The sequence below is a fragment of the Microtus pennsylvanicus genome, chromosome 10 (assembly GCF_037038515.1).
Source record: "Microtus pennsylvanicus isolate mMicPen1 chromosome 10, mMicPen1.hap1, whole genome shotgun sequence".
In the NCBI taxonomy this organism is placed as follows: Eukaryota; Metazoa; Chordata; class Mammalia; order Rodentia; family Cricetidae; genus Microtus; species Microtus pennsylvanicus.
The window spans coordinates 15,083,862-15,154,716 of record NC_134588.1 but is presented as its reverse complement, the minus strand read 5'-3'; the positions used below and the strand labels follow the sequence as shown (position 1 = coordinate 15,154,716).

Genomic DNA, 70,855 nt, shown 5'->3' with positions numbered 1-70,855 from the left:
GCTGAGGGGAAGGTCCTCCAGTCTCCTGGGCCTTGGGAAGGGGAAATAAAGATGCCCAGAGGGTCTAATAAAGGTGCTACACAGGCTTGTTAGAGAGATGAGGGTCTTGCAGTGGGCAGAGGCTGGGCAACTGGAAGGCCAAGAGGAGAGGGTAACAGAAAAACATGGGGCTAGATTGCTGAATAAATACCATGATAGAAAGCAACTTGGGAAGGAAATGGTTTATTTCAGTTTTATATAGCAGTTCACCATCAAAAGCAGTGAGAGTAGGAACTCAAACAGGGCAAGCTCCTGCAGGCAGGAGCTGGTGCAAAGGCCATGGAGGAGTGCTGCTTACTGGCTTGCTCCCCTTGACTTGCTCAACCTACTTTCTTATAGAACCCATGACTACCAGCCCAGGATGGCACCACCCACAATGGACTGGGCTCTCTCCCATAGTCACTACTTAAGAAAATGCCCTACAAGCTTGCCTACAGCATTATCTTATGGAGGTATTTTCTCAATTGAGCTCCCTCTTTGATGATTCTAGCTTGTGTCAAGTTGACATAAAACTCACCAGCACAACTGGGGAGGCTGGGAAGGGAATAGAAATGGAAGGGAGAAGATACTTTCAAGGATCATTAGTATAGTTCAGGAAATGGTGTGTGTGTGTGTGTGTGTGTGTGCATGAGTGTGATCTGAGTGCATTCATGTCCATGTGCAAGCAAGAAGCCAGAGGAGGACACCAACTGTCTTCCTATATCACTCCCCCCCAACTTTAAAAAATATTTTAAGCTAAAATATAATTGAGTCATTCTCCCCCTTTCCTCCCTCCACCCCCTCCTAGCTACCCTCTCCCACCTTGTTCCATCTCTTTCTTTGTATTGTTACACATATACGCGTCAAGCACAGATACACCCTGCTCAGTCTAGGTTCAGCGTTACCTGTGTGTATATGACTCCAGGGCTATTTGGTATTGGATAACCAGTTAGGGGTCTCATCCCAGGGGAAGGCTCTTTCTCCTGCTCTCAGCATTCCTTGGTGGTCTGTACTTCTTTTTTTATGGATGGGACCCCATGAGATTTTCCCCTTCCATGTTAGCATGTTTATTGGTGTTAGATTTCTGCAGGTCCTGTTTAGGAGGCCTTATTGTTAGTGTCACGGATGAAGCTTCTCTGTCACTTCTAGGAGACAGTCTCACAGCAGGCTTCCTGGGTCTCTGGCCCTTATGATCTTTTCCCACCCTTTCCATGGTGTTCCCTGAGCCTTCGGTACAGGAATTGTGAGGCAGATGGATGTGTTGGGTCTGGACAGCCCACGATCACTTGTTCTCTTTATTTGGTCTGGCCGTGGTTTTCTATTACGGTCTCTGTCTGTTGTAAAGAGTAGCTCCTTTGATGAGGGGTAAGAGCTGCACTCGTCTCTGGACATGAGGTAAATATTCAGAAAGCAGTTACATACGCAGAGAGGATCTGAACCCTGGTCCTCATCTCACACAGCAAGTGCTTTTATACACGGAGCCATCTCCCCAGCCCTGGGAGAATTTACCCCTAAACCCAAACACTTTTTCCATGGAGGCTGGACTTTTCCCTCCCACGCTGTTTACTTGGATCAACCCAATTATTCATCTAATGTTTGTTCAGTATTCACTGTGTGCCTGGCTTCGTGACGGTCTGGCGAAGCCCCTTGGCCTCTCTGAGCTGTTAAAAATCCGAAGCTGTGGGCTGGAGAGATGGCTCAGCCGTTAAAGGCTAGGCTCACAACCAAAAATATAAGAGTTTGGTTCCCAGCACCCACGGCTGTCTCTCCAGCCACCAAAAAAAAAAAAAAAAAAATCCAAAGCTGTCCATTTTGTTGTTGTCGTGGTGTGTGTGTGTGTGTGTGTGTGTGTGTGTGTGTGTGTGTGTGTGTGTTGGGGGGCACTCGTGTGGTAGCATACATGTGGACAACTTCACAGAGGCTGCTCTTTGCTTCATACTTCATATGTATATATATATATATATATATATATATATATATATATATATATATATAACACTTTATCCACTGAGCCATCTTTGCCCCCCTCCCATATTTTTCTTTTCTTAAAAAGAATCTTTCACTGGCTGGAGATCACTGAGTAGGCAAGACTGAGTGACCAGCAAGCCCTAAGATCTCTCTTCCTCTCAGTTCTTGGGATTACAAAAACAAACTAAGATCTTCATGCTTGCAATGAAGCATTGGCTCAGACATTATTGCCAGAGGCATCTCCAAGCCTTAATTAATTAATTGATTGATTCATTGTCCAAGTGAATCAATGAATTGTCATTGCCTGCAATGAACCCATTATCTGCCTTCTGAGAAATAAGGATTAGGGAAACAACCCAACTCCCCGAACAGGCCAACTTCCGTCCTGATAATGAGGCTTCTCCCTGCCTTAATCCTTTTGCTCAAAAGGAAGGCTGGAGCAATCTGATGCTAAATTGACATCAGTGTTCTTCTATTGTCCCCACCTTACGAGAAAGAGAAACTTTGAAATGTCCAACCTGCCGTTTTGTTTCAAGTTTCTGTTTTCTTCAAGCCCCATTTCAGTCTATAAAATCAACCTCCCCTGCTCAGCTTCACTGGAGTATGTGTCCCCCCTTACTGGATGGCTGTCCTGATTTATGGATTTTTGGTTTTGGACAGAGCTGATGCTGTGAAGGAAAAGCGAGGATGAGAAGGAGGGGGAAGTGGAGAGAATGGGAGCTGCTGTAGATGTGTCACCTAGTCCTTTCTCGGGAATCACCTCAGACTCATCAGAGCTCAAAAGGGTGATGTTTCTTTTCTTTTCCTTCTTTCCTTCCCTCCTCTCTTAAGTTTTTTTTGTTTGTGCCTGTGTGTGTGCAAGCACAAACATGTGCACCTATGCATGTGTGCACACATGCTTTAGCCAGAACAGAAGACAGCTTGTAGGAGTTGATTCTCTCTTTTCACCATGTGGGTCTGGGAATCAAACTCAGACTTGGCAGCCAGTGTCTTAGCCTTATAAACCCTCTCACTGGCTCCTTCCCTCCCTCCCCACCTTCCGTGTTGTCTCTCTTTTCTTTGTGTAAGTAGTATATGGTGGATTGGTGTGTGTGTGAGAGAAAGAGACAGATGAATGAACACTCACACACACACACACAGAGAGAGAGATAGAGATAGATAGATAGATAGATAGATAGATAGATAGATAGATAGATAGAGGACAGTCCAAGCTGTCATCCCCCAGGCACATCCACCTTGTCCTCTGAGGCGTGGTCTTTCACTGTCCTGGAACTCACCAAAGGATGCTAGGCAAGGCTGGCGAGGGTGGATGCCTGTCTCTGCCTCCCTGGTGCTGGGATTACAAGCATGTTGTAGGGCCTAGCTTGCCTTATGTAGGTTCTGGGTGTTGAACTCATGTGCCTGTGCGTGCAAAGCAAACATTTTACCAACAGAACCATCTCTCCAGCCCTGTTTCTTTTTATTTGTGGTGCTGGCAGTCAAACCTCGGGACCTGTGTGTCTGTGACAGGCAAGCCCTCTCCCACTGAGTTGCACTTCCTGCTCAGGTCTGCTATCTTAAAGAAGAGTGTTCCAGACAGAGGAGAGAATGTGTGTAAAGACCAAGCTGAGTGGGAGAGCTGTGGGCAGTGCTTGCTTACCGACCAATGACGTCAGTGCATGTGGAGTCACTGATTAGCATCCGTTCACCTGGGAACTTCAGGGACCTGGGTCTGGGTCTTGTCAGATGAAGGGGTGGGACAGGGGAGCAGGGGCTCCTCTATTTTCTATTCATTTATTTGTTTGTTTATTTTTTGAGACAGGGTTTTTCTGTGTAATAGCTTTGGCTGTCCTGGAACTAGCTCTTGTATACCAGGCTGGCCTCGAACTCACAGAGATCCGCCTGCCTCTGCCTCCCAAGTGCTGGATTAAAGGCATGTGCACCACCGCTGCTCTGCTGACTTCCTCTTTTTTTGACATTCATTTTTCTCTAAGTCTGGCCAAGTTTATGACTAGGAGGAGAGGGCAGAGGCTCAACCTGTCAGACCATCTGGAGAAAAGGCAGGGAATAACAAGGAAAAGAGGTTCTGAGCGGTCTGGAAGGCCACATGTGTGTCCACGCTGCCTGTGACTCTACTGCCTGGGGTCCTACCCTGCCATCCCCGTCCACCACAGACTCCATTACACGGACACGCCTGCTGCTGCTGCGGTTATAAGGCTCATAGCTCGGACCCTGGCAACCTGACAAGTCAACTCTGCCACTGGCCCTCAAGTGGGAGTGAAAGAAACAGACAAATAGAAAGGTCATGACCCCCGAGTCCAGCCTGAGGGTCCCGATGTGAAATTCAGGTTTAAACAGAGGGTGTCTCGGCTTCGGTTTCTCCTGCAAGGTGGTCTAACCAGTTGCTACCGTTGTGCAAAAATCTCTTCCTAGAGACAAATCTCTGTTTGTCTTTGATGTTGGGCAGTCTTTCCTTCCCCAGCCTCGGCTTCCTTGGGAAATTCCAATTCCTTGGGGTTCATGTCTGACAGCCCAAAAGAGAAAGGCTTCAGGCTTTCTTACCCCAGAGTTTTTGAGACAGTGCCAAACAGTGTAGCCCTGGCTAGTGGGATCACTCTGTAGATCTCACTGGGAACACCTGCCTCTGCATGGAGAGCGAGTGTTGGGGCTTAGAGGTGTGTGCTGGCTCACAGCACAGGGGTCGCTCTTTGGAATAGTTGTGTTTCTGCCAGGACAGTGTTTATCTCTGCTATGTCACTGCGGGAGGGTGTGCCGAGGGAGTGTCACGGATGCTTCAAGCCAAGGGTGTCAGATCTTGGCACAAGCCCCACCCAGACTCCAGGCCTCTGTTCCGTGCTCCTTTTGGGAACTGGACAGATACTTCCTCATTTCTGCTTCTTAGAGCTTCTTGCTGACAAGGCGTGCGGCAGTAAATTCAACTGATTCAAGACTTTTCTATTCTTATAAACGTCAGTGAACAGGCACCCTACCCGCAGACATGTGCAGCCTGTCTAGCAATCTCAGAAGGCACAAGATGGGTGCAGATTATGAAACCCAACGACTCCTTTTTTTTTTCCTTTTTGAGACAAGGTTTCATGTGACCCAGGCTGGCCTTAAGCTTTTCGTGAGGTCAAAAATGACTAAACTTCTGATCCTCCTGCCTCTGCCTCCCAATGCTGTGATTACAGGTACCTATAGCCTAACACCCGGCATGTGGTGCTGAGTTTGGAACCCAGAGCCTGCTGCAGGCCAGACAAGTTCCCTACCATCTGAGCTCTCCAGGCACCAGCCAACCTCAGGTCAGGTGGAAAAGAATAGTCCAGTTCAGCCTGGCAGAATATTCTAGAGCTGCTTGCAGGGATGGCCATTCCTTCCCTCTTCCTTCCCCCCTAAACTCCTCCCTGTTTGGAGTTGGTCCTCCTTCTCTGTGAGATCTTCCAATGGAGTCCGGAGCTTCAGAGGAATGAATGCCTGGCTTCTAGACTCCTGGTCTGGGGAGAGGAGTCCTGAGGCTGGGGGGGGGGGCACCCAGCCCAGCGCTGGAGTTGGCCTCCTGCCCTCGCCTTAGCTCAGGTCTCTCTAGCCCCAGAGCTGGCAGCACCAACGTCTCTCACTACAGGTCTCACCCCAGTCCCGAGGGTCACAGTTTTGGGAAGGGGCCCAGCAGTGTGCTTGCCAGTCTCTTGGGTGGTGCTCGCTCTGAACAGAAAGGCAAGAGAAGGCAAGGAGAGGCCTACACACCCCATCTGCCTGTCCCAGAACTGGCCAAGGGTTTCTCTGATGGTGAAGGACCCAGATGAACATGAAAACAGAAGATGCATGCCTGACTGTCTTTCCATTTGTCCCCAGGGCTCTTCCAGGGAGACATACATGCAATGCTTTATTATTTTTCCTCCAGGACATAGTTTCTCTGTGTAACAGTCCTAGTTGTTCCAGAACTAGCTCTTGTAGACCAGACCAGCCTCGAACTCACAGAGATTCACCTGCCTCTGCCTCCCAAGTGCTTGGATTAAAGGCGTGCGCCGCCACTACTATGCAGTGCTTTCAAAGTCCAATGTCCTTAGATAAAAAGAGAGCTGTCCACTGGCCAGAATAAACTAGATGATTCAATCCATCTAATCTACACCTTAGCCAGCATCTTGTTTTACCTTAATCAGGACCCCGCCTACCCTCTTCCCCACAGGGGCTGAAGGAGGTAGACAGAACTCGTGGAAACCCTTGCCTTTGGTCCTGACCATACATCCTTTTGAGCCTGGGAATATTTTAGTATACCCATTCTCCCCCCCCCCCCCCGCCCCATTTACTCATGCTGTTGGAACATGAACCCCGGGACCTTGAGCATGCTGGACCTTCACCTCCCTCCTCCTCTCCTTCCTCTTGTCCCCCCTTCCCCTCCCTCGTTTCTTCCTTCCCTCCTCCTTCTTCCCATCCCCCTCCTCCCTCCTCTTTCAGTGACCACAGGGTCTCACTCTTTACCAGAGTGCTCTTGAACTTACTATGTAACCCAGACTGGCCTCTAACTGGAGGCAATCCCTCTGCCTCAGCCCTTCAAATGCTGGGGTTACAGGAGTCTGCCTCAACATCCAGCCTAATATTTGCTGATAGTCCCTGAGGGGATCAGGAGACAAGGATCCTGTCACTCCTCCTTAAAAGGCAAACTAAAGCAAGTGATAGCCCCCAGAGGGTTCTGGTCCACTCACGTGTCACAAAAGCCTTGCAAGAGCTCAGTCAATCACACATTATCTCACTTATTAACCAAGGCTCAGCGACTTTAAACTAGCAGTCCAAGGTCACCAGTGGGTGTAGAAGCCAGAATCCAGGCGGGATCCTTTGCCTTTTGCACCCAGGTGCTCCTTCGGGACACGCGGCCCTTCAAGTTTGGACCGGAACCAAATTTCCCAGCCCTCGAAGAATCTGTATTGAGGCGAGGATCGCAAGCAGGGCCACCGGGTACCCCTTCTCGGGGACCAAGAGCGCTGAGTCAGCGTAACCCGAGCAGCCTAGTGAGCGCTATGCCCCCGCCCCCTGACTTGCGCCCCGCCCCAGGAGAGGGCCAGCCCGGCAGCCCAGAGCAGCAGCCGGAGTGCGACAGCTAGGCCAGGCAACAGCGCGGCTGCCCAGGGTGCAGCATGACGGCCATCTGCGCACAGGTAGCCCGAGGGGCCCGCGGGGCGCAGAGCCGGGGTATAGCCTACTATGGGGAGGACTGGGAACCCTCAGTGACTGAAGCCTTGGGTCAGGGTGACAACTCCCCAAATGCCCAGTTCTTGCTGGTAACCTCCCCCTGCCCCCTGGAAGGTTTCTCTGAGAGTGATCTGGGGGTACCTGCTCCCCAGTGCAGCTCGCTCTGTGCAGTCTTCTTGACCCCTGAGGGCACCAGAGGCCACCAAACTTTCTGCGGGGTCATCAGTGAATGACCTGTGAGTTAGCCTTTCCTCAGGGGTCTTTGGGAGTTTTTAAAAACTGGGCGTCTGGAGTGGAGGACCGACAGAATGGATTTGCAAAAGACTAGACTTGGTTTACGTAATGGTGGACTAGTTGCTTGCAAAGTCAGAACTTTCTGGGAGTTGGGACTGCAAAGATAATCATCTCTAAAAGGACTTTGGGGAGCTAGGTAGAACTGAGGTGGAAGAGTACTTACCGGGGACCCCACATCCCAGGAAAAAGGCTCCTGGGACAGGAGCCTCCGCCTCCTTTAAGATCTGGCTTCTTTTGTGCGGAGAGTGTTTGTGTTGGCTGAGAATCTCGGCATTCCTACCCCATTCAAAGGGCGGTCGGGAAGTGTCCACTACCCTGCGGCTTGTTTCCTGCTCACCCAGGCATCCCGGTGTCTGGCTGTCCTCCAGGCTGTCCACTGTCTAGTCTTGTCCTGAGGAGTAGATATGTCAGTTGACTCTGCCTTCAAATGCTCAGGCCCCATAACACTGATAATGTTGGTAGTGTCCCTCCTTTAGCCGTCATTATTATTTTCATCATTATCAATACGGCTTAAGACAGACAGTATCTTGCTTTGTTGTTCAGGATGGTCTCAGGCCCCTGGGCTATCTATCTATCCTCCTTCCTCAGTCTCCTGAATAACTGGCATTATAGACACAGGCCACCCCTACAGCTCTACCCATTTTACAGAGAGATAATTGAGGCTCAAATGTGACCTGCCCACAGTGGGTAGCCAGGAGACAGAATGTAGACAAATTCAAGTTTTCCTGCCTCCAAACCTCACCCACCCCTTTGGTGACAAGAAAAAGACCCTGCATAGGCCACCCCCAAACCCTTTTAACCAGAACTCAGGGTGCAACAGACAGAGACTCTGGTTAGGCGGCTTCTTTTTGTTTGTTTGTTTGTTTGTTTTGTTTTTGTTCCTGGGCATATTCCAGGTCATCTCCAGGGAGGGACCTTCGGAGGAAGGCATAGGGAGAAAGGCACAGGGGCACCCCCAAACAAGTGTGGGGGTACCCCAAGGAGATGCCCAGAAACCAGTGTGGGGTGTGGGAGGAGCTAGGCTAAGAGGTACAAAAACCATAGATAGGAGCCCCTTTCTAGGGGAGGAGGAGGAGAAAAGAAGAGGGAGGAGGAGAGGGGAGGAGGGGGTAAAGCAAGGGGAGGAAGAGGAGAGAGACAGGGAAAAGAAGTGATAGGAGGAGAGGAAGGGAGGAGGATGGAGGATGGAGGAGGAGGGAGAGAAAAGGAGACTGAGGAAGAGAGGGGCAGGAGGAAGAAAAGAGGAGAGAGGGTAGGGTGAGGATGAGGGAGAAGGGAGGACCGCACAGGCATGTTTGTCCCAGGCTCAGCTGTGTGTAGCAGTCAGGACCATGAGCTACACCCATGTTAGTGCAGGGTACAGAGTGCACTTGTCTCTACTCTGAGGGCAACTTGGCCAACAACTTCACCCCCTTAGCAACCTTAGGAGTTAGGTACTGTTATCGCCCTTCAGTGGAGAGGAGGTGGAAGGGGGAATGAGTGACAGCTAAAAGGCAGGACCTGTTAGTGCAGGTTCATCTCCTTGAGAGACTGGGGCAGGAAGATCGCAGGTTCAAAGACTAGAGTATGATCAGGCCGTCTCAGAATAAAAGACACTAAAAAGTGTGCGTATGTGTGCGCGCGCGTGTGTGTGGGTGCGTGTGTTCACTCACGTCACAGTCAGGTGCAGAGCGCTTGCTTAGCACGAATGAGGGTCTATACCCAGGAGCAAGGGTGGGCACGTGGCCTGGATCATGCTAGCAGTGGAGCTGAAAGGAACAGTTAGGTTGGTCCTGAGCAGGCTGCAGAAGAAATGTCAGTGTGTTGGGGTGGCCAATGCGGGGACGGTGGCCTGACCCAGGCCTGGACAGAGTACACCTTGCAGAGTAGTGGATACAGGGATGTGAGGCATGAGTATGAATCCAGTATGCATTCTTGGGGTGCTGTTGGTCTTGGAGAGCAGAGGATGATATGGCATGGCACTGGGGTGGCCTCGGTAGCCCTTGACCTCAGGCAACAGGTCAGCTGGAACCGGTCAGGGTCTCAGGGTAAAAGAGAGAATGAAGAGAGAATGAGAAGTGTTGTTTAGTGGAGGAGGTCAAGGCCCTGGTTTAGGGATAGCCTTAGCTACAGAGATGAAACTTGTGGGACAGGGGCAGGACTGGCTGCCCACTTCCTCTTTTCCAGCCGGCTCTTGCACTGACTGCTACCACTCAGCAGCACAACCCTCTATGCCACCCCGCCCCAGCCCTCCCAACCCCACCCCAGCCCCTCCCACCCCATCCCAGACCCCCCCACCACGCCCCATCCCCCCTACCCCGCCCCAGCACCTCCCACCCCACCTAGCCCCCCACCCCAGCTTCCAGGAGAAGTTTCCAGCCCCCAGGGTCACTGGAAGCTGGTACCAGCAGTATGGGCTGAGGCATACACAGTGGTTCAGGATGAAGGCTAATATATACATGATCCTTGCTGGTGTTATAGACCACTCTCAGGAACCAGGAACCACCTATGGCCACACATTTTGTATGTGGCTTAGGGGGATGGGACAACCTGAAGTACCATTCTTCCTCCTGCTCTATCGACCTTGCTTTTTGAGACAGGGTCTTGCACTGACCTAGAACTCATCAACTAGGCTAAAGGAATTCCTTGTGACTGGCCTGTCTTCCCAATGCTGAGATTACTAACATCCACTATACCCAGGTTTTTCGTTTCTTCTATTTTTGTTTTTTAACTTGGGTTCTAGGGATGGAATTCGTATCTTTGTGCTTGCAAGGAGGGCATTTTACTGACTACTTTGGTGTGGCCTGGAACTCACCAAGTTGGGGAGACTGACTGGCCAGTGAACCCCAGTGATCCGTCCATCTCTCCCTCCTCAGTGCTAGGATTTTAAGTGCTCACCAACACACCCAGCTTTTTCATGGGTTCTGGGAATCGAACTCAGGTCCTCATGCTTGCAAGCACTTTACAGACCGAGCCGTCTTTCCAGCCCCACGTGTCTTTACTTCATGAGCCTTTAATCCTTGCAGTCTTACTGGTGGTCAGAGAGTTTAAATAAAGCCTACTTCAAGTCCACAGAAGGAAAGGCGACACCAGATCTCTCTGTCACCTCTGTCTGGTCCCAGTGTGGCATCTTAGAGTCTGAAGATTAAAGTCCAGTCAGGGCCTGGGACAGGCGGGGCTGAGGAAGGGACTGAATGTGCCTGTTTTCCAGACAGCATGAGGCCTAGGGTCAAAAGGTGTCTGAGCTGGCCTGCGTGTCTTGTGATTCGTTCTCTGCATCTGTAGCTGCCCCATCCTGTGACCATATTAGCCTCTAGGGATTTCATAATCTTGCCAGGTGCTTTCCTGCGGGGATCGCCAGCTTCACTGGGCAGACGAGAAGAAAACAAGGGCACTGACTGGAGATGTGGCTCAGCTGGCGAAGTGCTTACCCAGCACGTGTGAAGCCCTGGTTTCAAACCCTAGCCCCTAATAAACAAATGGGGGCTGCTTGCCTGTCATCCCAGGAAGGAGGAAGGGTAGAAGTTCACCATCATCCTTGGCTATGTAGTGGATGAAGGCCAAGCCTGGATGTATTAAACAACGCTGGCTCAAAATACAGGGAGAAAGAGAAACGAGAGAGAGAGAGAGAGAGAGAGAACGCAGACACGTTTGAGACAGGTCTCTCACTGAATCTGAAGCTCACTGATTAAGCTAGACAGATCAATGAGCTCTAGAAATCCACCCATCCACCCCCAGTCCATCCAGCACTGGAGTTACAAATATGGCTCACTTTGTATGTGGGTGCTGGAGATTGGAATTCAGGTCCTCATGCTTGCATGGCAAGCACTTTAGCAAGTCTTCCATCCCCAGCCCTAGCAGACAGCCTCATAAAGGCTCTGCCTCAGTCTCCCAGGAGCCAGGCTCAGCTGTACCTGAGTTCACGCTTGCCTTTGGAATCTTATTCACAGCTGCCATAGGATGCGCGCTGCAGTTCCCTTTCCTTCATTCCCCTCATTTCCCAGCAGCAATCTTTCTGTGTTATCTCTTCTTCCTACCTCAAACAGTGACGTAACCTGCTTCTGTGCATCCTATAAATGAGTCAGTTAGCTTACGTCTGGGCAGGGGGCTCAGTCTATAAGGAACTTCCAGCAGAAACTTGACCAGTTCCCCAGTGTTCTTCCTCAAGCACCTACCAAGTGCACAGGTCTAACAGCATGTTGGATACTGCAAATACCGCGGTCTCTTGACATGTGGCCTTGCCCTCCGAGGGGAACGCAATGTCCAGGTGGAAGGCCAATGGCATGTCACTCCAACATACCACCAGAATAGAGCAAAGAGCAAACGGGGCACCTGCCGGAGAAGAGCAGTAGAGGACCCGGGGCTGGCTGGGTGGGAAGGACCTCTCCGAAGAGAATGAGAAGAGACAAGGTGTCATTCTTGGGGTGAGAGAGATGCCCAGGAGCTGCCAGACAGGGGCCCAAGTGGCCTGAAAGAATATCCTAGGAATGGAACTATATTAAGCAGCTGCCATGGTGTGTGTATGTGTGCACGCGCGCGCGTGCGCGCGCGCGTGTGTGTGCGTGTGTACACATTCTCATTAGGAGATCAGAGGCCAACCTCAACTATTGTTATTTAGGTACCATCTTCTCTCTATGTGTGTGTGTCTTTCTGTCTCTCTTCTCTCTCCTCTCTCTCTCTCTCTCTCTCTCTCTCTCTCTCTCTGGCTTGGAGCTCACCAAGTTGGCTGACTGGCCAACAAGTCCCAGGGATCTGCCTTTCTCTACCTGCCCAGCTCACACACTTACCACCATGCTTGTCTTTTTAAATCATGGGTTCTTGGGATCAAACTGTGGCCCTCGCGCTTGTAAAGCAAGCAATCACTATACCCACAAGGCCATCTTCCTGGCTCCAGTTTGGGCTTCTCACTCTGGGTAGAGATCCTGAGAACAGTACGGGATTAGTTTGCAATTGATGAACTACACTTGGCCAGGCTCTGGCAGTAGAGGGAGGACAGGTAGAAAATGGAAGGGCCCCCAGTGGGGGTGGGTTGAATGGGAAGCTGGGAGGGTCAGTTCATGGCTTCCCACGATATCAGAGCAAAAAAACCAGGGCTGGAGTAAGTGGGGTTGCATTCTGGGAGTTTCCCTTGGTGTCCCAGGCCCTTGTCAACTCACTAATTTGCGTGGTGTCTTCCAGACCCAGAGGCTGTTGGGCCCTAAGAGGCCCCACCGGTCCTTCTTTGAGTCCTTCATCCGGACACTCATCATCGTGTGCACGGCCCTGGCTGTGGTCCTCTCTTCAGTGTCTATCTGCGACGGCCACTGGCTCCTGATGGAGGACCGTCTCTTTGGGCTGTGGTACTTCTGCACCATCAGCAACCACAGCGGTCCACACTGCCTGAGAGACTTGAACCAGGCTCACGTGCCCGGGTTGGCAGTGGGCATGGGCCTAGCACGCACTGTGGCCGCCATGGCTGTGGTGGCTGCCATCTTTGGCTTGGAGCTTCTCATTGTGTCCCAGGTGTGCGAGGATGTCCGCTCACGGCGCAAGTGGGCCATCGGTTCTTACCTCCTGCTGGTCGCCTTCGCCCTCTCCTCTGGGGGCCTCCTCACCTTCATCATCCTCCTCAAGAGTCAGATCACCTTCATGGGCTTCACCCTGATGTTTTGGTGTGGGTTCACCGCTTCCTTCCTCTTCTTCCTCAATGCCACCAGCGGCCTTCACATTAACAGCCTCACGCAGCCCTGGGACCAGCTAAGAAAAGTCTAAGACTCCACTGGGGGCCCTAGCTTCTATAAGAAAGTGTGGTCATGATGGGACTTCTCTGACACAGGACCTCTGGCTGGAATTGAGTGGGACAATGACCTTGAAGCTGCCTCTTAGACGAGAAGCTCTACAAATGGTCCTGGGCTGGGGGGGTCTCTTCAACTTCCCCCCAGGCCAGAGGCCAGAGAAGTGCCTCAGTACCACAGGACACAAGCCGTAGAGGTTAGCCAAGCTTTTAAGATGTCAATTTTAAAATAAGAAGAATGTTCTAAAACTTCTTCCTTGGGTGTTTTCTTCCCTGGACTGGAGTAGACTCTGAAAGACACCAGCACTTAGTTCCAGGCTGGCTGCCCAGCTAAGCAAGGTTCACCCCTGTTTCATGGATAGCCCTGGGATGTGGGCTGGAGGGGCCCTGGGACACTTTTTTTCTTCTTTATATGCCTGTGCTGTGTGTATGTCTGTGTGTGTACATGTTTTAACATGTGCACAGGTTCATGTATGTGTGGATGTACATGCAATGCAAGTGTGTGCATATGGAGATCTGAAGTTGATGTCTGGTCTCATCCTTAATTGCTTTTCTGCCTTATTCACTGAAGCAGGGTCTCAGTCAATCCCAGAGCTCACCTGTAAGACCAGTCTCACCAGCTTGCTCTGGAGATGCCCCGTCTGCCTCCCAGGCTGGAATTCCAGGTGACACCACACCAGCCAACATATATATTGATTCTAGCGACCCAAACTCTGGTCTTCCTGCTTGCACGGCATGGGCTTTAACTGCTGAACCATCCCCAGCCCAGCTCTCAGGACTCGGGGTTTCTAAGAATGGCCGAGTCCTCCACCTAAGGGACCAGTCAGTGACTAGGACCATCTCCCATCGGCTCAAGGGAGCTTTGCACGCATTTCCCTGGCTTAGCAGGATTCCCCACAGAAAGCCCTTTGACTAGTAGATTTTCAATCTGCTGACTTAAGTCCCCCCTGTTCTTTGTGTGGACCCACAGGTTCTGGCACACCCCAGTTTCTGGATGCTAGCTGTCCTTTCTCCGGGCATAGTTTAAAATCTTCCTTGAGCAAAGTCCCTGCACGAGTTCTCTAACGCAGTCTTCCCCGAGGTCAGTTCCGACTCAGGCAGAACTGTTTGTGAGACTCTCATTTGTAAGGGTCAGGTGACCTCAGTGCCCGTTTCTGATCCTGGGACACATTTCAAAGAGCACACGCGTGCACTGCTGAACGCCACAGCGGGTGAGGGGACAAACAGATGCTGAGTAATAATTAACAGCTTGCAGGGGACAGGTGGAGGTGAATGGGGTCACGAGCCTGTGGAGATTTCCATACTCCTGGAAGAACTGCTCTCTCGCTCTCTCTCTTTCATTCTCCCTGTGTGTGTATGTGTGTGCACATGTGTGCTTGTGTGTTCAGGTGCATGTGTGAGCACCAGTGTACAGAGGCCCGAGGACAACCTTGCCTGTGTTGTTTCTAGATGCCATCCACTTATTTTTTTAATCTTTGTGTGTGGGCGTAGGCATGCGCACACCATGGCACACAGGTGGAGTTTAGAGGTCAGTTCTCCCTTCTGATCTTCACCTTCCCTTTGGTTTGCGACCGGGTCTCTTTGCTGGTCTCAGCCTGGGAGCTTCCAGGGATTTCCTGCCTCTCTCTTTTCAGCCTGTGAGCGCTGGGATTACAGATGTGGTCGCTACTGCATTCAGCTTTGTGTGGGTGCTGGGAATCCCAACACGGGTGGTCAGGTTTGCATAGCAAGCATTTTTACCCATGGAAACATCACCTTGGCCCCATTTTGTTCAAGATGGTCTCTTTCTGGTCTGGAATTTGCCAGGTAGGCTGGGTTGGCTGGTCAGTGAGCTCCAGAGACCTCTGGCTCTCATCTCACCAGAGCTGGGATTACAAAAACATGCCACCATGCCCAGCTTTTTTTTTCCTACATTGGTTCTGAGGATTGAACTCAGGCTCTTGCAAGGCAGTTGATCCACCAGCTGAGCCATCTCTGCAGCCCCCATATCTGTTTGCTCATCCTCTTGCCCCATTTCCAGTTTTTGCCACCCAGAAACAGGTGAAATGTGGTTTTTTTCTATCCTGTAAGGTTCTTTTCCCCTCCAGCTCTGAATTGGCTTTTGGACTTTGCCCTGATCTTGTCATAAGGGTCCCTTCCAGGGCTAGATGAAAACACCTGTGATGCTTCTGGCACCACACCAAGGGCCTTCTATTCACCCATCAAATACTTCACCACTGAGGGCCCATTTTATTTTGAGACAAAATGTTGCCCAAGCTGGTCTCTTCTTTGTGAGCTCAAGTGATCCTTCTGCCCCAACCTCCCCAAGTAGTTCTATTGTGATTTTGTATATGTATGAGTACATGTTCATGTGTGTACACATATATGTGTGAGGGTACACAGGCATGTGGGACTAACCTTATGTGTCATTCTTCAGGAGACCACATACCTTGCTTTTGAGACAGTGTCCTTCCCTGGCCTAGAACTTTCCTGGACGGCCAGTGAGCCTCAGGGACTTCCTGCCTCTGGCTGCCCAGCACCGGGATTGGAGGCCTGCACAACTGCACCAGGCTTTTACACAGGCTCCAGGAACTGAACCCAGATCATCATCCATTTTACCCCTAAGTCATCCCTCCAGCCCCTCCTACAGTGAGCTTACCTATCTTCATCTCACTATTGCGCATGCATGCATGGGAATGTACACATCATGTGCACATGTGGAGGGTGGAGAACAGTTTGTGGAGCTGGTCCTTTCTTGCCGCCTTGACGTAGGTTCCCAGGATGCAGCTGAAGCCGTCACACTCGCTTACCATGAGCTTTCGTGGGCTGAGCCACTTCTCTAGTCATGACTTTTAGACATCTTTATTCCAGTTGAGATTCATGAGATTACAAATGCTACATTGGAACCACCACTATCCAGGGACCTTGGAGACCCCAGAACTGGTTGTTTTGTTTTGCAGTGCTGAGGCTCACTCACATCCAAGGCCTGGTGCACCTGGGCAGGTGCTCTCTGACTGAGCCACACTGCCATCTCTACCTGAGGAGTTCATGGGCCACTCATCCTGGGTCTCAGCCTGGGAAGTGGTCCTGCAGCAGGCTGGAAGATGCAAATCGGAGGCCAGCTCTCCGTTTCTGTTTAGGTTCCCCTGCTAGGTTGTGTTTGGAAGGAGATTCAAACACTTCATCCTCTTTCATTCTCTTATGGAGCCAGGGAGTACCTATGTGCCAGCATTGACAGCCAGAGTTATGGAAGCTTACAATGCAGGGAGACGGGCCTCTGCCTGTTTGAGAGTCGGAAAATCACCACCCGCCTTGAAGCTCAGATTGTTAAAAGGCTATGCATTAGCAGTCCATGGAGATGTAGCATAGCTGGTAAAATGCTTGCCTACTGTGCATGAAGCTATAGTCTGATTCCCAGGACCACATAAAGCAGCCTTGGTGGTGCACGCCTGCAGTTCTAGCACTTGGAAATGAAGGCAGGAGGATCAAGTTCAAGGCCATCTTCAGCTAGGGATTAGTAGACCAGCCTGGGCTATAGAAGAAGCCTCAAAAGAGCAACAAGACTTTCATATCGTTGCCAAGTATTTTGGGCAAGTCTTGGGCCTTCACGGAGCTGTCTGCCGTTCATAGGGAGGATGTCTTACTTCCTAATGTACCTGTTTTCCACCAAGTACTCATACAACATCAGAGATAATGGAAAAGGGGCTTCAGAAGCTTAATTTAGCTGCTGTCCTGAATGCTCTATGAGAACTCTAGGGCAGAGGAGATCAGCCTAAGGCCCAGGGGCTTGATTCCTCATATTTCCTGAGCTTCTAGGCTTGCCCTTAAAAGTGAGCTAGAACCTGGAGGCAGGGAAGCTCCCTGCTCCCTCAGGGAGAAGCTGGGAAACGATGTAGAACATAAGCCTTCCCCAGGTGGCAAAAGATGAACACACGGAGACTAGGGTGTTCTGGATGTCATTTATTCCCTTGCCTCCTCTGGAGCCACTGAATTACTCTCTCAGAAGAATAAGAAAGACCAAATCACAGACCTGTTTCTTGCTCCATGGTGACCCAGTCTCAGTTCTAAGGAAGCTCAGACCTGGAGGAAGGCCTCGCAGCCCTCGAACACAGCAGAGCCGTTAGAAGAGAACCGTCCTATTGAGTGTCCAGCTCTGTGTCCACTGCCAGTCCTGCCGCAGCCTCAGATGATGCTGGCCCTGGGGGTGCTCCGGCTCTGCTCCGAGGTGCTGGCCTTAGTGCCGTGGGTGGTACCGCTGGTGGCATTGCTGAAGGAGTTGCTGAGGGCCACAGGGCGTAGCGGGAACTCTTGGAGGTGCCACTGGTGCCATTTTTTCTGAACTTCTAGCTGCACCTGCCCAAAACCAGCCATCAGCTGCAGCAACTGCTCGAGAAGGTAGCTCAGGCCTCTGCCTAGACCCTGGCTCACTGATGAGCCCAGCTGTCCCTACTCTCATGGCCCTGCTGTGCCCCCTTCCCTATTGGTCTCTGACTGACCATTCCTGCCCCATGTACAGAAAAGGTACTGAGGGCCTTCTCTACCGTGGGCACTAGTACATGGCATCTTTAAATTTTAAAATTATTTCTTTATTTATTTAGAGAGCGATAGATGTGAACACACGTGCATGCCATGAAATTCTTATGGAGGTCAGGGGACACCTTGAGCTCTCCTTCCACATCAGTTCTGGATGGTCCCCGCCATCTTCTAACACTGCGTTCCTCAGAAAAGGTGTGAGATTTGTTCCACAAACTGCAGAGTCAGGTGTCCAAACCTGCATGCTTGTTCCCATACCTCCCTCACCCCAGTCTGAAATCCATCCGCGATCTGAGGGTTTGCTCTTAGACATTTCCTCTATGGTCCTCAAGAGAACACTTGAACCTCTGAAGTCAGCTTTGATGTTTGATTTTTGGGAAACATCTGAGGTCACTCCCATTCAAGTGTGAACCAGACAGATTGGTCAATAGCCACAGAGACACTTGGCCTGTGTGCACTACCAATGTAGCCAGGGTCAGTGACTGGAGCTTCATATCCTGAATGCTCAGTATCTGACCAAGGCTGGGGCAGTTCCAAGTGACCCACTTCACTCATGGGAAGACTGAGCTCTGGGTGGGAAGTGACCCAGGTCCCTCCCAGAGCCAGCAGCAGAGCTGTCGGGAACTTGGGTTTGAGTGGGGTCTGGGCTCATCTGGGTTTGCTGAACTTGCTCATGGAGTTTGGTAAGGAACACTTCACAGACCCAGTACGGACCCACGGAATCTATTTCTGCTGGTTCTGTCCTGAGGACATTGCCCAAGATGTGATCTATCATACCACTGGACGACTCTGCCAAGCAAGCAGGCCTGCCTCAGCCCCCTTCTCACTCTCCTTGGCTGGTCAACGGGGAGTCCTGTACTGAAATTTGGTGGTTCCCCAGGACACTCACCTCTCCATTGAGGAAGCAATAGAGGATGGCGACCACCAGCCCCTAAAGAAGGAACTGTGTTAGTCTGTGGTTATAGACTTCTCCCTCCCACCTGCTCCTGCCTGAATCCTTGAGTGAGCACACACATGCGCAACACACACACACACACACACACACACACACACACCACCTCCCCCACCCTCGCTCCTTAGGACCTTTCAGTCTTGGAGAATTCCCTACTTCGGGGCACTGATCTGCCTGCCTGCCTTCAACACAGGCAGAAATCGTTTTCATTTATTGACCCCGAGACCTAACATATGACCTCTAACTCCTCTGTCAGGGACGGTAAGGGAAGAGCTTCTGACTTGGGCCCTGATTAAAGGATCCATTCAGGTCTCTGGAATTGGTGAAGAGTGCCATCCAGGATAGCAGAGATAGGAGGCCCCTGAAGAATCACCCCATCCCCTTATGAGGGGCAGGGTCACTCCAGTGGGAGATCCTGGGCTCACAAGAAAGGTGATAAATTCCTGCTGGAGAACAGACGTGTGGTGAGAGCAAAGTATGCCCGAGTGCAGGTCTGTAGCAGATGCAGGCAGCTCTGGAGTCTAGTGCAGGTTTGTAGCAGGTGCAGGCAGCTCTGAGGTCTGGTGCAGGTGTGCTAGCAGGTGCTGGCAGCTCTGGGGTCAAGTGCAGGTGTGCTGGCAGGTGCAGGCAGCTCTGGGGTTGAGTGCAGGTCTGTAGGAGGTGCGGGCAGCTTCGGCAGCTCCGGGGTGGAGTGCAGGTGTGCTGGCAGGTGTGGAAGCTCTGGGGTCGAGTGCAGGTGTGTAGCAGGTGCAGGCAGCTCTGGGGTCCAGGCTGTGTCTACTGACTTGGAGGGGTGGAGTTTATCTGGACCTTTTCTCAGAGCTCCTGTTTTCCGGATGATATTCCCTGGGTCGTCAGTCTGCAATGCCTGCAGAGCCGTGAGTGATGTGTGTTGGTTGCTACTGACTGTCAACTTGGCAGAGGCTAGGATCACCTAGAGGAGAACCTCTGAGTATTCCTTTAGGGGTTTTCTAGATTAACCAAGGTGGGAAGACTCTCCCCACACACGGGGGGCACTACTCCATCCAATAGAGAGAAAGTCAGCTGAGTACCACAATGCCACCAACTGCCTCGGGTCCTGCCACCAAGGCTTCTCCACCATCATGGGCTGTACCCTAGAACTGTGGGGCAAAGCAAAGCCTCCCTCCCTCCCTCCTTTCCCTACACAGTTTCTGTCAGGGTGTTTGATTACAGCAATGGGAAAGTAGCTATCCACAGAGCACCTGCTCCCTCCCTCCCTCCCTCCTTCCCTCCCTCCCTCCCTCCCTCTCTCCCTCAGAGCCCGCCTCACCATCCTGCCTTCCTCACAGGCCTGCCCTCCACCTCCCCTCTTGAGGCTTCCATATATAGCTTAAAACATCAGCTGGCCTGGCCTCTCTGCTCTAGCCTTTAGCTGCTTGTCACATTGAAGGACCTCAAAGGGCAATGGACCTGCCACTGCGTGGTGGGCTTAATATGTACATGAGCTAGGGGACATGGGCTTTGTGAGGTGTGTGTGTGTGTGTGTGTGTGTGTGTGTGTGTGTGTGTGCGTGCACATGTGTGCACTTGAAGCACACATGTGCAGACTGATGAAGGCCTGAAGTCAACAAGTCAGTACAGGTCTTTACCCCTAATCAGGCCTCCTCAGCTTCCTGAGACAGGATTTCTCACTGATCCCAAGGCTCTGAACCGCTAGGCCGCTGGCTAATGAGCTCCCAGGATCCACCTTGTTTTGCTGGTACCCCACCCCACCTTTTTATGTGGGTGCTGGGGATTCCAACTCAGGTCCTCATCCTTGTGCAGTGAATGCTTTGCCCACTGAGCCATCTCCCCAGGCTGTTTTTGAAGGGGGCAGGACTTGAACCCATGGTCCAGGCATGCTAAACTCATGTTCTACCATGGAGATACAAAGCCAGAACAATACTTGTGAGTTCTGCTGTTATAGTAGGTGTATATGGTTTTTCTTAGAGATTTACTTTTACTTATGTGCAGTTACGTATATCTGTGGATATGTGCGTATGCCACCTGTGCTCAGGTACCTGCAGGGGTCAGAAGAAAGCACCAGATTCCCTGGAACTAATTATAGGCAATTGTGAGCACCTAACAAGGGAACCAAATTCAGATCCTCTGCAAGAGCAATAAGGACTCTTAACCGCTGAGCCATCTCTCCAGGCCATGGCCCCATCTCTCTCTCTCTCTGTCTCTGTCTCTCTGTCTCTCTCTCTCTTTAGTTGGTAGATACAGGTTCATTCTGTTATTCTCTTCACTTTGGTATGAGGGAGAAACTTTGATACATTTGTATATGAATACACATACATATCTATGGGTACATATAATTATTTAATAATTTGTATACATAAGAACATACACACACGTGGGGGAACAGACTCTCACAAGCCCCTGACTGGCTTGGAACTTGCAATATAGCACAGGCTGGCCTAGAATGTGAAGCTATCTTCCCAACTCAAGGGCTGAGACTGCATGTGTGTACCACCAGGCCCAGCTATTTACATGTTTCTTATGGCCTTCTCATTTATAAGCATGTCCATGGGACATTAGGAAAGTGTTTTTGGTGGGTTTTTTTTATCTTCCCAGTTCTGGGGACAGGAAGTCCCTATCTTCATGGAGAAGCAGCCCTGGGGTCCCAAGCTCTTTGAATGCTTATTACCTACTTTGGTGGTCAAGCTAAGTCCTTCCAAATGCCTGAACCTCAGAGTCCCCGATGAGATGGGTCATAGTGAGACCACTGTTAAATGTGCAACAGGACCAAGGTGCTGGCAAAGGCTCTGCTCAGGGAAGCTTCTCAGAGGAAGCACAGGGACAGCCTGAGGTTGGGTTTGAAATAGCAGAGAGGTCCTGACTCACTGTGTCCCCAGTGAGCAGTCTTCCCTGGAATCCAGAGCTCAGCTCACCAAGAGCAGAATCCAAGGGACAAAGCGGGAGTGGAGGCCTCACGCTGAGGCTAAGACCTCCCTATTGGGGGGGCTCTGCTAGAGTTTCTCTGCAAGGAAGACTTAGTGGGGGTGGGGTGGGGGCTGGGGGCTGGGTGTCCTCAAGCTCTAGAACAGAATCACAAGGCTTCTTTAGGCAGTGGGTTTGTTTTCATTGGTGTGTGTGTCTGTCTGTCTGTCTGTGTATGTGTATGAACACATGCATGCTCAGGTTGTACTGGGGATGGAACCCAGGGTCTCAGGCATGCAGGCAAATTCTCTTCCAGTAAGCCTTAAGCCATATTCACTGGCTTTCATCTAATGGATACTATAAGCCTTGAAACAAACTGTTCTTTCTTTGGCTTCTGGAAAACTCCAAACTCAGGCTGACCTCAAACTTGCTATGTCGTGAAGGGTGACCTCGACTCCCACCTCCTCCTCCCAAGTGCTTGGATTACAAAGTACACTACCACACCGGGTGTATAGAAATTTTTCCACTGATAAGTCATCTACATATTTTTTTCTCCATTGGTTGTTGCTAAAAGTGACTTTATGTTATTTTTGGAAAGAAATGGCTCCAAGCAAATAAATAAAGTAACAATGTGAAGCTCGAGATTCCAATTAGGGTTTCTTCTCACCCATTTTTGTTAGTGTTGCCTTAACTTCATAACATCTTGGTGGATTAGAGGTAGGTGACCTCCCCTACCTCCTGTCAAAAGACTCTGGTTAAAACTCCAACATCCTGGGGCTGAGAAGATGGCTCAGTGGTTCCATCTGAAATAGTCATTGTGTGGCACACCGGGGAGACAGTGATTGGCAGGTCCCTGGGCTGGCCAGCCCGCTAGAATGGTCTGGTCTACTTGATAAGTTCCAGGCTACAGAGAGATCCTATCTAAAATGCAAAAATCAAAACAAGGGCAAAAAAACAAGGTGGACAGTCCTGAGGAATGTTGTCCCCTGACACACACTTACACACGCACGCACGCACACCCACACAAGTCCAGCACCCTCCTGCCACCCACTCCCACTTCCTGCTCCTTAGGGGTAACTTGAGTACAGCCTGAACACTCTTAACTTTTTTTTTCAATAACATGCTGATGTTGCGAGTTTCCAGTTTCTCAGTTTTAGACATTTCCTCTGGACTTCCCAGTAAGAAACAGAGGGCTCCTCTGCCTGCCTGTGGCTTTACACAGTGTGTCATTGTGGTTGTGAATGTGCTACCCATGTGGTTGTGTAACTCTTTATCCATCATGCTCTGTCGATTTTCTCTTTCCTTCTCCCAGGAGTCTACCTCCCCCATTCCCATGCTTTTACTGTTGGAGACTCAAAATCAGTTGGCATCATGAGGTCCTCCCCTGCGGCCTTGGGTCGGCACTGTGTGGGACTGCCAGGCTTGCTATCTCTGCAGCCTCGTTTCTCTCAAAGGAAACTGAAAGCTGGTGTGTGTGTGTGTGTGTGTGTGTGTGTGTGTGTGTACACGTGTGCAGATGAACCTATGTACACAGATGTGGAGGTCTCAGGTGTCCTTTGACTTTTTGTCATGGGGTCTCTCATGGACCTAGAGCTTCTCCAAGTAGGCTAGGCTGGCTCACTGGTGAACTCCATGGATCGCTTTGTCTCTGCCTCTGTCTCCGCAACGATGGGATTAGAGGCACGCACTCCCACACGTTTTCTGTAGGATCTGGGGATTGATCTCAGTTCCCATGCTTACAATGCCGGTCCTCTCCTAACTGAGCCACTGCTCTAGTCCTGAGGAGCCCTCTTTTAAGTTACGATCCCCAAAACTTACCTGGAAGGAGCCTAGGGCCAATTCAAAGAAGAGCTGGACTTCCATGGCGTCCTCTGGAGAGAAGGCGAAGATGATGTAGTGAATGCCGAAGAGGGGGATCAGCAGGAGGGTGGACTTGGCCAGGCGCCTGGGGACACAGGGTACGCTGCCACTCCTGATCTGCTGAAGCCCTCCTCACACAGAGCTCAACCCTTCAAGGGCCTGATTGTTTTAAGTTATGCTGCAATGTTTCAAGATACTTTTTCAATTTGGAGTTTTGTTTGTTTTCTGGATCTATCTATCTATCTATCTATCCATCTATCTATCTATCTATCTATCTATCTATCTATCTATCTATCTATCTATCTATCATCTATCTATCTATCATCTATCTATCTATCTATCTATATCATCTATGTCCCTATCTCCCTATCTCTCTCTCATCTACCTGTCTATCATCTCCCTATCTGTCTGTCTGTCTGTCTGTCTGTCTATCTATCTATCTATCATCTATCTTTCATCTACCTGTCTAACTTTATCTGTCGTCTATTTGTGTATCTACCAGTCATTTATTTATTATTTATCAATTATCTTTGTATGTGCCTGCTTATCTACCATGTATCAATCAACTATTTATCACCTATCTGTCATCTTTGAAAGTTTGTATCTATATCTATCATCTATCTATATACCTATGTGTCATCTACCTATCTACCCTCTTATCTGTGATCTATAATCTGCGTATTTTTCAGTGCTAGATGCGGAACCCCAGCCCTCACTCACGCTAAGCGAGTATCCCATTATAGAACAACATCTCCAGCACGTTTTCATTTATTTTGCAAAATCTCCAAAGTCCCATACGCTAACCACCCAGGCACAACACTGGCCAGATGCTTGACCAAACCTCAGTGCTCCTGGTCTCCCCTTCTATCAGTAACATAAATCAATAAGCACTCAACAGCTTTACTAGTGGATAAATCAGACGCCTGTGTTATTGCTGCTGTGCTCAGCAAATGAGGAGACAGGAGAGGGCCTTGCCATGCCCTTTCTACCCCACCTCATCTCAACACCTCCTATCCACTCCCTTGCCCTCCCAGCCTTGCAGGGCTCAGATCTATACTTAAAGGGTTCCTGTCTGGTTTCATAGGTTTCCCTCCCCACAGTGTCTGAGGCTTCATATTCAGGTGTATTTCCTCCCACACACCCCAGTCACACTACAGGTATGCCCCAGGCCTGCCTTTCTGCTTAGCATAGTGGGGTAAACAGCAGGTGTTCAGTAGATGCTCGCCGACTGTCCCAGCATGCCAAGCTTTCTGCCTTACACTTACTTATACTGGTTCATTTCATTTCCTCTTGTTTCTTGGGTTCTAAGTTTTCTCATCAGGATTCTTAGAATGTTTATGAAAAAGATGAAATTGATCTGCAAGGCACAAGGCGGAGGTCAGGCTAAAGTTGTCCTGGCCCTGACCCCCAGAGCTGGGGACAGGAGAGACACCACAGCCAGGATGACAAATCGTGGCTGTTCACCCTGCAGCCAGAGTCCCAGTGACACCTAAATCCAGAGACCACAGCTGGAAATGACACACCCTGCTATCCGGGTTCAGTGGCCCACACGTCTACACAATGCCAGCCAGATCACGCACCCTTAGGGCTTGTAATCCCCTGTAAATCTCGATGAATAAAGGTTTGACTGAGCCTTGGAGTCCACTTTTTATTTTATTTTTATTTTATATCTGTGTTTGCACATGCTTTCACTTGCGAGCACACACACAGTGCACACAGGGCATACGCACACGCATGTGCACACACATGCACGTGCACACATGCACACACGCACGCACACACGCCTGCAGAGGTCAAAGACTAACTTGCATTAGTCGCTTCACTGTTCCACTGCAGGTTCTTGTGATAGAACTCACTCCAGTGGTGAGGTTTGCACAGCCCTGAGCCTCCAGACCAACCCACACTTTTCTCCTTGATAGAGCATGCTACCACACAGCTCGGACAAGCCTCAGACTCTCAATTCTCCTGCCTCTGTCTCCTGAGTGCTGAAACGAACTTAACATACTTGGGAAGGATTCGATCTTTGTTTTGTTGGTAGTGGGTTTCTTTTGAGGGGGTATTTATCTCAAATCTCTGAGCTCTAGGTCCTAAAGATAGGGTAAATGACTCCTGACAGGCCTGACCCACTCTCTCGTCCACTCCTCAGGGGACAGTCTGCCTGCCAACCTCTGGAATCCTGCCGTTTCTACCCTCCTGGTACCTGCTGGAAACTCAGGCTCCAGGATATCCAACCCTCTGTTTCTCACGGATCCAGTGTTCCCCTACTTGTCCCCAGCTCAGGAGAGGATGGCCACTCACCAGGATGGACAGAATCACAGGCCCTCGAATGAGCCACCAGATGGAAGGGTTGGAGTTGATATCCCAGCATCTACGGAAGAGAAGAGAGTGTTGGGCATCATTAAAAGTGGGGAACTGATTGACTGGCAGACATGTTTCCCAGTGCCACCCTCGGAAGGAAGACTGTGTTTATGTCTTTAGCCCTCACGCTTGTGCCCTTCACCATTGAGATCTGTTGCTCTCAGGGCTGGAGAGATGGCTCAGTGGTTGAGAGCACATACTACTCTTGCAGAGAACCTGACTTCAGTTCCCAGCATCCATGTAGGACAACTCACAACTACTCTAATCCCAGATCCAGTGGCGTCTTCGGCTTCCGTGGGCATCTGCACTCACAAGCACACATCTGCACATATCCACATAACTAACAAATTCTTTAATCCTAAAGATACATCTGTCCTCCTCTGCTACATCCAGTCAATGCAATGCTGGAATCAAACTCTGAGCTTGATGCATGCTAGGCAAGCATGCTACCTCTTGAGCCAGTGTGGGGTTAGCTGAATTCCCAGCTGCAGAGCCAGCTGCCGTAGAGACTGACTGTAAAATGTTGTGCCATGTGCTTGCTCCTCCTCCTACCAGCTTACCCGATGTCTTCCAGAAAGTGCCGGGTGATAGCCCATGAAGCAACAAAAATGGCTGGAGAACCTGAAGGCCAAAACAAAAGGGAGGCACAGAATGATGTTTAATGTCGACAGTCAGCCTGATGGAATTTAGTATGACCGAACAGACAGGACTCTGGGTGTGTCTTCAGGGAACTATCCAGGTAAGGCTAATTAAGGCAGGAAGACCCACCCCAAATGTGGGCAGCACCGTTCCATGGACTGGGGTTCTGGGCTGAATAAAAAGGAGAAAGTGAGCTGAGCACCAGTGTCATCCCTCTGCTTCCCGACTGTGGATGCTGTGTGAGCAGCTGCCTCCGGTTCCTGCTGCCCTGCCTGCGCGGCCATGACAGACTGTCCCCACAAACTGTGATACAAACAATCCCTTCTTAAGCTGCCTCTGTCCGGATATTTTCCCACAGCAGCAAGACAAGCAACTAATCCAGGTAGGGGAGAGAGAACTCAGGCACAGTGAGCGGCATTTATCCTTATCTGGGTACCAGGTGGATGACAAGGTTTGGTTGCCGTGGAAACCTTCTTTATCATCTTGCATCAGTATGCAGCCACATGCTACTATCCTAAGAACCGCAGTGGGTTTTTATGGAACCTGAAAGCCACTTGGGGTTAGGATACTCCCAGGAGCCTGGGCCAGATTCCTGAGGACTTCTGGGAGAGAAGGCACATGGATGCAGTTTGGTGAGGCCCTAGTTTGAAATGGGATATACCCAGCAGAATGGGGAAGACAGAGAATCCAGCTGGTGGAAAAGCCATTGACTTTGTTAAAGAATTGACTCATAAACCTTGTCATTTGGGGCTGGGGAGATGGCTCAATGGGCGAGAATGTTTTCTGTGCAATCAGGAACACCTGAATCTGAATTCCCAGAAGCCACATAAAAAGCTGGCACCGGGGCCCCACAACATTAGGTCTGGCTATTTGCTTTGCTTTTTCTTTGAGACAATCTCATTTAGCCCAGGCTAACCCAGAACTCAATATGTAACTGAAGACGGCCTTGAACTCCTGATTTTCCGCCTCTACTTGTTGAGAACTAAGATTACAGGTGTGTGCACCACCATGCTGGGTGCTGGAGCCCGAACCTAGGACTTTGTGCATGCTAGGCAAGCGCTCTATGCTCTGACTGTTTGAATAGTTGAGGTTTCACTGTGCTGTCTAGTGGCCTCAAAGGCCTAGATTCAAGCCATCCTCCTGCTGCAGCCTCACAAGTGGCTAAGGCCCCAGGAGTGCACCACTGTGCCCAGCTTGCTTTGTTTTTCACTGTGGCTCATTCAATGATTCTCACAGGTTTGCTGATCTACACAATGGATGGAGAGAGGTCAGGCACCCAGACTACTCTATTTTTAGATCTCTAGTAGGCAAATCTCTACCTCACTCTGCTCCCCTGACTCCAACCAAAGGCATTAAAGGATGCTTTTCTGAATAAACTGAATGACCCTAGACAAAGGCCGAGAAACAGGGCTGCTGAGATGGCTTGTTTGTTCCCTGGACTCGGGAACTGACTCCTGCAAACTATTCTCTCACCTCTACATGCGTACTGTGACATGTGTATGTGTATGCACAACACACGCAAACACACACACACACACACACACACACACACACACACACCTGTACATGATAAACAAATAAATGCAATTTTTAGTCCCCTGGGGGAATGGACAAGAACGGACTAAGTCATTCTTATCTATGAACAGAGAGCCAAGGTCACAGACATCAGATTACAGCAAAAGCTGGAAACAAAACAACCAGAGAAAAGGAACTGAGAGGAAACTGATCAGACAGGGAACAGAAGGAACCTGAACAAAAACAACCCCAGGGAGATCACAAGGAGTCAGGAAAGATAACATCTACAAGAGATACAGGATGCTGCCATTTGGGAGCATCCAGAGGACAAGAAAGAGGGCAGAGAAACAAATCTACAATTTCCAAGATAAACATTCAGTAGAAGAGTTGGAAGATAAAGGCAAGAAATGCCCGGAAAGCAGAAGAAGCCAACTGAACCACAGGAGGCAGAGCGGGAACTTAGAATAAGGGAGACTGTACCCGTGGCTACAGAGCTTCCACAGAGAGTGAAGCCGGGGCAGAAGGGAAGGTCTAAGAGGTAACGCAGGTCCAAGGACGTGGTCTGTCAGGTGGCTCAGAGTTGCACCCTAGGGACCTATATGGTGGAGGAGGGGATCATCTCCTGCTAGTTGCCCTCTGTCTCTCCATACACATGTCACAACACACACACTCATGCACACACACACACACACATTAAATACATTATTAACACTAAACAAAAAAAAGAGAGGGAGGGAGGGAGGATAGAAGAGAGGGAGGGAGGGAGGGAAAGAAGGACAACTGTCCTATAACTGTAGCCCTGAGGAGGGTTGTATGCTCAAGGTCAACTTGAGTTAGATAGTGAGTTCCTATCTCAAAACAAAACTGCAAGAAAAAGAAATGGAGACCTGCGGCTGTAGAAGACAGGGTAATAGAATAGGGCAGGAGAGGGCAGGGGAGGGCAGGGAAGGGCAGGGGAGGATATGGGAGGACAGGGGAGAAGAGGGGAGGGGAGGGAAGGGCAGGGGAGGGAAGCTGTATCATAGTGACAGTTGTGACAGTTGAAAACACAAAAACATCTCTCATTTTTACTTAATGTTTTTGTGGTGTGGGGCCCAAGCTCAGGGCTTCCAGCATGCTAGGCAGGACCGTACCATTGAGATACATCTCTAACCCTGGCATTTTTGAAACCAGTCTTTAGACAACATTTGTCTCTAATTGCTTTTCAAAATCTTAGGTATACATTCCTGGAGAAATGAGCTCTGTCAGTAAAAATACTCCTGTACAAGCAGGCGAACCTGAGTTCATACCCCAGCACCACAGGGAACTGGAGAGATGGCTCAGCGGTTCAGAGCATTTGCTGTTCTTGCAGAGGACCTAAGTTCAGTTCCCAGCACACACACATAGTAACTCACAACTGTTTGTAACTCCAGTTCAAGAAGACCTGATGCCCAGTTCTGATCTCTGTGGTCACCGGGTATGCATATGGTTCACATACACACACAAAAGCAAACACTCATAACATACAATAGAAGCAAATATATCTTTAAAAAAACTGGACATGGTACTAGGTGTCTTAGCATGGGAGAGAAGGGAAGCTGATATGGGGGCATCCCTGGACTTCACTGTCTCTCCTGTCTAGTCAAATCAGTCTGCTCTGGTTCAGGGAGAGACCTACTCAACAGATAAGCTGGAGAGTGGCAGTGGAAGACACTTGACATAAACCTTTGACTTCTACATACAAGCGTGCACACACACACCACAGACACCAGACATACACACACACCAGAATACACACACCAGACATAACACACTAGACATACACACACACCAGACATACACACACACCAGACATAACACACCAGACATACACACACACCAGAATACACACACCAGACATAACACGCCAGACATACACACACACCAGAATACACACACCAGACATACACACACACCAGACATACACACACACTAGATATACACACAAGTAGACACACCCTGCACACACCAGACATACATACATACACACACACACACACACACACCCCACACACAAGACATATACATGCTCAGACGCACACACTACACACAAATACACACAAAATTCAGGTTGACAAAGCATGTAAGAGCTTAGGGGTTTCCTTTGTATTTAATGATTTGGAAAATAATACTGCAAGCTTTTTCAGAGGATTTGGAAGAATTAGTAAAAATAATCTAACCGGCTGCCTCCCTGCTGGTCTAATGGAGAGCCAAGACCCTAGCACATGGAGATTTAGACAAGCAGAAGAGTCAGATGAGGGAGAGACGCTTATTAAGTACACGAAGGAGGGAGAGGAGCTGGAGAGACTTAGTGGTTAAGATTACTTGCTGCTTTTTTAGAGAGTCCAGCTCCCAGCACCCAGATGGTTGGCTCACAACTGCCTGAAAGTCCTCTTCCAGGCAATCTGATGCCCTCTTCTGGCCTCCATAGGCATTATACTCAGACACACACACAGGTACATACAAATAATTAGAAAATATTTAAAGGCACCAGGGGAAGCCAAATGCAGCTAGTGGTTGGAGAACATGATTCTCTCTGTAAACTCTGAGTCACTCACATCTGTATCAAACAACGATAATGTACAGATAAAATATGACTCCAGGAAAAAAGTTAAATAAATAGAAAACAAAATAATTGCATGCCACCTGGCTCAGCAGTAAACAGTATTTTCTCAGTTCTGATAATGTACACACTGAATATGTAAATGAATATGTGGGCTTGAGCGACAGCTATGAAAAATGGGAATATAAGTGTGGATGTGGGGTTTTGTATCCTTTCCATCAGAAGGCAAAAATAATATCTCAGATGGACAGATCAAGGAAGAGTGGTATGTTGTTTAGAAATGTAAGAATGGGGGTCAGGGAGATAGTTCCGTTGATAAGATGCTTGCCTTGCAGGCATAGGGGCCTGAGTTCAACTCCCAGAACTGAAGAGCGGGGCTGGGGAGTGTGGCCCCAGTGTAGAGCATCTGTGTAGTACGCAGGAGACCCTGGCCCAATCCCGAACACTGTTACATCTCTTACTTGACTGAAGTCCTGGGGGTGATGGGGTTGACAATCTGGTGTCAGTAACCTTTATGTTGATTTAATGAATATAAATGGAGACAGCATCTCCTGTAGCTCAGACTGGCCTTGAACTCACCGTGTGGCTAAGAGAGTGGCCTCGTATTTGTGATCCTGGGATTACAGGTCTACACCACCAACCAGGCCGATTCATGAACAGAAGGCAAGTGCTCTGCCAACTGACCACACCCCCAGCCTTCATCCCTGTATTTTTGTGAGTTCGGAGCACAAAGAACGGCTTAATGTTGAGTCAATCATGGTCCTGATCTTACAGATTTCTCAAACTCTGACAGATTAGAGCTATGGAGCTCAGTGAGCTGCCTTCCAAATCAGGGGCAGTCAAGGCAAGTCCCTGGTCCTCATGGGATTACCGCCTATGCAGACACCTGCATGGTCCTGCAAGCCTCTGCTGGTCAACGGTCATGGGCTAAACAGGCCGAAATTCTGGAGCAGGAGGGCACAGTGTGTTTTGCCAGCCTTCCTGCTGGTCTGATGGAGAGAAGAGACTCTAGCCTGTAGAGATTTAGACAAGCAGAAACACCAGAAGAAGGCTTCCCTTGCAGGTAGGTAAAGGCGCCAGGCAGAAACCAAATGAAACTGGGAACCACTCCCAGGAACCTTATCCAACTTAGAACCTTGAGGTTACTTATTGTGTGCTAAATCAAAATAATGAATGGGTAGATAGGTAAGTGGGTGGATGGACAGATGGATGGTTAGATAGATGTATGGAGAGGTGTGTGGATGTGTGACTATGTGGATAGGTGTATTGTGTAGTATGGGTGGGTGGGTATATACTGTGTTCATAAGTAGGTAGCTGGATGGATAGACAGATGGATATTGGTGCATAGTGACAGAGTGGATGGGTGGATGTTTGTTACTGTCCGGTAACCCTGAATCCACCCTTGTCTACAGTGTGAGTTGAGTATATGCATCCCATCTCTGAGCTTAAGTCTCTGAATGACTTCTGGAGGCTGGTGAATTGATTAAGTGACCAATGTAAAGCACCAAGCCACCACCTGGAATAAGTGTTCAAGAAATGGGAGTTATTTCCCTTGGCCAGAAAGAGGAGGAAAATATGCAGTGGGGCCTTTGCACAACTGGCTGGCTGTCATGCTATCTGTCCTAGAAACTAAATCCTCATCATCCTTTGGAAACCAGGTGGTTTGAGTGGCCTATGGCCATGGTGCACTCAGTTCTCTCAGAGCCCTGTGGTCATCTCAGTCACATGGGTGAGAGTCATGTGACTCAACCAGAATGAACTGCAGAGCAGTTCAGAGAAGTGTGGGACGACTGCGTGTGTGTGTGTGTGTGTGTGTGTGTGTGTGTGTGTGTGCGCACGCACGCAGAGGTCCCTTGTCTTTGTGTTATGGGAGCCTGGTAGTGAGAATCAGGCATCCTACAAAGCTTCTGGTGGTAACATGGAAAACAGTGTGAATAAAGCCACTGTTACAAATGGCAGTGTAAAAACAGAAGGAAAAACATTTAACACCTGTATTCAGCTTGGTGTGAAGTTGATGATTTATGTACTCATCAGTTATGTGAGCCGGCCTGTTCCCTTCCTGCTGAAGTTTGTCTGAGCCATGTCTCCTGAGCTCAAACATAAAGAGGACACAAGCATGAATTATCTGTAGAAGATGAGACCAGTGCTGGGCAGAATAAAACTGGAAAAAGCTCAGGATGCTCAGCATTCAGTTGACGCTAAATTACAGCTCTGATTTCACATTTGAAAGGCAAAAAAAAAAAAAAAACCCGAGGTCAGAGGGTTAACCATCCAGCAATTTGCCAAATATTACTTAAGTTAGTTCAATGCGGGTCTGGGAGCAGACACTAAATCCCTGGTTTCTTTCTGTACATACTCTACAGGTTGGATGAATGGGTGAACAGATGAAGGAGAGGATACATGGGTTGGTGGTTGGGTAGATAGGGGGATGAATGGATGAGAAGGTAGGGGATGCATGAGTGGATGGGTGGATGGATGGATGGATGAGTCTGTGGATGGTGGGTGGGTGTGTGAATGGGTGGATAGATACATGAGTGGGTAGGTGGGTATGGATGTGTGGGTAGATAGATGGTGGATGGTTTGGTGAACAGATTGATGGGTGGATGGATGGAGCTGCAACTAGAAACCGAGTCCTCCTGGCTCTCAAGTTAGCATTCTTTCCTGCAAACCACACACGCACAGCACCCATGGACAGACATACCCCATCCGAGGAGCACAAAGGCCTGCAGGCACTTCCTCTCTGAGAAGAAGGAGATGGCGAGGAGCGTGTGAAGGTAGAGGCCTTCCACCAGCAGCCACGCATAGTTGGCCATGATGCAGTATTGGAAGAAGATCATGACCAGCTTACAACCCACCTGGAAGAGATAGGCGCATGAGCCGGGGGTGGGTGGCTGAGCCTCCCTTGGGTAACTACTCCCAAAAAAACCAGCACTGCCTGGTAGGAGGCAGGTCTAGAGTGAAACTCAAGGGGTACAACTGTCTTCACAGGGCTCTGGAGATGCTCAGGGGGTGAAGGGTTTGCTGCACAGCCATGAGGACCTGAGTTTGATTCCCAGAACCCACATTTTTAAAAGGCAGATGGCACAAGCTTGAAATCCCAGCACTAGGGAGGTGGAGACAGGCAGATCCTGGGGCTCACTGGCCAGCCAAACTAACAGACTTGGGAAGCTTTGGGCTGGTAATGGACCCGGTCTCAAAGAATAAAAGAGGCAGAGGCTGCGGAAGGCTATCTGAGTTTGACCTCGTATCTCTGCATGTATGGACACACTCATGCACAAGCATATGCACACACAGGAATGAACACACTCAAGGGTTCTCCTGAAGCTTTCCTTGGTCAGGAGACCAGGCCCACAGTGTTCTCTAGAGACTGCAAGCCCCCAGGTCCAGGGAGGATGACCTAGGATCTGCCAGAAATCAGGAAGTAGATTCCAATTATGAACTGGCCCTGAGCCTTGCATTCCTTCAGAGAAAACCACCCAGTGCTGACCAACACCTTCATTTTCCAAGAAGGACATTATCGCCTAGGGAGAGAGTGGGGTGCTAAGTCAAAATTTACAAAACTACTTTCCTTCTTCTGAGTGTGCGTGTTTGCACGTGTGTGTGCGCGCACTTTCCGGGAGGTAAATAAAAAAGCAAAATCTCTCAAAATGAAAATAAACTGTTTAATCTGCAGCCTTCTTCCTTGCCCAGAATATGGATGTGAAATTTGGAGGTGCAGCACCCATATTGCAACCCTGAGGTGAAAGCCTGAGAAGCTTATGATGAGCGGTCAGGGATGCCAGGTGACACGCAGAGAGAGTGCAGTGGCTTAAGCGGCATCTAGACAGTGGGTGGAAGAAAATCACTTAGGGAAATGATGTTTTTCTAGAAGCCTGGGTGTGCAGATGTTCAGGCATGAATGCACTTTCCCCCTCCAGACTTTGCCATTTCGGGAGCTGGCAGGAGTCCAGGGAAGTCTGACCACAGTTCTAGTTCCCAGGGTGGCTGGTCCACTCCTGAGCACTGGGAATTAACGGGGCCTCCACTGATTTCCCAGACACATGACTGACATCATGTCTCTATGGCTGCAGAACCCTATGGAACCTTCTAGAACCTCCTGGAACCTCCATGTCCTGCAAAACACCACCTTTTCCCTGGATCATCTGTGTGATCTTAATGGATGCTTGCAGGGAGGATGATAAGCTACGGGGTTTGGTCTTCTCCAAGGTCAGTCTAGGACACTTAGGCACATTACCCTACGGGCATCACAGTAGGTGACGTCATCCGAGGGGAAGAGTACTGCATCCTTGATGAAGTTGGACAGGGCTCGCAGGATGAAGGACACGAACAGGTGCATGTGGATGTAGTTGCGGGTGCAGTGCAGCCTCCTGTCAGAGAGAATATGGGACTGCAAGACCATGGAGAGGAGCTGGTGTTCTGACAGGTCCTCCTGCCCTGCTCCTCCCCTGGCATGAGGAAACCAAAGCCCCGCCACAGCCCTCAGGTCCTAGCTCTCTGTTAACAGAACCTGCACGAGGGCATAGGTCTCTAGGTGCCCGATGCACCCTGTACTGTACTGAAGTCACAAAGGAAAAGTTAGCCAGGCACAGTGGTGCATGCCTGTCAACCTAGCACTTTGGCAGTGGAAGCAGACGGATCATCTCAAGTTCTAGGCTTTTAGGGACTACATGGTGAGACTGTGACTCAAAATAGAATAGACCAGAGCAGAACAGATAACACGATCACGAGTTTTGTAACAGCAACCCGTCTTCGGCCCTGACCAACCACTGCCACCAGTTTCTGAATTTTCTTCTGTGCTCTAGGGGCTGGAGGTTTGTTGCTGGTCCTCCCTGCCATTGTCTCATTTTGAGATAGGATCTTATGCACCTTGGTCTGGCTTCCCCTTACCTATGTAGTCAAGGAGGATTATGACTTTCTGATCCTCCCTCCTCCAGCTGGGGTGGCCACAGGGATGTGTCACCATGGCCAGCTGATAGAGAGCAGGGGATCGAATCCAGGGCCTTGTGTTTGTTAGGCAGGCCCTTTACCAACTGAACCACACCCCTCGACCCTCAAGGAAGCTTAAACAGGGTGTGCCCAACCTTTCAGCTTCTCTGGACTGCACTGAACAAAGAATTGTCTTGGTGTGCACATTAAATCCAGGGCTCCAACTGCAGCCTTCTGGATTGGAGGACTTACATATGTTTACATACATTCATTTTGCATGACGTTGTATCAGCGCATTGTCATCTACAAATTTGCTGCTTTTTTGAGTTGTAAAAAATACATTTTAAGTTTCTGATTTTGTGTTGAGTCACGTTTATAGCTGTCCTGAGCTTCACAAGATGGCCAGGCAGCCCACCAAGACCTCCCTCTTTCCATCCCGAGTAGTTAGGAAGACTTGAAGGCTGGGGGACTCACCGGAAAGTGCACAGGATGCTGAGGGCGACCAGGAGCATGGCCAAGGAGGAGCTGTAACCTACCGTGTACATGACCTTGAGCTTCAGCAGGTACGCATGCTGCAGAGAGAGGCACAGGTCAGCCCTACCTGCCCATCCGGCCAGAGCCAGCCCTTCTGTGTCCCAGGGTACCGGCTTGAGGCAGCATCAATCCCGACAATCTTGACTGCTATTCTGATGCCTGTTAGTAGGTCCCTTTACCAGCACTATGAATGCAAGACTTTACTGGATTACTTCCAGAGACAAGCTCCTCACAACTTTTGGAGGAAGGCATTTGGCATACAACAATGCAAAATACTGGAATTTTGTTTGCTTTTTGAGACAGGGTTTCTCTGTGTAGCTTTGGTACCTATCCTAGGACTAGCTCTTGTAGACCAGGCTGGCCTCGAACTTACAGAGATCTGCCTGCCTCTGCCTCCCAAGTGCTGGGATTAAAGGCGTGCATCACCACTGCCCATGCTTGGCATAATTTTTTTTTTTGAGAAAGGGTTTCATGTATCTCAGGCTAGCCTCAAACTTTCTATGAGGCCATGGATGACCTTGAACTCTGGCTCCTCCTGCCTCCACTTCCAAATTGTTTGGATCACAGGTGGTGTGTGCTGCCATGCCTGGTTTGTATGGTGCTGGGAATCAAACACACAGCTCTATGCACACAAGGCATGCATTCTTTCAACTTAACTGCACCTCCAGCTCTTGTTTTGTTCTGAGAAAGGGTCTCTCATATTCCAGGCTGGCCTTGAACACCATATAACTAAAGATGACCTTGAACTCCGGATCCTTCTGCCTATACCTTCTAAGTGCGTGCATTGAAGGTGTGTGATATCAGTCCCCTCCAGAATCTTGGTCTTGTTATTGTTTTCAAAGGCAAGGTCTCTCTGTGTATTCCTGGCTGTCCTTGTCCTCAGACAAGGCTGGCCTCTAACTCAGAGATTCCCCCTCTGCCTCCTAGTGCTGGGATTAAAGGTGTGCACCACCAAACCTAGCTCCGAATCCTTTTAAGTAGCCCTGAAGGTAGCTAGCTTTTGTGGTCCACCTATTAGTCTTCCTTCCTTCCTTCCTTCCTTCCTTCCTTCCTTCCTTCCTTCCTTTTTTTTCTTTCTTTCTAGAACCACCTAATCAATTAGTCTTCTAGATGAAGGTGTTGTCTTTAGGAAAGTTGTAATTGCATGCAATGCCTTGCCAGTTTCAAATAAAGCTCCTCTTCCCACCGTCCCTCTACAGCCTGCTCTGCATCCCTTGCCTATTTCTTGCCTCTCTCCACACCCGTCACCATTTCATTCACTTCATTAGAATGGCGAGGGCTGGGCGATGGTGGCGCACGCCTTTAATCCCAGCACTCGGGAGGCAGAGGCAGGCGGATCTCTGTGAGTTCGAGACCAGCCTGGTCTACAGAGCTAGTTCCAGGACAGGCTCCAAAGCCACAGAGAAACCCTGTCTCGAAAAACAAAAACAAAAAAACAAAAAACAAAAAAAAAAAAAAAAGAACGGCGAGGTTTGTTGCTGCTCGGTGTCTTAAATGAGACACCCAGGGGCTGGAGCAGTGACTCAACGCTCAAGAGAGCTTGCTTCTCTTTAGAAGGCCCAAGTTTGGTTGCCATATCTCCGTCAAGCAGCTCACAACCACCTGTAAGTAATTCCAGTTCCTGGAGAGCAGACACACATATCTGACCTCCAAGGGCACCTACACATATGCACATATATGTACAATACACATAAATAAAAATAAAATATCTCTAAATGGCAAAAAGAAGCACTTCACTATACAGCACTACAGGGAAGAAGCAGAGGAGCGTCACCTCGACCTATGCCCTACACTACCAGTGGTGTGACATTTACTCAGTCACCGCCTCCTCACACTGATGCAAAAATATTGCAGTAGAAAGGAATACTGAACCAAAAAGAGGTAAGACCTGCATTTAGGTCCAGGTACAATAGTCAACGTGGGTTGAAGAAATGTACATTAAAATGATGGTAATATTAACAACCAAATTGAGAGATTTTAAAATTAATAATACTCTACAAAGATGAGGGTACAGTGGGAATGAAAACTGGTTCAATTTTCAAGGAAAGAATGTGGAGATACGCACTGAGGACCTTTGAGATGGGCGCTTCTTCTGGCCTCCCTTCTATCTTGTGACAGGGTCTCTCTTGTGGCTACCAAGTTGGCTTCAGACTTGCTCTGTAGTTGATGGTGACTTTGAACTACTAGATTTCTTAATGCTGCCTCCCAAGTGGTGTGTGCCACCCTGCTAGGCTTTCACGGTGCCAGGGCTGGAAGCCAGGGCTTCCTGCACGCCAGACAAGCACTCTACCAACAGAGTCCCCCCTGAACAACTCTCCAGGAGTTAATTCTACAAACCTGAGTCACCCTCCACAGTCACAGGTTCTGTGTCTACATATCCAATGAACCACAATTTTAAAATGTTGGGGATGGGGAGCTGTTTCTGGGCCGGTGAGGTGGCTTAGTGGAAAAGGGTATTTGTCATCAAGGTTGACCCTCTGAATTCTACCCCTGGGACCCCCATGGTGGAAGGAAAGAACCAGGTTGTAAGTTGTCCTCTGACCTCCACACATGTGCCATGACACATGCCCCCAACATGGGATAAATAAGTGCAAAAATAAAAAAGCAAGTTCTATCTGTCCCGAGCATGTGTAGACACTGATCCTTGTTCTCATTCCCTAGAGACTCCAGTACCACTGTTCTAGAGCGCCCATGGTACATTCCACACTGAGTCCCCTAGAGGTGGATTGAGTGCATGGAAGGATGGGCATAAGTGCCATGTGGATATCATGCGATTTTATGTAAGAGATTTGAGTATCTTCAGATTTGGGTATACATACATTTCCCAGAACCAGTGCCATGAGGACACCGAGGCACAAAAATCCTCAGAAAAATATTTGTTTATAAAGACATTTTTAAGATTATATTTATTTTTTTCTCTGTGAACATCATCAAGCCTGGAAGAAGCCCTTTTCTCCACTGTGTTGTCCATAAAGATGGTCATTACAGAGCTGCTGTGATAGAAGCTTCCAGTGCCCAACAGTAGAATGTTGTATGCTATCTTAACCTACATGTCTTTTTGTTTGGTTTTTCAAGACAGGGTTTTTCTATAGCTTTGGAGCCTGTCCTAGAACTAGCTCTTGTAGACCAGGCTGGCCTCAAACTCACTGACATCCACCTGCCTCTGCCTCCCGAGTGCTGGGATTAAAGGTGTGTGCCACCACTGCCTGGCTGACCTATGCTATCTCTAATGTTCTTCCAGGGTTAAAGTGATGCTTCCAGTGAGATTTTAAAGAAGTCAGGGCCTGTTCGCAGTGCACACAAAAACGGGAGACAGACTTGGAGCACTGTGTGATTTCAGCTATATGGACAGAAGGGTTGAATTATGATAGGTGGAAATTTTTGCGATCAGTGTGATTGGGTAGCTGGGGCTGGAGCTCGGTTTGCAGACTGCTTGTCTAGTATGGGAGAAGCCCTGGCTTCCATCCCCTGCACTTCAGAAAGTGGGTTTGGGGGTGAACAAGCAGGTAGAGGTTGAGGGGTCAAAAGTTCAGGTTCTTCCTGGCCACACAGAGATTAAAGCCATGTTTGACCACATGAAACCCTGACGGAAAAAGAATAAAGCAAGCCACTGGAATTCTCTATTTGGGCAAAACATTTTTGTTTTTAAATTGAATATCACGTTCTGGGGGTCTTGCCTGGGACCTGCACTTATATATCCTGTGATTAGACCTTATAATCACTTTTTAAAAATCTATGGAGCTGTGTAACATAGTGAGTTTGACACTAGCCTATGGTACACAAGACCTTGTCTTGGGGGGAAAAGGTATCAGCCAATCTGTGGGGTTCAATTTCTTATCTTCATTAAAAACAAGCTTGCGGTGAGCTGGTAGGGTTGCTCGTCGAGGGAAGACACTTTCAGACAGACGGTGGTGCGAGTTCAGTGCTCAGTTCCACGTAATGGAAGGAGAGAACAGATCGCTGCAGTGCCAGCAGGTCCTCTGAGCCGGGGTACAGGAGCCAACCCCTCCCCCACAACACAAACAAAAAATGTGATCAAACTTTCCTTTAAAAAATGGTAAGGAGAGATGCATCACGTGGTAAGGAGACATGTCACGTGCTAGCAAGACCTTGGTCTCCTGGTTCTGAGCAGAGAAGTAAGTTGCTTTCGTCCTCTTCTGTGCTGGCATTTTCTACAGCTGATGAGTGCTGATTAGTAAGCGAATGAAAAGAGGAATTGCAGCTTTAAGGCACCAGATCTGTGCAGGGAGCCTTCCTGACTTAGCACAGCTAGGGCTTGGGATGGGAACGGCCCACGTTCTGCAGCATCACACGGTAGACAGGAGGGAAACAAGCTGAGCTTCCAAACCCAAGAAGGCCAGCCCCTGAGCAAATGACTCAGATTCTTCATCGTCAAAGCGGAAATCAGATGTTCTCCCCTGCAGGCTTGTTGAAAACGAGAAGAAGCTACGAGATGGTCTGTGTCTACAATGCTTGGCATTCAGAAGCCCCTTGGCATGGGGTACTTCCCCCAGCGCCATCCACCCTTCAGCGTGAGTCAGCAGGGTCAGATGGTAGGAACTCTGAGGTATGATTGGCCTCCAAAAATAAAAATGGACTTATTTTCTCTTTCACTAATAGAATGAGCTGAACAGGTGGCCATGTCGTTGGGAAGTCATGAGTGCAAGCGTGTTATTTTAGGAGGCAACTTAACAAATCTGGGTGCTTTGGGAAAACAGCGATCGGTTGCCTCACCCGGAGTGCACAGGAAAAGCCAAGTGTGTGGGGTGGTAGAGTGCTGACAGTTTAGGAGGAAAGTATCAGCATGATTGACAAGATAAAATGTAAGACTCCCTGCGTGAGCCCTAGTGCAGGAAGCTTGCGTGCGTGTAGATTTCCACTCAGAATAAACAGGGACATTTTGGCATCAGAAGACTCTCCATGTGAGGCCAACTGTGTAGGGCGGAGCCCCCTCCTTCAGCAACTGTCCCTGAAGTCAAAGGCCACCTCTCAGGGGTGATGAGAAGTATGAAGGCCTTAGATTAATGACCCCTAAAGTCTGGGACACCAAAGAACCCAGTAGGGCTGGGACGCGGCTGAGTTCCAGCCATATAAACTGGGCATGGTGCACACGCCTGTCATTCATCACAACGGAAGCAGGAGGATCAGATGTTCACAGTCACCTCAGCTACATAAGGAGTTTGAGGCCAGCCTGGGTGGGGAATGGTTGTGACTGGCAACAGTTTGGGGGGCTGGAGAGGGGATGGCTGGTTCAGTAGGGGTGGAGTGTCTCCTTCCTAAGATGACGGAGAGCTGATAGGATGCCTGCCTAGCAGGTTAAAAGCTCGGAGTATGAGTCTTAGCACCACATACTTCAGGCACGGGGTATCGAGCCTGTAATTCCAGTACTGTGGAGACCAGGGAGGAGGAAAAGGAGTTCTAGGCATTCTGGGCTATTTAGGGAGATTGAGGCCAGCCCGGACTGTCTGGGACTGCTTTTTAAAAAAAATTAAGGAAAGAAAGAGATCTGTGGAATTTGACAAGTTCTTGGGTCAGCCTGGTGGTGTGCAATCCCAGCTCCCAAGGTTCATGCTCTTAACCACTACACCATGTTCTTCCTTCAGCCGCTACACCACGCTCTTTCCTTCAGTTTGAAACTGGGCACAGGGAGGCCCACACCACTGAGGGTGGCAGTCTGGTCTTGTGTTGCCCACACCAGGTCATGGGAGACCAAGAAGGCACACGCTGCCTGTGTGAAGTGTCCTGGCAGAATAATTTGTCCTATTCAGTACTAAGTGACCTTGAGCCCTGATTTCATACTTGTGAGGTCTGACCCCAGCATGACCCTGATTCCCAGGAGTTCTCATGTGACCCTTGTTCCCTCAACTTCTAACATCTGCAGCTGTGCCTTGGCCCTAGAGGGCTCAGAGTCCAGGAACACCCCTGCTCTCTGTCTTGGAACCTGGCAATGCCACCTGTTTGCTGTGCCCTCTACTCAGCTGACAGCAAGCATTTCCTATGAAGAGACAGTAAATAGTTTAGGGTCAAGGTGTCACACGGTCTCCCGCAACTACTCAGCCCTGTCCCTGTCACACAGAAGCAGCCTTGTGGTACTAATGAACTTGGCTCTGTACCAACAAAACTTCATTTGCGAAAGCTGCTCATGGCCCAAGGCCGCAGTCTGGCAATCTTTGTTGTGAGTAGATGCCCTAGACACTATAGACACTTAAGGGGCATCTGTTACCTAGTCTTTCTATCAGTCTAAGCCCACTACTGACATTTGTCAATACTCTAGTAACACATGCCTGGGAAAGGGGATGGGAAAAGAAAGAACGGAAGGAACAAAGGAAGGAGGAAGGGAGGGAAGGAAGGAAGGAAGGAAGGAGGGAGGGAGGGAGGGAAGGAAGGAAAGAAGGAAGAGAGGAAGGATGGAAGGAAGGAAGAGAGGAAGGATGGAAGGAAAGAAGGAAGGAAGGAGGGAAGGAAAGAAGGAAGGAAGGAGGGAAGAAAGGAGGGAACGAAGAGAGGGAGGGGGGAAGGAAGGAAGAGAGGAAGGAAGGAAGGAGGAAAAGCCAAGCAGGACATGTCATTGTCAGTCGGAGGACAGAGGAGAGTTTTAACCAAAATAACAAAGTTTGAGCAGAGATGGGACTCAGCCCGTTGAGCGCTGCCTGCCCAGAGTGCACCGAGCCCTGGGCTCCATCCCCGCACCCTATGAACGAGATGCGACGGCACATGCTGATAATCCTGGCCCCAGGTCCTCTCTGACTTTTACGTCCTGTCTTCCTCATCCTGCATTCACCCATCTCAGGGGCCCGGGTGCCACATGACAGGCTTACCCGCTTCTCGTTAGAGGAGTCGTTCATGTTGACGCCGCAGGCCAGGTCAGGCCTGGGGAAAGTTTCTGACCAGCCGTCCTGGGTGCAGTTCCTGAAGAGGGACCCTGAGGGTGACAAGTGTACGGCAGATGAGTAGGGGGGATCAGGCCATGGAACCATACAGTACAGTCTCTGGTGACATGAAAATATTACCACCATTTTACAGGTGGGCAAATTGAGGCATGCAGTGGTGACGTAACTTGCCCACATCATTATCTCAGTAAATGGAGAATCAGGGTTGGGTCTGCTCTTCACACCATGTACAGATCCCCATTCTTACTTGCACCCCAGTTCTACTGATGCAATAGGGGGGTCCTGAGACATCTGGGTGGATGGCAAGAACTCAGCTTCTGTTACAGTGAATCCTTGGGCCCTCACAGTTTTCTCTGTCTATCTGTCTGTCTCCCTCTCTGTCTGTCTCTCTCCTCCTCCCTCCCTCTGGTCTATCATCCCTCCCTCCCTCCCTTACTCCCATCTCTCTGTGAGGTCAGAGGTCAACCTTGGGTCCCATTCCTCAGATGCCATCCACCGGTGCTTTTTGAGACAGTCTCTTATGGACTTGGAATTTGCCAATTAGACTAATCCATCTGGTTAGAGAGTCCCGGGGATTCCCCTGCCTCTGCACACTGGCACTGGCATTACAAGTGTATATTTTAAAGGTTCTGCATCTTCACACTTTCCCACTGTGTCCTGCTCATTTCACCGGATGGAAACCATTAGACACCACCAAGGCAAAGTCTGTCAGGCAACCGCCCCTCCTTTGCTTGCGATTAAGGCTGCCTGTTGAGATAGATGAAACTGTCTGTCCTCCATCCCTGCCTGGCACAACGCTGCACCCTGACTCCCCTGAACACTTGGGTAATGATTTCCTAGAACTAAGAGTGTGGCCCCGAATTCTTGGGCATCAACACTGGCTTGCTTCACAGGCAGAGTAAGGTGTGAGGTGGGCAGACCTGTGCCAAGCTCTTTTCATAGAGAACTGGGTTGAGTTTCCTTCTGCATGGGGTACACTAGGGAGGGAGAATTTCCCACTGTGGGAATACATGTGTGTGCTTGTAAGTATATGCACATGTATGCTCTAGGGATTTCACCAAGACCTCCCGCGTGTTAGATACACATTCTAACACCTACCCTTTCCTGTCCCCCACCTGACTTTTCAAAGCCAGCATCCAAAGACAAAGGAAAGGAGCCACTGGCCAGGAAGGAACCACTGGCCAGGGCAGAGCCACTGGCCAGAGCGGAGTCACCAGCCAGGGAAGGCCTCCCGGAGATTCCAGCAGACACTGCCCTCCCTGGTCTGAATGACCACCTGAATTTTCATCCCAGTCACCAAGGACCTGTGTCCTTCACAGACTGAGGGTGCCATCACCAATTCCATGGATGGGAATTCTGTCTAGTGGCCCCTTGACAATCATTGCTAGGCCTGACTTTCTCTCTCTTAGTGACCCCAGGGCCTAGGTCATCATTTGCGGTTTGGGTCCAACAGGCTCTGAGCTGGAGAAACTCTGACAGCCTTTCTCAGACCAGTCCAGTTCTAAACTCTTTCTGTAACGATCCTGCTCTCATCCCACAGCCCAGTGAAGGTGCACTGGCAAGCAGTGCACAGCCAGGGTGCGTACCAGCACTAGCTCCCTCCCGTCAGGGGCACTCCCTATCGCTCCACGGTGGCCTCCAGTCTCAGGAGGCCGGAACTGCCAGCCTAGAATCGGCCGAATCACAGTTCTCTGCCCAGCGCAGTCTCTTGGTCTTAATGAGACTTTACCCACATCACCCTCACTACAGAGTGATGTAAAGAAATGCCCAGGCTGGTGCCAGCCAGAAGCAGCCTTCCCGCAAGAGGCAGGCATGAGCAGGACATAGAGTCTTAGCGCTCAAGGGAGGGGTGAGAAAGTTTTGGAATGAAGTCGGGGAGTGACTGTGGCATGGGAAAGAATGGTGGTCAAATGTCCACTGACTGGATAGAAATGTTTCCCGAGCCAGAGGCTGTCGGCACAGGCTGACATGGCGGCTCTCTATGGGCCCAACCCAGCACAGCTGCCTGCCTGTCTAGGGCCCTCTATCCTCAGGGACCCAGTAGCATTCCCAAGATATCTGACTGTGACTCGGGGTTGGCTCCTGAGCCTTTCACAAGCCTATGTGGTGCCGATGGAGCATCTTTATAGAACAACAAAAGGGTGGGCTCTGTCCACCCCCTCTCTCCACTCACTTCTTCTGGGGTTCATCCCTAACAAGGACAGGGATTCCTTCCTAAGAGCCCCGAAAGCCTCAGTTTGCATGTCTGTATGCGCATGCATGGCTGTTCAGGGCAGAACTTATCTAAAAGGCTGTATCAGCACCTGATCCAATCCAGAAACGTGTGTGTGTGTGTGTGTGTGTGTGTGTGTGTGTGTGTGAAAGAGAGAGAGAGAGAGAGAGAGAGAGAGAGAGAGAGAGAGAGAGAGAGAGAGAGAGAATGCTTGTGTGTGTGTGAGAGAGGGGGGGGGAACATGTGCGGGGCTATGGGAGAAGAAAGGGAGAGAGAGAGAGATTGAGATTGAACCTAGGGCCTGGGGCATGCCGGGCAAGAGCTTTCTTACTAAAATTTATCTCTATCCCTTTTTTACTGTGTGTGTGTGTGTGTGTGTGTGTGTGTGTGTGTGTGTGTGTGTGTGTTGTGTTTGTGTGTGTGTACTGGGAGGTCAGATACTGACATAAAGTATCTTCCTTGACTACTCTTCGCCTTATTTTTTTGAGACAAGGTTTCTCACTGAACCTAGTCCGACCTAGTATTCTAAGCTGACTGGCCAGCCAGCTCCAGATCTTACTGCCCCTGCCTCCTCAGCACTGAGGGCACAGGCATGCCCCTCTGTGCCAAGCTTTTCCCTGGTCCGTAGGAATCAGGTCCTCGTGTTTGTGCCGCAAGCAAGCTTTACCAACTGAGCCATCTCCCCAGCCCTTCCTTTTACTTTTTATTTTGGGACAGAGTCTCACTGAGTTGCTCAGAAAGCCCTCAAACTTGGGATCCTCTTGCCTCAGCCTCAGAGGAGGCTGGGATTAGAGGCCTGGGGGATCATATCCTGCTAACTACATTTTAAACAAGAAACTTTGAAAATGCCAGTACCGTTTTCAAAGGAAAACAAATCAAAGGAATGTCTCAAGGACATTGAGACCTTCAAAGGAAGTTCTAAGGCTGGCATGAGAACTATTCGAGGCAGAAAGCAGCCTGCAGTTTTCCCAGCCACTCAGATGCCTGTCTGGGCCAGTATAGACTGCTGTGGTAAAGAACTACTTAGGAAATAACTCTAGAATGTGTTTTCCTTGTTCACAAAGAAGTTGCCCTGAACACTGACTGGTGTCCATGAGTACGTCTCTCTGGAGTTGGGGGACACACTACAGGGAACCTTCTTCTCTGGGGGGCCAGAGAGCAAATGTCTGATCAGATCCAAGATAAAGCCGTGGGAGAGAAAAATTCTTGGTGAACAGCAGGCTCAGACAGGTCCTGACCCACGCTCTTAGGCCAGCCAACTCCCTGAGGCTAGGTATGAGTCCCTGGAATGAGCTGTTCCTCCCACCAACCCAGGAACCAGGCCACCACCTACAAGGCCTCAGTATAAACCTGCGGCCCCACAGTGACACCATGTGGTAGGTAGGTGAAGCTGCAGCATGGAAAACATCATTCAGAAGTCTTCCAGTTAATGGGGTGGGTGGGAGTTTAAGCAGTTAACTGGGGAGGGGTGTGATCAGGCAAGCCTCTGGTCACCCTGGGCCACGGGCAGTGGTTTCTCCTAGCCACGCTGCAGAAGGATAGGTGTGCCGGCTCAGAGAATGCTTTGAGGAGATGGTCCGTACACACAAGTCCTTTTCAACAGGAACCTGGCCAGCCATGGATGAGACCTGGATGTTAGGGTCAGCACACGGCTCCAAGCCAACCACAGAGGCATGAATGACCTGAGTCCTAAGCTTCATGGACTCAAGTGCCTCACGTCAGGCACTGTGGGGTATCTGAAGCTGGTCACCGAGGAAACAGAAACATGGAGGAAGGGGAGAGGGTTCCTAATCTGGGGCCAAGGCTGCTGCCTCCACTTCCCCTCCTGCTCTTCCTCCTGTTCCTCCTCCTTTATTAAATTACTTTTTGGGACACCTGGACAGAGGTTAGAGAACAAGTTGTGGGAGTCAATTCTCTTCTTCCACTACGTGGGCCGTGGGGAGTAAACTCAGATCCACAGACTTGGCGGCAAGCCCCTGTAGCATGCTGAGCCATCTCACTGATCTCAGCATTCAGCCTTCCCTAAAGACACTGTCTCCCAGTTCCTTCCCGTGACCCTGAAAACTGCTCTCATACAGCACAGCATAGTCACGCAACAGTTCCGGTCTCCAGAGACCTCCCCTTATGGGTTCCCCCATGATGGAGGAGGGCCATCTTTCTATCTGTCGTTTCATTGGTTAAGTAATAAAGAAACTGCTTGGCCTCTGATAGGACAAAAAATTAGGTAGGCAGAGTAGACAGAACAAAATGCTGGGAGAAAGAAGCTGAGTCAAGGAGTCGCCATGATTCTCCCACTCAACACAGACGCAGGTTAAGATCTTCCCTGGTAGGCCACCTCGTGGGCTACACAGAATATTAGAAATGGGTTAGATCAATATGTAAGAGCTAGCCAATAAGAGGCTAGAACTAATGGGCCAGGCAGTGTTTAAAAGAATACAGTTTCCGTGTAATTATTTTGGGTAAAGCTAGCCGGGTGGCAGGAAGCGGCCCGCCGCCCTTATTACAACATCCCTACTGATGGTCCTCAAAGACCCCTACATTCTCATCCAGAAGCCATTGCAACCTCTGGCCAGGGCCCTTCAAGCCGCACGGTTACCATTTCTGCCCGTGAGCATCTGGAGGAACTTCGGACATTGCACTTCCACCGTCTGCGCTGGTGCTGAGGAGGGCCAGCAGCTCATGTTGTCCCACAGCCCTTCGCAGCCTGCAGAGAAGAGCCCAGCACTGGATTGGGATGGAGCATGGACCAAGGCTGCCAACCATCACCACCCTTTAAGCCCAGCTTATTATATGACTCCTTGAACTCCGCCTTTCCAGGGTTGAGATATGGATGAAAATCACGGTCTTGCATGCACTGGGCAAGTGATTAACATGTGAGCCTATGAAGAACCTCTTGTAACTCCAGGGCTGGGGGTGTGGCTCAGCTGATAGAGCACTTACCCAGCATGCACAAGACCATGGGTTTGGTCCTCGGGATCACAAAAACTAGGGATGGTAACACACGCCTATAATCCCAGTAGGGAGGAGGCAGGAGGATTAAAGGTTCTAGATAATCCTCAACTTCACAGCAAGATTGAGGCCAAATATAATTCTGTCTTAATAAAACAAAACAAATACAATGCTATCCTTCTTCTTCTTCCAGATTCCTGCATCCTTGTCCTGGGCTGTAGCCTGCCCTGTCCTTCACCCCACCTTCAAAGCCTCTCTCAGACCCACTGGGTGCTGGCGCTACTAACAGGGCAGAAACACACCACATGACTTACTTTCTTTTTTTTTAATTTATTTATTTATTAAGGATTTCTGCCTCCTCCCCGCAACCGCCTCCCATTTCCCTCCCCCTCCCCCGATCAAGTCCCCCTCCCTCATCTGCTCGAAGAGCAATCAGGGTTCCCTGACCTGTGGGAAGCCCAAGGACAGCCCACCTCCATCCAGGTCTAGTAAGGTGAGCATCCAAACTGCCTAGGCTCCCCCAAAGCCAGTACGTGCAGTAGGATCAAAAACCCACTGCGATTGTTCTTGAGTTCTCAGTATTCCTCATTGTCCGCTATGTTCAGCTAGTCCGGATTTATCCCATGCTTTTTCAGACCCGGGCCAGCTGGCCTTGGTGAGTTCCCGATAGAACATCCCCATTGTCTCAGTGTGTGGGTGCACCCCTCCCGGTCCTGAGTTCCTTGCTCGTGCATGACTTACTTTCTTACATCCCCAGGCCTTTGTACCCTCTGCTGACCCTATTCATCCTGGCCAGGACCATCCCTTGTGTACACACACACGCGCATTTCACGCATACACACACACACACACACACACACACACACACACACACACAAACACCTCCTTGTGCCTCTTCATACTGGCCTCTGAGCCTGCCTGGTGTTAACCAATGCCTCAAGACAGGTCAGGGGGTTGGAGACTATGAACTGGCACCAAATGGCGAGCTAGGCAGACACATCTTCCCTCTGTGTTTCATGGCTGTGTCGACTCAGTAAACCATTCTCCCCTCTATTTCATGGCTTCTGCTTCACTGTAGTATAGGGGTTGAATCAGATGCCTTGGGTCCCCCCACAAACACCAAATCAAAGAGAGTGGAGGGCCAGGTGAAGACATGGAACTGAGAAGTTGCAGAGATGTCAAGGCCGAGCTTACAGGTAGAGGAAGCTGTGCCAGCATTGATTCATCTACTAGTTCATAGCCCATATCAAGTGCCTTTGCTATGCCAGGCCCACGGGAGGTCTAGGGACTCCCACTGTAGGCCACCAGATAAGCTTCTACTCTTGGGGACCCTCTGCTTGGTGGACAACAGTACCTGGAAGCTAAGTCAATGACTGCTTCTGTTGCTGGATGCTGGAAGCTGGGGTACTCTGTACCCACCAACCAGGGCATACCAGGGAAGACTGGAAGACTGAGCGGATTCTCCAAAGCCCTGATGCACACAGAGCTGCATCTCCGGGGAGCTTGTGAGATGCCGTCTTCTGGGTCTGACCTCCCAATGGTTGAGTTAGAATTCAAAACCCACAGGTCTGTGTACTGAACATGCTTCCAGCTGCTTCTGATGTGAAGTAAGGACAGAGCTTTTATGGTGGGGCAGGTTACTATGGAAACTGTACTGAGAAAGGATAATGATGCTTTGAGGACACATGATCAAAGGATGAGACATTAGTCCTTCAAGGAACCCAAGGGTGAGCAACCCTTGAATGCTTCTGAATCTTCATCCAGAATCTCAGTGACCCCGGCAGGTAGAAAGCCTTGTGCATTTCTGGTTTGGAACTGCCACAGAGCACAGTGTCTGTCCCGTCACTCCAGAGGATGATCTTCTGCCAGTCAGTCGTGAATGTTCGCTCCAGGCCTGAGAGGGATCTTCCCAGCTTTGCCTGGGTGTGAGAGTCGAGTCAATGTTCACTGTTAACTTGATGGGATCTAGACTCACATAGGAGATAAACTTCTGGGCATGCCTGCACAGGAGTTTCCAGATTGAGTTAACAGAGGTGGGAGGAGCCACCTTGACCGTGAGCAGCACCACTCCAAGGGCTTGGGTGAGCAGAAAAGGAGAAGATGAGCTGAGCGCCAGCCTTCACCTCTCTCTGCTTCCTGACTGCGGTGCCCTGTGAGCGGCTGCCCCATGCTCCGGCTGCCATGCCTTCCCACCGCGATGGGATGTCCCTCAAGCCCCTGATGCTGTGCCTGTCCTGCCATGAGGAACTGCACCCTCAGACTGTGAACCAAAGCCACTCTTCCTTTTCTTAGCTGCTTTTGTCCCAGCCATGACAAAAGGGATACAACGGTTGTGATTTGGCCCTGCCCGGATCCTTTCCTGAAGATGCTGCCCTCTCTTTCCATTACCTCGAGTCCCAGGAGGCCAAAGAGAAACCCGTGTCCCCTTCTTTAAGCACACATTTCCATGTGGCTACTGGACACAGTCTCCTCGTCTGCTCAGTGGGTCTGCAGTATTGGAGGCAGGTGACCAGAGAAAAGGAACTCAGAGCTGACTGGGGCTGACCCGGCCACCAAGCACTAGCCAAAGACTCCAGTCCATGTGATAGATGACCTTGCCTGCCTGGCCAGACAGACTGAGGTGTCAGAGTGTCTGAGAACCTTCTGGAGGTCACGTTGGGCAGGGCCCACAGAACGGCCAACCTAGAGCTGGCTGAGGCCTGGTAAGAGTGCCTGAGGAAGGTAGGAATCCCTGCCAGCTGGCTTGGAGACACTCTTCATGCCAGCCAGGCCCTGGGCTGGGTGGAACCATGTCAGGTCTGAGCTATGTGTAGCCGGCATTCTGGAGCTAATTATCCCAACAGCCCAGGAGTAACAGGGTGTCAATTTCCCACGTTTCAAGGAAGAACAGAGGACTCTAGGGTGGTGTCAGAGTGGCAAAAGCAGAGGCACTGATAGCGTTGGGATACCACGCAGCATTCCGGTCTCCTCAGTGCAGGGAAGGCTGACTTTGTGAGGACACTCCTCCACCGCAGCAGAACTGCCTCCTAACCCCACACTTGCTGAACACCCACAGATGCTTCTTCAGCCTCTGGGCAAAGAAGGCTAAGAGCAGACCTAGGAATTCCTGACAGGCAAGGAAACCACCCACACGGAGGCCCAGGCTTTTGGGTGGTACTTGTTTGAATAATTTTTATCTTACCAATTATATATTTTTTATTATCTCTTCAAAAGATGAAAGAAGAATAACAGGGTGCCAGGGGGGCTTTAGCTGTGGGATTGGGGGAGGTGCTTGCCTGGCATGCACAGAGCCCTGAATTCCAGCCTCAGCACCACATAAACCAAGCATAATGGTACAGACCTGTAATCTCAGCACTCAGCAAGCAGAGGCAGGAGGATCAGAAGTTCAAGGTCATCTTTTATCACCTAGTGAGTTGAGGCCAGACTAGGCTACATGAGACCCTAGAAACATAGAAAGAAAGAAAGAAAGAAAGAAAGAAAGAAAGAAAGAAAGAAAGGAGGGAAGGAGGGAGGGAGGGAGGGAGGGAGGGAGGGAGGGAGGGAGGGAAAGAGGATGCGGAAGAAAGAGGAAAGGAGGGAAATAAAGAAGGGAGGGAGGGAGAAAGAGAGGGAGGAAGAAAGAGAGAGAGGGAGGGGGAGGGAAGGACGAAGGGGGGAAGGAGGGAGGGAGGGAGGGAGGGAGGGAGAGAGGATGCGGAAGAAAGAGGAAAGGAGGGAAATAAAGAAGGGAGGGAGGGAGAAAGAGAGGGAGGGAGGAAGAAAGAGAGAGAGGGAGGGGGAGGGAAGAACAAAGGGGGGAGGGAGGGAGGGAGGGAGGGAGGGAGGGAGGGAGGGAGGGAAGAAAGGCACAAGACAAGCCATATAATTGAGTGGCAGATGGTTCAGAGGAGAATGGCTATAGAGATGAGACCACAGAGCCTTGCAGAGCGCACTTCCCGCCATGTGCAGAACAGCCCTGTGGCCAGGGCAGGGATCTGTTAGCTAAGGCCCACACAGAACAAAGTTTGAGGTGTTTCTCAGAAACACCAAGGCTTAAGAGTCAGCTTCACCAGGAGAATGGAGTTAAAATAAAAGCCACAATGAATAGACGAGGGTCTGTTGCCACCCTGGGAGGGGTACAGGCTTCTCTAGACTTGGGAAGATCCCCAAGGCAGACACCTAGTACCATGTGTGCCTGTGTCTTGCCTAGACACACCCCCAGAGGCAGGTATAGGATGAAGCTGGATGGTGGCTGGAGGGCAGAATGGGCCTTGGGTATCTTCAGGGCCCCAGCCAGCTGGATTATAGCCAGCCAGCCCTCTGCCAACTTTCACTTTTTCCCGTGCTGACTCACGAGGCCATCCTCGGGCCCCGGCTTATTTATAAATCAGCACAGATGGCCTGACGATAACCTGGGGCTATTTCTGGAGCATCTGACAGAGGACTTGGAGCAGTCCTGCTCAGGGCCCTGTACATGCTGATGGAGGTCAGCAGGGAGCCCACAGTTCCTCCTTGCCTGATGAGAGCATTTTAGAACTTGATGCAAGTGGTTGCATAGTATGACCAATGGTAGAGGATTGTAAACCTCCAAGGGAATAATTTAATACGAATTTCATCTTGGCAGAAAAGTCCAAAGGTACCAGGCATTGGTGGTGCACACTTTTAATCCCGGCACTCGGGAGGCAGAGGCACTCAGGTCTCAGTGAGCTGGAGGCCAGCCTGGTCTACAGAGTGAGTTCCAGGACAGCCAAAGCTGTTAGACAGAGAAATCCTATCTCAAAAAAAACAAAAACAAACAAACAAACAAAAAAGTGCTTTCCCATTCATGCTGTGGGGAGATCACCCTGCCAGTGGAGACTAGAAGAAAGTGCTGGCAATGCTTCCCTTGACAGAGAGGGCAGGGCACCAAGGTCCAGAGAGGTCACACGGGGTCACACTGTGTGTCAAAGCTGGATGGATGCCCACATCTGTTATGACCACAGAACCTGCAAATATCTGGCCACCATATTATTCTTCTGGAACACTCTTCTTGGAGAGAGAGCCAGAAACACCTCCCAGCCCACCCTGAGAGGGTGATGGCTTCTGTAAACCAAGAAATAAACATCCCAGGAGTGCGACCAGGGGCATGACCCTGAGACATTCCCACGGAGTGGACTTGTTCACCTAGCTCAGAAGAGCTGGAGAGTTAATTGTTTATTTGTGGTGAATGTGCCAGGCTTGGTGACACCTCCCCAGTGGCATTTCCTGTCATTTGTCTAGCTTTAAACATTAACCTCTATTCGGGAGAATCAACAGCTTAACCATTAACCCCGGTCCCCAGCAGAGTCCCCTGACTGCTCCCAAGAGCATGAGCCAAGACAGAACCTTGGGAGAGACCCACAGGATCACAGGGCAGGATGAGGAGCACCCCTCAGCCCCTCCCACCCAGGTCCTGCATCAGTCTTAGAGCACATGACACCTGCCTGGTTCTAAGGATAATCCTCAACGTGTGTGCGTGTATGTGTGCAAATGCACACATGTGTGTATGTTCCTGTGGATTGTGTGTGCTTCTATGTATTCATGTAGAGTGTTTGTGTGTTCCTGTATATTCATGTGTATGATCCTGTGTACTTGTGTGTGCATGTGTATGTTCCAATGTATTCATGTGTGTGCATGTGTGTGCGTATGTGTATTTGTGTGTGTGAAAGTGTGTTCCTGTGTATTTGTGTGTGCATATGTGTATTATTGTGTATTTGTGTGTATTCATGTGAATGTGTATGTGTTCCTGTGTATTCATGTGGGGTATTTGTGTGTGTGTGTCTGCTCCAGTGTATTCATGTGTGTCTGTGTTCCTGTGTATTCATGTGTATGTGTTCCTGTGTATTCATGTGTGTGCATGTATGTGTGTGTTTTTGTGTATTCATGTGTGTGTGGGTTCCTGTGTATACGTGTGTGTGTTCCTGTGTATGTGTTCCTGTGTATTCATGTGTGTGATGTATGTGTGTGTTTTTGTGTATTTATATGTGTGTGGGTTCATGTGGAAGTCAGAAGACAACCTGAATACCATCATCCTGTTTGTTGAGTCAGTGTCTCTCATTGGTCTGGAACTCGCCAACATGGCTAGTCTGGCTATTCAGTGAGCCCCAAGAACCTGGTGCATGTCCCTCCACTCCAGCACGGAGTGGAAGTATATGCCACATGCCTGGCTTTTTAAAATTGGGTCCTTGGGATCTGACTTAGGCCCTCATGTCTCCAAGGCAAACACTTAACTGACTTAACCATCTCCCCAACCGCAGGTTCTTTTCTTAATGATACCCTCTTAGATGATAGACAGCAAAGAAGAGGATGGGAATACAATTAATACTCAAATACAAAACTTATATTAGTGGTGATTGATAATAATGGTAAGTATGTATTTACTGACTGGTAGATGGCCATGGTGCTATGGATTGAAAGGAGGGTTTTGCCTTGTGCCCACTTTACCACACTTATCATTAAAACTCTGAAGCTGACATGGTTATCTCCATTCTAGAGAGCAGGAAACTGGACCTCAGAAGGTTAAATAATTTGCTACAGTCCCACAAACAGTGAGTGCCGGTCAGCGCTCTCTAAACAAGGATGTGGGGGTGATTAGTGGTACCCTCTTTGGAAGCTGGGTGAAGAGGGTGCTATACACAGCCATATTTGCTAAGATGCTCCCTGGCAGGGCTGGAGAGATGACTCCGTGGGTACGAGACTTACTGACCCAGCAGAGGAGCCCAGTCAAGACCCAGCACCCAGACAGTGGCTCACAGCCCTCTGTAGCCTTGCTCCGGGGATCCCATGTTGCCTTCCTCCCTCCTCAGTCCCCAGAAATACATGGGTACACAAACCTGTGAGCAAAATCTCATACATGTAAAATAAAATAAATATTTCAAAAATTTTAAGAAGTTTAAAGATGCTTCTAAGCCCATATAGGGCTTCCAGAGAGGAATCATCAGGAGACATCCGGGGACACGTGTTTCTGTGTTGAGTGAAATCTCAGCACAGTGCTCCTGGCAGACTTCTGAGCGTCTGGCTCTGCACCGTCAGCAGCAGATGTGTCCCCCCGCCCCCACTTCGGCCATTCTGACACCACCCTGCCCCTTCCGCCCCGCTCCTCAGCATCTCAAGGGTATGGATGAGAGAATCATGACCCCGTGAAACACTTCCCACCAAACCTCCGCTTTGGGTCGGGGAGGTGACTGAAGAGCAAAAGTGCTTGTTGTTACAAACATGAGGATCTGAGTTCAGAGCCCTAGACTTTACATAAAGCCAGGTGTAAAATCATACATACGTAATCCCAGCATTCCTGTGGGCGTAAGAACCAGGAAAGACCCTGGAAGCTCTCCAGCCAGCTAGCTAGCCTGGCACGGGCAGCAGTGTTGAGGCCTTGTCTCAAACAAGTACCATTTCTCCCCTGACCTCTACACCTATGCTCTGGCATGTGCCCCCCCCAAACACAGAGGCATACAAGTATCATACACACACTCCATACATGTGCACACACTCAAAGATTATAAACTAGCAAAAAACAACAGCAACAACGAAAAACTCACCTTGATAAACTGCGTGTGCAGAAGCAGATGGCGAGAAAGCGCTGGCTGTCCAGAGAAAGGAAGTATGAGGCTTCCGAGTCCACTGAGACCATGTACCCGATCTGACAGCAGATGGAGTGGACAAACCTGGACCTACCCTGGATAGCCCACTTGGTCCTGAGGACAAGCCATTCCCCCAGACGGCAGGATAGGACCCCGCTGTGGAGTGCCCCTGGGGTGAGGGAGGCCTCCTACCTGACACTGTCTCCAGGCCCAAATCTCCTGCCTTCTCTTTGGAGAGTTCCTGCACACACTGGGCCCGTTCCTCTTGCAGGACGCGCAGCACGTCACACAACCGGGGCAGAGCTCCGACCTGCAAGTGGGAACCCAAAGAGTGCGCGGCTGATGGTGCTATTGATGGACCCTGCTTTCCTCAGGCAAGGGCAGGCAGACACGTGATGTGAGGGTGGGAGCTTCAGCCTCCACATCGTCTCCAATATCAGCTCCAACATTTCAGTGGGAATGAGCTTATTATCACCAGGACCCCCCCCAACCGCCTCCTATGACCATTGCTCTGTCAGGAAGGGAACCCTTGCTACTTCTACGATGGTGTCAAAGTCATCTCTGTGGATGCCAGTCCTCCACCGTGGGGCTCAATTCCCCTCTTCACAGGTACATCTACGAGGACCAGGAGACCTCCCACCTGGTCCCCACTTAAAATCTCCACCATCTCCCAACAGCACCAAGCTTGGGTAGTTCTTCAACACATGGAATTTAGGGAACATTCCAGATTCAATTTTTAGAAAAAAATAAATTTTTAAGTGTGATTCTAGCAAACATGCACAAACTTGTGAGATAAGAAGTATATGGTGTTGGCAGCTGTGTCTGGGGACAGATGTGAGCGCAAGTGCCCATGGGCCTAAAGAGGGCACCAGACCCCTGGAGCTGGAGGTGCAGGCACTTATGGAGCCCCCTGGCTCTTTCTGAGAACCAAACTGTGCTGGAGTGTGGTACTCCTTCTTAGCCCCAACTCTCTATCCCCAGCTCCCCAATGCTTAAACCAACACTACTCTTCTTGGGTTATTGGGATATCCCAAACTTCCTATTAAGGAAGCTAATGATTTAGATGTTTTAAATTCTCCCTAGAAATATTTCTCGCCCCCGGATTCCGTACACTCCGTTCACATCACTTTCAGTGAAAGCAATGCTCGATGTTTATAATGGCCTGTCTCGACAATGAAATATTGTTAGCTGTTGAAGCCAGTTCCTATGAGGATTATGTGTCCTTGGGCATTTTGTCCCGTCCCCCTCCCCCAGGTCAATAATCGCTGGGTTTTTCGGTTCGATTAGTTTCTGTGTACCTGTGCCGACTTTCCCATTCTCTCTCCCTGTTTTCCTAGAATCCCTGCTAGTTGGATGATGGCCATCGGAACCAACCCTCTAGCCTTTCATCTTTCTGGACTTTTTTCTACCATTTCCTCTTCGCAGTCGTTCTGTGAAAAAGTTTCTTGGTGTTGTTTGCCGAAGCTGTGTGTTGTTCTCTTGTGAGAACACATATGCCAGGCTGGCCTTGAACTTCTGATCCTCCGGTCTCCATCCCACTCTACCCCCATGCCCAGTGCAAACAGCCTCTGGGGCTCGAACCCAGAATGTTGTGCATGCTAGGCAAGCATTGCACCAACCGAGCCACATACTTGGTTTTTTATTTTTTAATCTTATATATTTTAATCCAGTTTTGGAATCGTCAGGGTAACCCTGTACTAATGTCCTTTTTAAAAAAGATTTGTGTATTTTTATTTATATGTATGCACCTTCATGAAATTATATACACTGTGTGCATGCAGTGCCCGTAGAGGCTGGAGGAGGACTCTGATTCCATGAAACTGGATTTAACAGGCAATTGTAAGCCCCATGTGGAAATTAAACCTGTGTCCTTTGAAAGACATTTTTAACCACTGAGCCATCTCTCCAGTTCCAGTGATTTCCTTTTTAAAGAACCTGTACTTGACTTGTTATCTGTGTGAGTCTTTTCACATCCAACTGTGCCTTTGTGGAGAATGCCACCCTCTGTCTTAACACTTAATTATATTGGGCATGCTATTACACACAGCTCACACTTGCTGCTAAGCGGTCCTTTGGGCAAGCTATTACACACAAACGCACACTTGCTGCTAAGCAGTCCTTTGACATCCACCATCTCTGTCTTAGGGATGTTTTCCAAATGGAAGACATGTTTTACGAACTCTTCTTCATCTGAGACCAAAAACTGTCCCCTGGGAGCAGCTCTGCAGCTCTGTGTTTGTTGTTGTGTGTCCCCATCTCACTGATTAACTCAAAGGAGAAAAAACTAAAACAAACAAACAAGCAAAGCCCCACGCAGTTTCGGACAATCTGCTCTTGGATCCATGGCCCCGCAATGGCGTGTCCTGTCAGTCTACCCGGTTCATCAAGCTGATGGACTTGAAGCTCTGGGAAGCCATAGTCTGTCCTTGAGAAAGCAATGGAAGAATCCAGTCCAGCATGGAGGTTGGAGTGGGGAGAGAGTAAAGCGAATATCAACAAAAGGAAAGAAAGATACAGTTATGTTAGCTGCTGTGAGTTTAATTCCAGACTCTCATATCTGAGATGATAAAATGTAAGATGGCAGAATTTAAAACTATAAATTCTTGGAGGCATATAAGAGGACTTGATTGGTGAAACACCGTGCAAGCTTGAGGCCATGGGCTTGGACCCCCAGAACCCATGTAAAAAGCCGGGCATGATGGTTTGCTGTGGTAATCCCAAGGTTGATGAGGTGGAGACACGAGGATTGTCTTGCTTGCCAGCCAACCTCGTGGAATCGGCAAGCCCCCGCTGTCTTAAAAAACAAAGTGAGGGGCTGTGGAGGTAACTCAGGAGACAAATGCTTGTTCCACAACCATGAGGACCAACTGTGGGCTGACCACACTCCAGAACCCATGTGAATGCCTGGTAGGCTTGGTGGCCTGCCAGTAAACCCAGCACCCAGAAAGTGGTGGCAAAGGATCCCCAGGGCAAGCCATCTAGGTGAATAATGGTCAGGCTCTGGGTTCAGTGAGAGATCGCCTCAGATAGTAACACTACAGGGCTGCAAAGATGGCTTAGCAGTTAGGAGCACTTGCCACTCCAGCAGCGGACCCAAGTCCAGTTACTAGTACCCATGTTGGGTAGCTAACAATCACTTTTAACTGCAGCTCCAGGGGACCCAACACCCTTTTCTGGCCTCCCCAGGAAGCTGCACTCATGTGATAAGGCTCCTATGTAGAAATGAATGCATACACATAAACAAAAATAAAATAAATTTTTAAAAAGAAAAAATTATGGAGAGTGATTAAGGAAAATACCCAACATCAACCTCAGGCCTCTCTCCACACACACATACAAGGTATGCACTCACACACATATGAGCACACAGAAACACATGTGTTCACACTACATGCACATGCAAAGAAAAGAAATGAAAATAAGGTAGAGAGCTACTGAAGAGGGTACTCAGTGGAGAACTCTGGCTTCTACATGCACCATACTTGTATACACACACGCACACACACACGCAAACACACGCTCACACACACGTCTAAATGCAAAAGACAGTGAAAAGATTCAGCATCATCCTACTCTTCGCATCCCATAATGCCATTACCTGCCTGACAACTTTAGCGTGCAAATGAGTACTTTTGGTAGCAGGGCAATCATTTAGTGCATACAGTGAAAAACAAGAAGGAAACCCACTGTCATTTGATATAGGGTTACACTCTGTATGCTATGTTTTACTGCCATTGGTTGATAAAGAAGCTGCTTTGGGCCAATGGAATACAGCCAGACTAAAAAAGATATATAGAGAGAGTAGAGGGAGTCAATGAGAAACCATGTAGCTGCTGCAGGAGACAGATGCCAGATGCTGGATGAAACCTTACCAGCAGGCCATAACCACACGATAATACGCAGATTAATAGAAATGGGTTAATTTAAGATATAAGAGCTAGCCAATAAGAAGCATGAGCTAATGGGACATGCAATGTTGTAATACTACAGTTTCTGTGTGATTATTTTAGGTCTGGGCCGCTGGGAAAAGAACAAGCAGCCTATGCCTACAGTCATTTGATGAGTTCAGAACATGGAACGTCATCGTCAAACATTGGTTGGCACGTCTATATGCCCAGCAGTCTGCTTACCTCTGAGGACATAAAGGGGAATGGGATATGACTTCCACTCTTGGGGTTCTTGGTCTTCAGTGGGTACAGAAACGTCAGTGGCCAGAGTGTGTAGTACGTATGGGCTTTGAGGGAGGAGGTGCTGGATGGAGGATGGGGGTGGGCATGGGACAGCAGGAAAGGACAAGGCTTAACCTGAGTGCTGAGGCAAAAGTAGTGTGTCTAGATGGAGAGGTGCTCATTGTGCAGGGCCTCCAGGTGGGGACCAAAGCTTGAGTGGGATGCTCTAAGTACATAGAGGTGAGGTGGATGGACAGATGGACGGGCAGACAGAAGGATGGCTGGATGGATGGATGGGTAGATGGATAACTGCAGCTGAAGCTCATTTGGTAACATCAACAAAGCAAGGGGACAAAGACGACTGGAATCTGTGATATGAAGGATCCTACGAGGCTGAGAAGGTGCAGCATGAAGGAGCACACAGAGGCAGATGGGAGGCAGGAGGATGGGAGCAGCAGAAGCTATGGGGCCAGAGTCAGGATGGAGCCCAAGCAGCACCGCATGCTTGCAGGAAGCTGTGCTCCTGTGTCCTCTGCCCAGGTCAGCAGGGTGTGAGCCTCCTGACTTCATGTCTCCATGGCTGTGTCCTTTCTCTCTCTCAGATGGTATGCTGTCAGGGCTTGAATGGGTCACCAAGGTTCTCATGTTGGAAACTCAACTCAGTTCCCAGTGTAATCATGTTAAAAAGGGGAGCTCTGGACATGAGATGAAGGTAATAGGGCAGCACCCATAAATGGATGAATGCTATTATCAAGATATATAGTAATACAATTGTTATATAATAATATCATCATATAATATAATTATTATATTACACAATGTATGATTATATATAATAGAACAAAATAATATATTAATATAATATAACTAACCCACAAGATATTTTATAGATATATGTATGTATGTATCTTGTGGCTTTATTATCCTTGGAGTAGACTATAAATAAAGGGATACTTGATCTCTCACACATGCACATACACACACATGCATACACACATGCAAGCACACAGAGAGTCTCTTGTCCTTCTGCCTTCTATGATGACATGATGATGTTGCTTGAAGGCCCTAGTTAGAAACGTCTCCTCAGTATTAGATTTTACATTCTCTGAAACTGTACTAAATAACTCTGTGAGCTGGAGAGATCACTCCACTGGTAAAGTGCTTGCCACCCAGGCCTGAGGACCAGAGTTTGATTGCAAGAACCTGTGTTAAAAAACCAGACATGGCTATATGCTCTTGTGATTTCAGCCCTGGAGAAAAGGACACGGGTGGACGCCAGGGTCTCACTGGCCCACCACCAAACCGAATCAGCAAGTACAAGGCCAGATGAGAGACTTTGTCTTATAGAAACAAGGCAGGTAGCACTTGATGAATGACACCTAATGTTAGTGTCTGCCTCCATACACACACGAATCTCCGCATACATAAACATACACACACACACAGAGAAATCCCAGCCATGACTGACAGTGCACTTGAACTTTAAGGATATTATAAGCCAATCATAGAATAAAAAATTCTGTATAATCTCACTTCTATAGAATCAAAACAAGTCCGATGTGTAGAAAACACTTGCCCGGGATGAGTGAGGCTCTGAGTCAATTCCCAGCACACACACACTCCAAAAGATAAACAGATAAAATCCAGAAAAAAATGGTGATTATGTGAAGCCGGCAGATGGAGGGCAGGGGGAGAGATACTAAGAGAGATGGTTTCAAGAGTTCTTCACACTCACACACATACACTCACACACTCACACACACATAAACACACACACACAGGGGGTGGGAGCTCTATGAAAACACTGACATAAATTTGCTTAACTTTGGCAATCATTTTATAATGTACATCAGCGCATTGAGTCCCCTTAAACACAAGTGACTTTTAATTGTGTGTGCATGTGTATGTATGTTCATGTATGGACAAGTGCGTGCACACATGAAAGTCAGAGGATAACTTCCGGTGTCATGCTCAAGAATACCGTCTCCCTCCTTTATACAAGGTCTCTCATTGGCTTGAGACTCACTAATTAGACTAGACTCTTGGGCCAGCAAGACCCAGGGGTTCTCCCGTCTCCGTCTCCCTAGTGCTGAGTTTATAATCATGGGTGGAACACCATGCTTGGTGCTTTGACATGGTTATAGAGATGGAACTCAGGTTCTCATAATTTCCAGGCAACATTTACCAACTAAGCCATTCCATCCTGAGCCAAAAACACATACAATTTTAAATATATTTTTTCAAAAATGTCTGGCAATTGTGGCTAAATGGAGGCCGCTGATAAGCCCTATTCTGTGGGCGTCGAGGAGTCAGGCTGCAGCATGACAATCAAGAGTGGAGAGCATAAACCCAGACACAGCTTCCAAGAAGCTGGCCACCAGGGGGCAGAGGTGGGACCGGGACTGAAGAGTCAAGACTCTTACCAGCCCTCAAGGGGCTGACCAAGGGGCTAAAGATAGGGAAATGCTCCAAGTGACCTCAGTTCTCAGTGGATGCTGAAGAAACCAGACATAGAAGCAGGGCTGGGACAGACCTCAGTGGTGGGTCACACAAGATTTTGTCACCCCGGGAAGGAAGTTCCTGAGGTGTGAGATGGTGCTGGGTTCGGATCTAGAATATTCCCCAAAGGCCTGTGTGTTAGAGGCTGTTCCTATCTTGGTGCTATTTGGCAGGAACTAGTAAAAGATAGGCCAGTGGGATTGTCTTAGTTTTGCTTCTGTTGCTATAATAAAATACTCTGACAAAAACAAATTCAGGGAGAAAGGGATAATTCTAGCTCACGGTTCCATGAGACCGTCAGTCACGGCAGCAAGAGTTTGAGAGAACTGGTCACATGACATTCATATCTAGTGAAAACACCAATGAACGCGTGCAGCTAACGCCCTGCTTCTTTCTCTAGTCCCATACTGGGAGAAGGGCGACTCCCTCAACATCCTTCCACCTTAATTGACAAGATCCGAATGATCTCCAGAGATAGGCCCATAGCCAACTCAATCTAGACCACAAAATGGTACTCCATCCCCAGAGATGCAAAGCTAACCGTCCCAAGGTGTACCTTTGCAGGGGCTTGTGGGATCCCAGTCCCTTCCTGCCTTATTTTGCTCTTTGTGAACTTGCGCTCTGATGCTGGCCTCATTGCAGTTCAGAGCAATAGGCTAATTCACAGTGCACTGAATCTCTGAAACTGAGCCCAAATCAGCCTTTCTCTTCAGAAGCTAATCGTCCCATGTGTTTGTTTTAGTGACAAAAAGCTGAACAACACAGGTAGGCAAGGTATACAAACTAGGCATGACAAGAGGTGGTACCCCTACCCCTTCTCAAATAGTGGCGTGAATTGAATGTTTATGTGATGGAGGAAGGTCATTGGTTAAATTAAAAGAAACTGCTTGGCTCTCATTGGTTAGGAGATAGGTGGGAGGAGTAAACAGAACAAAACGCTGGGAGGAAGAGGAAGTGAAGTCAGACTCGACAGCTCTCCGCTGGGGAGCAGACGCTTCAGAGAGAGACGCCATGCTACCTGCTCCAGGGAAGACGCACACTATGAAGCTCCGACCCAGGATGGACTTAGACTAGAATCTTCCCGGTAAGACCGGTGCTCACAGATTGTTAGAGATGGGTTGACTGGGATATCAGAATTAGCCAGTAAGGGCTAGAGCTAAGGGCCAAGCAGTGATTAAAAGAATACAGTGTCCGTGTAATTATTTCGGGGCTTAAGCTAGCCGGGCAGGAGGCTGGGGTGTTGGGGATGCAGCCCGGCCGCTCCATATTACTACATTTATGTCTCCCCCAAATTCCCACACTGAAGCCCTCACACCCAGCGTGAGTGTTTGGAGATGGAGCTGTCCAGAATGTAAGGGACGGCAGTAAGGTGGCAAGGGTAGAGGCTGGGCGCTAAAGAATCCATGTTCTTGTAAGAGACAATATCCACCGGGCATGCTCCCTGGAAAGGTCACGTGAAGACAGAGTAGCCAGCTAGAAGCCAGGAAGACTGCGGCTCCAGAACTGGGGAAAGGGAAAGGAAGCCTTTGTTGTTTGTGCTGGTCAGTCTGCAGAGTCTGTAAGTGTGTGTGTGTGTGTGTGTGTGTGTGTGTGTGTGTGTGTGTACCAGAGATCAACCTGCTGTATTACTAGTCTTCACATGCTGTCTACATTTTTTTGTTTTGTTTTTCTTTATTTCTTTTGTTTTGTTTTGTTTTGTTTTGAGACAGGGTCTCTCATTGGCTTGAAACTTAACAAGCAGGCTAGGTTGACTGTCCAGGGAGCCCTAAGGGACTCCAGTCTCCACCTTTCCACAGCTGGGATCATAAGAAGGAGTCATTACATCTGACTTTTTAAAACACGGGGATCTGGGAGTCAAACTCAGGCAAGCACTTCCCCACCAGAGCCACCTCCCAGCTCTAGTATAGGGGTTTTGTTAGGGCAATGTGGCTGACCTAGATGAAAAGCACAGTAGGGCACAGAAGGTGCACTGTAGATACACCCTCCAGGAAGCTACAGCTCAGAGGAAGTCTGTGAAGGTAGTCTTGACTCTCTGGAAATGACAGGAGACTGCATCAGCTAGAAGGGAGAGTGTAAATCAGGAGGCCAAGAATTCAAAGAGATCACATGAGAGTGCCTCTGAGGGCTGTGGGTGGGGGCTCCAGATAGAGTCCTTGGGGTTAACTGAGGTTGTGGGGCTAGGATCTGATGCTCACAGACTCATGTTCCTATAAGGGGCAGAGCAGGATGGTCTGGGCTGCAGGCACGGTTGAGCAGGTCTGTCTGTTCCCCTTAGAGTTCATCTGTCAGAGTGGTCTGTTGAGGCCAGCAGCCCCAGGATATTCTCATTTTTTCACGTCCTCCCAATGCTACACAGTCTTGTATTTATTATAAGCAAGGAGATAGGATCTGAGTGTTGTGGGTTTACCTTGGGCTGCCAGGTACCCCGGAGTCTGGTGAAGGTCAGTGTCCTTGACAGAAGAGAGACCGGGTCCAGGTAAGAGACACGGAAAAGGATCACCACATCGTCAGAACTCTAGCCCTGGAAAGTCACCTTTCAGACCAGCAGGGATGCTAGGAAGACAGTTCAACTTCCTCTGTCAAGATCCAAAGTTGGAGAATTTCCATTTTGGAGCCATCAACTGAGAAGGGGGTGGGCAAGAAGGAGAAAATGCAGACGCAGGACAGTGAAGACAAAGAACACATTCTCTGCAAGCTTTATCTGGCTTGGGACTAGGTTTTGATTATGTATTAGTTAGCATTCCACTGCTATGACGAAGAAGTACCAGACAAAATCAACTAAGGAGGCTACATTTATTTTATTGACCTAGAGTTTCACCTGGGCCCAGTTGTTTTGGCCTGTGGCAGCAGAGTGAATCATGGTGACAGCATGTGGTAGAAGACACTGCTCACTTCAGGGTAGCCAGGAAACAGAGAGAGGTAGAGGAAGGGCCAGGGTCGCAGTATCTCCTAACTTCCTCTTATCAGGCTCTAAATTGTTCTGTGGACTGGGCATCGAGGCTTCCACACACCTTTGGAGAGTATGCAAGATCTAAACTCTAGGGCTGGGGAGATGGCTGTTGGTAAAGTGACTGCATTCTAAGCACAGCGATCTGAGTTCAGTTTCCCAGAACCCAGATAGGACCAATGGGACCTGATAAAAGACTAATCCACACACCCATGAACGCCTGATTTTTGACAAAAAAGCAAAAACATATAAAATGGAAAAAAGAAAGCATATTTAATAAATGGTGCTGGCATAACTTGATATCAACATGTAAAAGAATTAAATAATCCATATCTATCACCATGCACAAAACTCAAATCCAAATGGATCGAAGGCCTCAACCTAAAGCCAGCCACACTGAACCTCATAGAAGAGAAAGTGGGAAGTACACTTGAACGCATTGGCACAGGAGACCACTTCCTAAATATAACTCCAGCAGCACAGACACTGAGAGAAACAATTAATAAATGGGACCTCCTGAAACTGAAAAGCTTCTGTAAAGCAAAGGACACAATCAACAAGACAAAACGACAGCCTACAGAATGGGAAAAGATCGTCACCAACCCCACATCAGACAGAGGTCTGATCTTCAAAATATACAAAGAATTCAAGAAATTGGTCACCTAAAGAACAAATAACCCAATAAAATAATGGAGTACAGACCTAAACAGAGAACTCTCAACAGAGGAATCTAAAATGGCTGAAAGACACCTAAGGAAATATTCAATATCCTTAGTCATCAGAGAAATGCAAATCAAAACAATTCTGAGATTCTATCTGACACCTATAAGAATGGCCAAGATCAAAAACACTGATGACAACTTATGTTGGAGAGGTTGTGGGGTAAAGGAAACACTCCTGCATTGCTGGATGGAGTACAAGCTGGTATAGCCCCTTTTGATGTCAGTGTGGCCATTTCTCAGAAAATTAGGAAACAACCTTCCTCAAGACCCATCAATACCACTTTTGGGTATATATCCAAAGGATGCTCAATCGTGCCACAAGTACATGTGCTCAACTATGTTCATAGCAGCTTTGTTTATCATAGCCAGAACCTGGAAAAAACCTAAATGCCCCTCGACTGAAAAATGGATAAGGAAAATGTGGTACATTTACACAATGGAGTACTACACAGCCGAAAAAAATAATGACATCTTGAAATTTGCAGGCAAATAGATGGATCTAGAAAACATCATTTTGAGTGAGGTAACCCAGACACAGAAAGACAATTATCACATATACTCACTCATAGGTGGTTTTTAAACATAAAGCAAACAAAACCAGCTTACAAATCACAATTCCAGAGAACCTAGACAACAATGAGGACCCTTAGAGAAATATACATGAATCTAATCTACATGGGAAGTAGTAAAAAACAAGATCTCCTGAGTAAACTGGAAGCATGGGGACCATGGGAGAGGGTTGGACGGGAGGGGAGAGGATGGGAGGGGAGCAAAGAAAAATGTAGAGCTCAATAAAATCAATTTTAAAAAAGCCAGGCACGGTGACACAGACTTAAACTTTCAGGGCTTGAAAAGAGAGACAGGTGGGTCCCTGGGAGTTTTGAGCCACTCAGTCTAGCCAAACCAGCAAGTTCGAAAACCCAGTGAGAGACCGTGTTCCCCAAAACCAAGATAGACAGGGTCCTGAGGAAGGACAGCTAAGGTTGCCCTGGCCTCCACACACAAATTCACACACAAACAAGATCCAAAACCTAACAGCTTGTTTCCACCACTGCACTCAGTTTCTCTATCTTCAGTCTCAGCGCCTCCAACCCAACACGCAGCAAACATTCTCTTAGTCCTGTTGATGCTCCCCTTGGAAACACGGCAGCCCTAAGACTACAGCTGTCACACAGAGGCAACTTCCCTCCTTGCAGTCCTGCAGCACTTGGTGTCTGCAGACAGTCTGTTGTTGCAGTTTTGCAGAGGTTTCCCCTCTAGATGCTGCTGGAACTCATACAATACACAGAGCTGCTACGTCTGGTCCACATGTCAAAAAGTCGACATTGGCCTGGGGATGTGGCTCAGCTGATAGAGTGCTTCCTGGTATGCCCGAAGGAAGCCCTGGGTTCTAATCCCCCCTCCCCCAGCCCCTGCACAGCATAAATGGCGGCACACATCTGTACTCAGTATATAGAGGCGGAGGATCAGAAGTTCAAGATCATCCTTAATTACATAGCTGGAAGCCATCCAGGACCACATGGGAATTGTCTCAGAAGGAAATTGTGTCAAAGCTCAGAAATCCTGCTTCAATCATGAAACACAAAGCTCGCAAAAGCCAGAAGTTACAGAAGCCTGCCATAAGGCAGTGTTTCCCGACATGCCAGGGCATTCGTGCACATGAATGCACGGGAACTGCGGCTGCCGAGACAAAGCGAGCCAGGCAATACATCGGCATGGAGGAGGAGGGAACTGGAGACGTCACCTCTAGCTGAGGAGCTACTGGCAGTCAACTCTGATATGGGGCTAGGGATCAGGGATGTGGACCCCGGCAGGTTCCGCAATCCCCTTGTATTGCCACATACACATGAGTATCTGGGCAGCACAAATGGGGGGGGGGTGTAAATTTGGGAAGGGGTAGGGATGGATTTGGGAGGAGTTAGGAGAATAAGTAGGGAGTGAATCAGGTCAAAATACATTGATAAAATATTACAATAAGAAAAAACAGAACTAGTACAAAGAGCACAATAATTTAAAAAAGTTCTTTTTAACATGTATGGGTATTTTGTCTGAATGTACGTCTGTGCACCATGTGCATGCCTGGTGATTTTAATCTGTGGCAGTTTCACATTAAAACCAACCAAGCTAACCAGTACTGGGAAGCGGAGACAGGAACATCCCTGGGGCTCACTGACCAGTCAGCCTAACTTACTGGGTGAATCCCAGGCCAGTGAGAGACCTTGCCTCAAAAAACAAGGAGGACAGCACGTGAGGAATAAAAGACCAAAGTTTTCCTCTGGCTTCCACGTCCACACACATGCACCGCCCCCCCCCACACACACACAAGCTACACACGAAAGATACTCTCCTATGGATGCTGAAGTCATTTCCATCCACAGACATGACCACTGAATTCCCTCTTACACTAGGCAGCAGGTCTTAAGGATAAAGGTGATGAAGCCAAGGTGTTCAAGGTACAACATGTGTCTGGTGGAACAGTGTGTGTGTGGGGGGGGGGGTGTTATTGCAGGAGCTGTATGGAGCAAGGCAGTATAGACAAGGCCCTGTGCTCAGTGCCTTTTTATGGGAAAAGCAAAATAAAATGCAGTCCACTTCAGAGGTCATTACTTTTCAGCTTCTGCTTGCAAAGGACACTTCTGACGCCTCCCCTGAAGGAGGGGCAGAGGAGGGAGGCAGGAGCAAGTACTTCAGCCTCAGTGGTCTCTTCGGAAGGGGCCTATGATGTCCCTTTGAGAGAAATCCAAAAGGAAGAAGGAAATTTAAGATCCAGCATCTGACCACCCGGAGTCCAACAAGCAAAAGGAAAAAGTTGCAGAACCTGGGAAACTGTCCAAATAAAGTAGGTCAATTCCACCCTCATTTATTAAAGGCATTTGCTGCTGCAAACCCTCAGAGATAGAACCACAGGTCAGGTTAAGCCCACACAGTAGCCAGGAGCCCAGGTGAAGCCTTCTCCTAGAGATACACTTGCATACAAACGGCCATGTGCTTATGTAAATGACAACAAATACAAGGGGCACAAGGGACAGAGCAAACCTCAGACTGGTGGCACCCTTCTTCCAGAAGTCAGGAATCTAGAGACCTGGGCGCTAGTCCCAGCCCTGCTCCTGACACGCTGATATGAAGCAAATCCCTCTCTGAGGGCTTTAGATTGTGTAAAATGAAAGGCTTGAACAGACTACGCAAAGCAACCTCCTAAGGTACAGTGAAGATTTGAACCAAGCAAAGCCTCTGTTTCCCCATCTGTTTAATTCTGAGATAACCCGGAGCATTCCTTCCAGAACCCCCCCCCCCCCCCCCCCAAATTAAGCTACTCCTGTTCGTTCTTCACAGATGCCTCAGGAAACGGGAAACTAAGTCACTGACCTAGACGGGAGTCTCGGGAGCTATGATTCCCTGTGGTTTCTTAGGACGCAGATCTTGGGGGAGGGGGGACATTTTGCCGAGCTTGTTGGGAGGAGTAACTCCGGAGTCCTTAACCCAGCAGCCTTGAACTTCTTCCCAGTTCTTTCCACCCTGCCAGTCTCAACCCAGCCTGTCTCTCCTGCAGATATCCCAGGGGAAGCCGCCCAAAGTTCCCAGGAGTTTCTATGGGAAAGAGACGCAAACCATCCCTTGGCTTCTCTCTGCTCCAACTTTCTCCTTCTCCTGCCCCGAGTTTGTTGTGACCCCCGCTGCTCCCAGGAGCCCACAGGCACAGACTTTTGAAAAGCCAGTCCCTCCAGGCGGAGAGGGGGCGGAAGACACAACACTCGGGATTAAGAATGGTCCCGCCACGGACACTAAATCTCTACGCACAACTTTCTCAATTTCCCATCTGCAACTCGGAGCGTGCTAGCTAGCCTGAAGAACTGGAGTTCTAACTCTTTTCCTGACGTGGGTCAAGCCTCTCCCGCTCCTTTTCTGAGCCTTGGTCTCCTTGCTTTTAAAGCCTGAGATCCCGGGTTTAAAAGGGGAAGAGGGGGTTCTGATGAAGCGCTAGAGAGCAAGTGTCTAGCATATTTGATATCCTGGGGCTGCTGCAGAATCGTCTCATGGAAAGAAGCTACTCAGTGGGCGGGAGGGGATGAGTGAAGGGCAAGGGGACCGAGCCTAGATCTGCCTCACCTCGGACGCAGGGTTCAGGAAGGTTTTGTCTTTGGAGAAGGAAACTCCGAAAGGGGACACCGAAGGGCACTCCGACAGAATGAGCGATATTATTGCTGCGGGAAGGGAGATCGGCTGCTCCCCATAATTTCTAAGACCCGGTAGAGCAAAGAGGGCTGGTCCCTCTGGTCGGCGTCCTGGAGAAACGCGGTACTCACAGTGTAAGCTGCTCTGGCTAGCAGCAGCAGCAGAATCAGTGACCGTGGTCCCCACGATGACAGCCGGGACCTCATAGTTCCTGACATGCTCCGCCGATTATTTTTCCTCCTTTGCGTTCTGGCCACTCGGGAGCTCGGTGTCTACTTCGGTGACACCCCTCAGCGTCCAACACGGCGTCCAGGACCATAGGAGACCAAGAAGCCCAGAGAAACCATAGCTGAGTCTGTCCAATCTGATCAGATCCACAGGCAGGCTAGGGACTGCTGCTCCCTGAAGGAGGGTAGCTAACCTGCCGGTGCCTATTGATAAGGACTGGACGCTGCTCACTGCTCGCGACTCCACCCGCTGGGAATAGTACGGAGGGGATGATGGGGATGGGCTGGCAGAGAGGAGAGAAGGGGAGGGACCCCAGTCACTAGCCCGAGGCAGCTACAACCTCCTGCCTTCCCCTCCAATTCAGAAAGTACTCTCTCTGGAGTCTAAGGATCTAAGTCTTGCGTCTTGAGCAGTGACAAGGTAGACAAGACAACACTTTTATTTATTTATTTTTTTTGAATCCTCTATTGAGGATTGAGACCTGGTCTCACTATACAGCCCAGGCTGGCTTTGAACTCACAAACCTCCTGCCTCA

General features: G+C 49.3%; 2 protein-coding genes across 6 annotated transcripts; one reads left to right on the top strand and one right to left on the bottom strand.

Moving 5' to 3' along the window:
• Positions 1 to 6,876: 6,876 nt before the first annotated feature.
• On the top strand, positions 6,877 to 13,716 carry Tmem37 (transmembrane protein 37). Its single transcript, XM_075987739.1, has 2 exons — positions 6,877 to 7,115; positions 12,601 to 13,716. The coding sequence occupies exons 1-2, from the start codon at positions 7,095 to 7,097 to the stop codon at positions 13,171 to 13,173; spliced, it is 594 nt and encodes a 197-aa protein (XP_075843854.1). The 5' UTR covers positions 6,877 to 7,094; the 3' UTR covers positions 13,174 to 13,716.
• Positions 13,717 to 17,115: 3,399 nt separating this feature from the next.
• Sctr (secretin receptor) lies at positions 17,116 to 70,580 on the bottom strand. Of its 5 annotated transcripts, none has more exons than XM_075987733.1 (14): positions 70,224 to 70,573; positions 55,775 to 55,892; positions 55,541 to 55,585; positions 47,653 to 47,760; positions 42,773 to 42,876; positions 35,895 to 35,992; positions 34,729 to 34,861; positions 33,196 to 33,349; positions 26,320 to 26,380; positions 25,700 to 25,769; positions 24,667 to 24,758; positions 23,360 to 23,486; positions 18,597 to 18,638; positions 17,130 to 17,527 (listed from the first exon to the last, which is right to left on the bottom strand). In XM_075987733.1, exons 1-14 carry the CDS (start codon positions 70,308 to 70,310, stop codon positions 17,357 to 17,359), a joined length of 1,410 nt encoding a protein of 469 aa, XP_075843848.1. In that variant the 5' UTR covers positions 70,311 to 70,573; the 3' UTR covers positions 17,130 to 17,356. The 5 variants fall into 5 exon arrangements, with proteins under 5 accessions (XP_075843850.1, XP_075843848.1, XP_075843849.1 ...); XM_075987734.1 differs by having other exon boundaries at positions 17,130 to 17,521; XM_075987735.1 differs by lacking the exon at positions 55,541 to 55,585 and having other exon boundaries at positions 17,116 to 17,527; positions 70,224 to 70,580.
• Positions 70,581 to 70,855: the final 275 nt, after the last annotated feature.

Excerpts from the sequence above, each read along its gene's own strand:
- Tmem37 (XM_075987739.1), top strand. The coding sequence starts at position 7,095 with ATGACGGCCATCTGCGCACAG. Across the intron at positions 7,116-12,600 it reads TGACGGCCATCTGCGCACAG|ACCCAGAGGCTGTTGGGCCC; the intron begins GTAGCCCGAGGG and ends GGTGTCTTCCAG.
- Sctr (XM_075987733.1), bottom strand. The coding sequence starts at position 70,310 with ATGTCAGGAACTATGAGGTCCCGGCTGTCATCGTGGGGACCACGGTCA. Across the intron at positions 42,877-47,652 it reads GATGCTCACGGGCAGAAATG|GGTCCCTCTTCAGGAACTGC; the intron begins GTAACCGTGCGG and ends TGTCACCCTCAG. Across the intron at positions 25,770-26,319 it reads CACTTTCTGGAAGACATCGG|ATGCTGGGATATCAACTCCA; the intron begins GTAAGCTGGTAG and ends TCTCTTCCGTAG.